The sequence below is a fragment of the Ruditapes philippinarum genome, unplaced genomic scaffold (assembly GCF_026571515.1).
Source record: "Ruditapes philippinarum isolate M1 unplaced genomic scaffold, ASM2657151v2 ctg263_1_1_1_1, whole genome shotgun sequence".
NCBI lineage: Eukaryota > Metazoa > Mollusca > Bivalvia > Venerida > Veneridae > Ruditapes > Ruditapes philippinarum.
The window spans coordinates 299,945-372,033 of record NW_026857525.1 but is presented as its reverse complement, the minus strand read 5'-3'; the positions used below and the strand labels follow the sequence as shown (position 1 = coordinate 372,033).

The 72,089-nt window shown below is 31.9% G+C and overlaps 4 protein-coding genes and 1 long non-coding RNA gene across 5 annotated transcripts in view; 2 read left to right on the top strand and 3 right to left on the bottom strand.

The window, feature by feature from the left end:
• Positions 1-2,129, bottom strand: part of LOC132750071 (uncharacterized) — an 11,727-nt gene extending 9,598 nt beyond the window's left edge. The window contains exon 1 of the mRNA XM_060740010.1: positions 2,048-2,129. The gene's annotated coding sequence lies outside the window, so the exon portion shown is untranslated. The remainder of the gene's footprint in view (positions 1-2,047) is intronic.
• Positions 2,130-19,574: 17,445 nt separating this feature from the next.
• LOC132750065 (uncharacterized) lies at positions 19,575-40,331 on the bottom strand. Its single transcript, XR_009628496.1, has 3 exons — positions 40,196-40,331; positions 39,162-39,325; positions 19,575-20,202 (listed from the first exon to the last, which is right to left on the bottom strand). It is a non-coding gene; the product is annotated as an uncharacterized LOC132750065 (long non-coding RNA).
• Positions 40,332-41,114: 783 nt separating this feature from the next.
• On the top strand, positions 41,115-52,181 carry LOC132750070 (zinc metalloproteinase-disintegrin-like VMP-III). Its single transcript, XM_060740008.1, has 17 exons — positions 41,115-41,268; positions 41,426-41,637; positions 42,144-42,230; positions 42,650-42,842; positions 43,145-43,247; positions 44,560-44,665; positions 45,007-45,084; positions 45,412-45,566; positions 45,972-46,021; positions 46,635-46,740; positions 47,181-47,348; positions 48,010-48,142; positions 48,441-48,560; positions 49,019-49,073; positions 50,257-50,400; positions 50,924-50,986; positions 51,500-52,181. Exons 1-17 carry the CDS (start codon positions 41,193-41,195, stop codon positions 51,673-51,675), a joined length of 2,025 nt encoding a protein of 674 aa, XP_060595991.1. The 5' UTR covers positions 41,115-41,192; the 3' UTR covers positions 51,676-52,181.
• A 2,348-nt stretch (positions 52,182-54,529) lies between these two features.
• LOC132750069 (lysozyme-like) lies at positions 54,530-58,293 on the top strand. The gene is made up of 5 exons (XM_060740007.1): positions 54,530-54,691; positions 55,891-56,012; positions 56,958-57,083; positions 57,502-57,613; positions 58,035-58,293. Exons 1-5 carry the CDS (start codon positions 54,577-54,579, stop codon positions 58,241-58,243), a joined length of 684 nt encoding a protein of 227 aa, XP_060595990.1. The 5' UTR covers positions 54,530-54,576; the 3' UTR covers positions 58,244-58,293.
• Positions 58,294-61,161: 2,868 nt separating this feature from the next.
• On the bottom strand, positions 61,162-67,547 carry LOC132750067 (uncharacterized). Its single transcript, XM_060740006.1, has 6 exons — positions 67,288-67,547; positions 64,963-65,643; positions 64,016-64,192; positions 63,369-63,593; positions 62,627-62,839; positions 61,162-62,285 (listed from the first exon to the last, which is right to left on the bottom strand). Exons 1-6 carry the CDS (start codon positions 67,367-67,369, stop codon positions 62,059-62,061), a joined length of 1,605 nt encoding a protein of 534 aa, XP_060595989.1. The 5' UTR covers positions 67,370-67,547; the 3' UTR covers positions 61,162-62,058.
• Positions 67,548-72,089: the final 4,542 nt, after the last annotated feature.

Genomic DNA, 72,089 nt, shown 5'->3' with positions numbered 1-72,089 from the left:
AGTGTAAGGGTAATGGTCATACACACTCTTACAGTAAAGGAGTAAAGGTGGGTAAACCTGGGTAAAGGTCAAAAACAGTCGAAGAGAAAGAGAGTAAAGGTGGGTAAACCTGGGTAAAGGTCAAAAAAGAGAAGAGAGAAGTCGAAAACAGTAGAGAAAGAGAGTAAAGGTGGGTAAACCTAGGTAAAGGTCAAAAACACTTTCAGAGTGATAGAGTAAAGGTGGGTAATGCAGGTTTTGCTCGGTAATAGAGAGTAAGGGGTGAAGTGTAAGGGTAATGGTCATACACACTGTTACAGTAAAGGAGTAAAGGTGGGTAAACCTGGGTAAAGGTCAAAAACACTTTCAGAGTGATAGAGTAAAGGTAGGTAATGCAGGTTTTGCTGGGTAATAGAGAGTAACGGGTGAAGTGTAAGGGTAATGGTCATACACACTCTTACAGTAAAGGAGTAAAGGTGGGTAAACCTGGGAAAAATATAAAAGTGGGTAATAGACTGGGTAATAGACTGGGTAATAGAGGGTAATAGAAAATATGAAAGTGGGTAATAGACTGGGTAATAGAGTCATAGAGGATTATGGTGAGTAAAGGGTTTAAGAGTAATAGACTGTGTAATAGAAAATGTCAAAGTGGGCAATAGACTGAGTAATAGAGGGTAATAGGATTTTTGGAAAAATATAAAAGTGGGTAATAGACTGGGTAATAGACTGGGTAATAGAGTAATAGAGGGTTATGGTGAGTAAAGGGTTAAAAGTAATAGACTGAGTAATAGAGTAATAGAGGGTTATGGTGAGTAAGGGGTTAAGAGTAATAGAAAATATCAAAGTGGGTAATAGACTGAGTAATAGAGGGTAATAGGATTTTTGGAAAAATATAAAAGTGAATAATAGACTGGGTAATAGACTGGGTAATAGAGTAATAGAGGGTTATGGTGAGTAAGGGGTTAAGAGTAATAGAGTGGGTAATAGAAAATATGAAAGTGGGTAATAGACTGGGTGATAGACTTGGTAATAAGATTTTTGCAAAAATATAAAAGTGGGTAATGGAAGAGTAATAGACTGGGTAATAGAGTAATAGAGGGTTATGGTGAGTAAGGGGTTAAGAGTAATAGAGTGGGTAATAGAAAATATGAAAGTGAGTAATAGACTGGGTAATAGACTGGGTAATAGAGTAATAGAGGGTTATGGTGAGTAAGGGGTTTAGAGTAATAGACTGGGTAATAGACTGGGCAATAACATTTTTGCAAAAATATAAAAGTGGGTAATACACTGGGTAATAGACTGGGTAATAGAGTAATAGAGGGTTATGGTGAGTAAGGGATTAAGATTAATAGAGTTGGTAATACACTGGGTGATGGAAAGTATGCTTTGTTACTAAAAATATATTCTATGTTCTAATTCGCGGTAATGATGAGTAAGGGGTAATAGGTAAGGTACTAGGTAAGGTAGGTAAGGTAGTGAGTAAGGTACTAGGTAGGTTAACCCAGTAAGGATATGCTTCCAATTCGCGGTTAGGATGAGTAAGGGGTAATAGGTAAGGTACTGGGTAAGGTGGGTAAGCTATGAAGGTTTCCTATAGTAAGCATTGTTACTAAAAATAGATTCTTTGTTCTAATTGGCGCCAAATATAATAGTTATATTAATGCATCTTCCTTAGCTTTAGGGGTTGGGTGTAGTCTCAAATCCAAAGGTTGTCTTGGGTTGTCTTAGGTTATATAGATACTCGGTAACATATTATATATTGTTATAGAAGGATAGGGTTAGTTAGCTTTGTTACTAAAAATAGATATCTTTGTTCTTTTTTCCAGCCCTTTTGTCTATATACATTTCTATATAGGACACCATTGCGACGCCATTTTTACATTTTCCATACAAGAAATGGCATCAAGCAATAAAATAACAGATCAAATATCAATTATTATTATAATTATCATGAACAGTATTATTAACTATTGTCTTCAATATAATAATTTTCAATTATGAAATGTAAACTATGAAAAACAAATTCAACCATTAAATATTCATTCATCAAAAATAAAATAACACATACCTTTTTTCTTAATTCCTTTGCAAACAATAAAAATCCAAATCTTAAAACACAATACACAATAAACACTGCACAATTGTCAAAGTAATAAGTCAATATTTATCAAACAATTTAACACACAAAGAATGCACTGTTCACAATGGTGTCCAAACTCAAAATGGCGCTCTGAAAATAATTTATGAACAAGTGCCCGGATGTATTTTCAAGTCACGTGATCTAATCAATATGCATCATATAATACATTTCTATTGAAAATAGCTGTTTTAGGTCATATTTAATTATTAATTATGACATTATTAATAAAGATATTTTTATAAGTGATATCACATATTGTACTAGGTAATGCAGGTTTTGCTCGGTAATAGAGAGTAAGGGGTGAAGTGTAAGGGTAATGGTCATACACACTCTTACAGTAAAGGAGTAAAGGTGGGTAAACCTGGGTAAAGGTCAAAACAGTCGAAGAGAAAGAGAGTAAAGGTGGGTAAACCTAGGTAAAGGTCAAAAACACTTTCAGAGTGATAGAGTAAAGGTGGGTAATGCAGGTTTTGCTCGGTAATAGAGAGTAAGGGGTGAAGTGTAAGGGTAATGGTCATACACACTGTTACAGTAAAGGAGTAAAGGTGGGTAAACCTGGGTAAAGGTCAAAAACACTTTCAGAGTGATAGAGTAAAGGTAGGTAATGCAGGTTTTGCTGGGTAATAGAGAGTAAGGGGTGAAGTGTAAGGGTAATGGTCATACACACTCTTACAGTAAAGGAGTAAAGGTGGGTAAACCTGGGTAAAGGTCAAAAACAGTCGAAGAGAAAGAGAGTAAAGGTGGGTAAACCTGGGTAAAGGTCAAAAACAGTCGAAGACAAAGAGAGTAAAGGTGGGTAAACCTGGGTAAAGGTCAAAAACACTTTCAGAGTGATAGAGTAAAGGTGGGTAATGCAGGTTTTGCTGGGTAATAGAGAGTAAGGGGTGAAGTGTAAGGGTAATGGTCATACACACTCTTACAGTAAAGGAGTAAAGGTGGGTAAACCTGGGTAAAGGTCAAAAACAGTCGAAGAGAAAGAGAGTAAAGGTGGGTAAACCTGGGTAAAGGTCAAAAACAGTCGAAGAGAAAGAGAGTAAAGGTGGGTAAACCTGGGTAAAGGTCAAAAACACTTTCAGAGTGATAGAGTAAAGGTGGGTAATGCAGGTTTTGCTGGGTAATAGAGAGTAAGGGGTGAAGTGTAAGGGTAATGGTCATACACACTCTTACAGTAAAGGAGTAAAGGTGGGTAAACCTGGGTAAAGGTCAAAAACACTTTCAGAGTGATAGAGTAAAGGTAGGTAATGCAGGTTTTGCTGGGTAATAGAGAGTAACGGGTGAAGTGTAAGGGTAATGGTCATACACACTCTTACAGTAAAGGAGTAAAGGTGGGTAAACCTGGGTAAAGGTCAAAAACAGTCGAAGAGAAAAAGAGTGGGTAAACCTAGGTAGCTACCATTCTTTTCATAGGAGTAAACGTGTGTAAGCTTTGTTTCTAAAAATACATTCTTTGTTCTAATTGGCGCCAAAATACTACAGGTCTGTCAGCATGTGTTTAAAGATGACTAGTCTGCTTTTAAAGTTGTACTTTTTCATTTTTTCACAGATTACTAAAGGGTTTACAACCCGGTTCGAGTCCCAGAGACTAGAAATATACACACAACATGCACAGTTGTGTAGGTGCAGATTTTGGCTACAAAAGTATACCATTTTCATGTATCTAGGACGACTACAGGGGTCTCAGCAAGTCTTTGAAGGTGACTTGTCCGGGTTCGAACTTGTATTTAGCCGTTATTTTCATCATTATTAATAGGTTTTTCATAGGTCTGAGCCCCATTAGCCTACATATATATTATTATTATATACTGCCGTGTGTGCACGGATCCTGGCTACAAATTGAGACTATTTTCAGGTGTCTGGGACGACTAAAGGGCTCTCAGCAAGTGTTTGAATGTCACTTGTACGGGTTCGAACTTGTATTTGTCCGTTATTTTCATCATTATTAATAGGTTTTTCATCGGTTCGAGCCCCATTAGCCTACATATATATTATTATTATATAGTGCCATGTAGGCAAGGATCCTGGCTACGATTTGAGACTATTTTCATGTGTCTTGGACGACTACATGACTCTCAGCAAGTGTTTAAAGGTGACTTGTCTGCTTTTCAAGTGGCACTTTTTCATTTTTTCAAAGATTAATAAAGGGTTTACAACCCGGTTCGAGTCCCAGAGACTACATATATACACATAACATGCACGGTTGTGTAGGTGCATATCTTGGCTACAAAATGGGACCATTTTTATATATCTAGGACGACTACAGAGGTCTCAGCAAGTCTTTGAAGGTGACTTGTCCGGGTTCGAACTTGCATTTAATCGTTATTTTCATCATTATTAATAGGGTTTTCATCGGTCCGAGCCCCATTAGCCTACATATATATTATTATTATATACCGCCGTGTAGGCAAGGATCCTGGCTACGATTTGAGACTATTTGCAGGTGTCTGAGTTGACAAAAGGGCTCTCAGCAAGTGTTTGAAGGTCACTTGTCCGGTTCGAACTTGCATTTAATCGTTATTTTCATCATTATTAATAGGTTTTTCATCGGTCCGAGCCCCATTAGGCTACATATATATTATTATTATATAGAGCCGTAAAGGCAAGGATCCTGGCTACGATTTCAGACTATTTTCAGGTGTCTGGGACGACTACAGGGCTCTCTGCAAGTGTTTAAATGTCACTTTTCTGCTTTTCAAGTTGTACTTTTTCATTTTTTCACAAATTACTAAAGGGTTTGCAACCCGGTTCGAGTCCCAGAGACTATATATATATACATATTACATTCACGGTAGTATAGGTGCAGATCTTGGCTATAAAATGAGACCATTTTCATGTATCTAGGACGACTACAGGGGTATCAGCAAGTCTTTGAAGGTGACTTGTCAGAGTTCGAACTTGCATTTAGCCGTTTTTTCAGCATTATTTTATAAACCAAGTTTGTTGCACAGGGGCTTTGTCTACCCGTTAGCCATCTTCTAATGAAGATGTTCACCCTTGCACCACGATGAGGTCGGTAGACTTGGCAAGGGGCGGGACCAGTCGATTACCGGTCCCTAATCAAGGAGAATCAACAGCTCAACAAAATCACATGAGCTAATCATTAAAAGAAAAGAAGAAAAAAAGAACAAACAAACAAACAAACAAACAAACACTTCTCCTCAAACAAGCTCTGATTCAGAGCTGGGAGATGGGGGTGGTGGAGGGTGAGGGCCATGGTCAAACTCTGCCTCCTCAAACACCTTGAAGCCGATCCGGGCATTGAACAAAATGTCCATAGCCCGGTCGGCCTCAAGGCGTTTAAAAAAAGCAAAGCCTGACCGGCCGTAAATCTCAACCTCCACCACCTCCATCTCCCATGAATGCACCACACGGTCGAAGGAGGCAAAATCCCTCCTTGACACCAAAACAAGAACACAAGGAAAAACCATACTGTAAGAGAGAGACAGAGAGAGAGAGAGAGAGAGTCAGATACTGAATGAAAATACAGGCAAGTGTAAACAGTATATATAGGCGATGAAATAAGAATCTAAAAATAGATCCTTTGTTTCAATTTTGGCGCGAAATCCCTGATAAGGTTAAGCCCCTCTTGTCGTGAGTAAACCTGGGTAAAGGTCAAAAACACTTTCAGAGTGATAGAGTAAAGGTGGGTAATGCAGGTTTTGCTGGGTAATAGAGAGTAAGGGGTGAAGTGTAAGGGTAATGGTCATACACACTCTTACAGTAAAGGAGTAAAGGTGGGTAAACCTGGGTAAAGGTCAAAAACAGTCGAAGAGAAAAAGAGTAAAGGTGGGTAAACCTAGGTAACGGAGTAAAGGTGGGTAAACCTGGGTAAAGGTCAAAAACACTTTCAGAGTGATAGAGTAAAGGTGGGTAATGCAGGTTTTGCTGGGTAATAGAGAGTAACGGGTGAAGTGTAAGGGTAATGGTCATACACACTGTTACAGTAAAGGAGTAAAGGTAGGTAAACCTGGGTAAAGGTCAAAAACAGTCGAAGAGAAAAAGAGTAAAGGTGGGTAAACCTAGGTAAAGGTCAGAAACACTTTCAGAGTGATAGAGTAAAGGTGGGTAATGCAGGTTTTGCTGGGTAATAGAGAGTAAGGGGTGAAGTGTAAGGGTAATGGTCATACACACTCTTACAGTAAAGGAGTAAAGGTGGGTAAACCTGGGTAAAGGTCAAAAACAGTCGAAGAGAAAAAGAGTAAAGGTGGGTAAACCTAGGTAAAGGTCAAAAACACTTTCAGAGTGATAGAGTAAAGGTGGGTAATGCAGCTTTTGCTGGGTAATAGAGAGTAAGGGGTGAAGTGTAAGGGTAATGGTCATACACACTCTTACAGTAAAGGAGTAAAGGTGGGTAAACCTGGGTAAAGGTCAAAAACAGTCGAAGAGAAAAAGAGTGGGTAAACCTAGGTAGCTACCATTCTTTTCATAGGAGTAAACGTGTGTAAGCTTTGTTACTAAAAATAGATCCTTTGTTCTGTTTCGCGCCTTTTTTTACATAACAACATAGACATAAATGACGTCACAGCAATGTAATATTTCATGGCTCCTACATTTAACTCTAACAGTTTTTCATGCTCATATAATCATCAATCAAAAAATGAATATCATCATCATCATCATCATCATAATCATCATCATCATCAATATCATCATCACCATCATCATCATCATCATCATAATCATCATCATCATCACTTTCATTATCAACATCAACATCATCATCATCATCATCATCATCAACATAATCATCTTCATCATCATCATCATCATCATCATCACTTTCATCATCAACAGCAACATCATCATCATCATCATCAAAATCATCATCATCATCATCATCATCACTATCATCATCATCATCATCATCATCACCATCATCATCATCATCACTTTCATCATAACTTTCATCATTAACATCAGCATCATCATCATCATCATCATCATCATCATCATCATCATCATCGTAGTTATCAATATGAAGAGAGCAAGAGTCTCTGCTGTTGTCTTGTGTCTTGATATTTATTCTCTCATCAAATAAATACGTCCACAAAAAAATGGCTAAAATACATATTTGAACTAACTCACAACAATGATATATTAAACACATTCTTATATGAAAATTGCTGTCTTACGTCATTTTCAATTATTAATTATGACATTATTAATAAAGATACTTTTATAAATGATATCACATATTGTACGCAAGAGTCTCCTCTAAAATATACAACAAAAATATTAAACATCCGTCTGTCCGTCTGTTCAGGAGAGCGAGAACAATATGGCATATTTTATATATAATATAATGCATTCTATATAAAGCATATTGGTATCTATAAATAGCACATTGTTACCATGTGATAATATTGACCAATCAAATTCATTTTGGGCATCATTCGAATGCCCATTTGGGCATCATCGTCATTCAGGTCTTACCCTAACCCTAACCCTAACCCTAACCCTAACCCTAACCCTAACCCTAATTATAGTTTTTGTCCAATTAGTCCCCCCGACAATGTCCAACAAGTCCCCGTACTGTCCATTAAGTCCTTGTACCGTCCAATAAGTCCCCGTCAATGTCCAACAAGTCCATGTACTGTCCAGTAAGTCCTTGTACCGTCCAATAAGTCCCCGTCAATGTCCAACAAGTCCCTGTACTGTCCAGTAAGTCCTTGTACCGTCCAATATGTCCCTATGTTTTAATATGAGGTGTTATGACGTAATTGTTACAGGATAATATGTTATTAATGTATTATCTTTCAAGGGGAGATAAGCTGAGTTGTTTGCCCTTGGTTATGGCCCTTAGTTTGATATCATGACAAAATGATCAGGTGATAAGTGAAATATGCCTATTTGCTTTTATTTTTTTTATTTAATCGAATTAAAGCGTGAAATTAATATGAATATATTATTTTATTACTATAATAAAAATGAAGTGATAATATTACATGACCCTTCATTACATGACCAAATTTGGAAATTTTTGTGAAGGACTTATTGGACAATTTTTTTTTAAAAAAAATATACATTTTTTTTTAGAAACAACTCAAACAGCTGTAGGGTAAAAGACCATATTTGGTATATGATTAGTACCTTAAGTGACTTTGATGATGTCAAGTTTGTGAGATTTGGGCATTCCTAATGAGGGAGATATTGAGTGATGAATATTAATTTAGGGTAAGGATTAGGGTTAGGATTAGAAATTTTGAACAATTTCGGCCCGGTTCGAGTCCTACAGGCTAGGTAAATATCGTTAGCATACATGCTTGTGTAGGTATGGGTGTCTGCTAAAGAATGAGACCACTTATATGTATATGTGTGGTTCATAGGGGTCTAGGCAAGTCATACAAGGTGAGTATTCGGTGTTCGAACTGAAAATTTATCACGATTTTCGTGTATTTATTGGATTCACGGCCCGGTACGAGCCCCACAGGCTAGGCTTATATCGTTAGCATACATAGTTGTGTAGGTATGGGTGTCTGCTAAAGATTGAGACCAATTATTGGTATATGTGTGATTCATAGGGGTCTAGGCAAGTAATTCAAGGTGATTAGCCGACGTTCGAAATTATATTTTTTCACAATTTTGGTGATATTTGATGGATTTTTTCATCATTTTCAAGTATGAATTATGCTCTTAATATCCAATATATTTTTATAAATAATATATCATATTGTAGGGATAGATGTGTACTTTAACAAAAAATAATGAATTTAATTATTTATCTGTCTGTCCGTCCGTGTTAGTGTTTACCATTATATATACTTTGACAAAATAGGCGTTTTTTATCATTTTCATCTATTAATTATGACTTAAATAATTAATATATTTTTTATAAATAATACACCATATTGTAGGGCTATATGTGTACTTTAAGATAAGGTAATGCATTTAAATATATGTCTGTCTGTCCGTCCGTGTTAGTGTCTACAAGTATATATACTATTGACAAAAATCGCGCGCGGCTAAGTAAATCGGCGTTTTTTATCATTTTCATCTATGAATTATGACTTTAATAATTAATATATTTTTATAAATAATACACCATATTGTAGGGCTATATGTGTACTTTACGATAAAGTAATGCATTTAAATATATGTCTGTCTGTCCGTCCGTGTTAGTGTCTACAAGTATATATACTATTGACCAAAATCGCGCGCGAATTCGAAAATCGGCGTTTTTTATCATTTTCAATTATGAATTATGACATTAATAATTAATATATTTTAAATAATAATACACCATATTGTAGGGCTATATGTGTACTTTACGATAAAGTAATGCATTTAAATATATGACTGTCTGTCCGTCAGTGTAAGTGTGTATAATTATATACACTTCTGACATAAAAGCGTGAATTAAGAGCGGCAACTGAATTTTGGCGCGATTTTACAAATATATTTATCGATAAATTATGACATTATTTATTAAGACATCTTTATTATTTTATTTTTATTCTTTAGATATAGAAAAACCGGAAAATTTAGGTAAGAAAATTAGAGAAATATGGGGTATAACCTGAATTACGCACAGACAGACAAACAGACAAGTAATATTTTTTCAAAAACTGTATGGGATAACAACACTTAGTACTAAGAATGTTTTATTCTTTATTTATAAAGCTTATAATTTAACTTATAAGCATTTATTAAGTGTATCTCGAAGGTAATTTAAGGCAAAAACTGCTATATTTCATACATCTTTCCCGACAAAATGGTCGTCGGATAAGATTATGCTCTTCTATATTCCTTTAGACTTTTATTTAAATGTTATATCAAAAGAAATTTCAAGTAAATATCTTATCTCAAACAATTTTTACAGACATTTAAAGTTCATGTAAAAAATTGTTGGGGTTAGGGTAGGATTAGGGTACGTTTCAACAGGTTTAAGCCTAAATTACGCACAGACAGACACACATGTATACATTATTTTTACATATTCCCCTTCAGGAGATGGTATACTATACAAAGAATGTTTAATTAGAAAAAGAAAACGATAATTAGTAATTTTAACGGTCATTTTTGTGTCATTTTAAGGCTATTTTCAAGGTTCTCGGGATATATATAAAGATTGTCGATCCCGTACGGACGGACGGACGAAAATATTATTGTAAATTATATGTGTTTCTGTTTATGTATATTCAAAGAACAAGGAAAACATAAATTCATTATCTTAAATCAATGTTTAAAGTCACAAAACAATTTTATGTATGGGTGTCCAGCACCGCATATAGAAAATTACGAATTTTTGGGGTGGGACAGAAGTTCGAGTGAAAACTACCCTTAAACTCAAGCTGAGAGCTTTATATATATCCCGAGAACCTTGAAAATGTTTTTTGAGTAACTCCACTTCTTAACTTAGAATTTTGCTCTTTAAAAAGAGATGATGTAAGTTATATATACTTTTTATGGGAGTTGTGTAGATTAGTATGATTTGTTTTCATGTTTATTATCACAATAGTGTAGATAAAGTTGGCATTGAAAGATTGAAGTTATATACTATATTTATGATAATTGCACTTACAGAAGACCACTTTCTATTTATTTCACCTTTTATTAGTATGTGTACTAGTGTACATTTAGAGATTCACCAGGAGCTTATACTATACAGCTAGTATAGTATATAGCCAAAATTCAGTCGCCGCGCTTTTTCCACGCTTTTTTGTCAGAAGTGTATATACTTATACACACTTACACTGACGGACAGAAAGTCATATATTTAAATGCATTACTTTTTCGTAAAGTACACATATAGCCATACAATATGGTGTATTATTTTTTAAAATATATTAATTATTAATGTCATAATTCATAATTGAAAATGATAAAAAACGCCGATTTATTTAGCCGCGCGCGATTTTGGTCAATCGTATATATACTTGTAGACACTAACACGAACGGACAAACAGACATATATTTAAATGCATTACATTATCTTAAAGTACATATATAGCCCTACAATATGCTGTATTTTTTTTATAAAAATAGATGAATAATTAAAGTCACAATTAATAGATGAAAATGATAAAACAATCCGATTTACTAAGCCGCGCGCGATTTTGGTCAATAGTATATATACTTGTAGACACTAACACGAATGGACAAACAGACATATACATGTATTTAAATGCATTGCTTGATATTAAACTACCCTTATAGCCCTACAATATGCTGTATTATTAATAAAAATATATTAATTATTTATGTCATAATAAATAGATGAAAATGATAAAAAACGCCTATGTTGTCAAAGTATATATAATGGTATACACTAACACGGACGGACAGACAGACATATTATTAAATGCAATATTTTGTGTTAAAGTCCACATCTATTCCCACAAAATGATACATTATTTATAAAAATATATTAAATTTTAAGAGCATAATTTATACTTGAAAATGATGAAAAAAATCCATCAAATATCACCAAAATTGTGAAAAAATATAAGTTCGAACGTCGACTAATCACCTTGAAGACTTGCCTAGACCCCTATAAACCACAAACATACCTAGGGTTATGGTAAAAATTGTTTGAGATAAGATATTTACTTGAAATTTCTTTTAATATATCATTTAAATAATAGTCTAAAGGAATATAGAAGAGCATAATCTTATCCGACGACCATTTCGTCGGGAAAGATGTATGAAATATAGCAGTTTTTGCCAAAAATTACCTTCGATATACACTTAATAAATGCTTATAAGTTAAATTATAAGCTTTATAAATAAAGAATAAAACATTCTTAGTACTAAGCGTTGTTATGCCATACAGTTTTTGATACAAATATTACTGGTATGTATGTCTGTCTGTGCGTAATTCAGGTTATACCCCATATTTCTCTAATTTTCTTACCTAAATTTTCCGGTTTTATACACCTACATTAAATCACTTTAAAAATAATTAGAACAATATATCGACATGATTCTTTTTTGTTGTAAAGTCCTTTTCTATACCTAAAGAATAAAAAAAAAAAATAAAGATATCTTAATAAATAATGTCATAATTTATCGATAAATATATATGTAAAATCGCGCCAAAATTCAGTCGCTGCGCTTTTTCCAAGCTTTTTTTGTCAGAAGTGTATATACTTATACACACTTACACTGACGGACAAAGAGTCATATATTTAAAATGTATTAATTTATCGTAAAGTACACATATAGCCCTACAATATGGTGTATTATTTTTTAAAATATATTATTAATTAATGTCATAATTCATTAATGAAAATGATAAAAAAACACCGATTTTCGAATTCGCGCGCGATTTTGTCAAAAGTATATACACTTATACATACCAATGTGGACGGACAGACAGACATATATTTAAATGCATTACTTTATCTTAAAGTACACATATAGCCCTGCAATATGGTGTATTATTTATAAAAAAATATAAATTATTTAAGTCATAAGTCTTAGATGAAAATGATAAAAACGCCGATTTACTTAGTCCCGCCCGATTTTGGTCAATTGTATCTATACTTGTAGACACTAACACGAACGGACAAACAGACATATATTTAAATGCATTACCTTATCTTAAAGTACACATATAGCCCTACAATATGCTGTATTTTTTATAAAAATAGATAAATAATTAAAGTCACAATTAATAGATGAAAATGATAAAACAATCCGATTTACTAAGCCGCGCGCGATTTTGGTCAATAGTATATATACTTGTAGACACTAACACGAATGGACAAACAGACATATATTTAAATGCATTGATTGATATTAAACTACCCTTATAGCCCTACAATATGCTGTATTATTTATAAAAATATATTAATTATTTATGTCATAATTAATAGATGAAAATGATAAAAAACGCCTATGTTGTCAAAGTATATATAATGGTATACACTAACACGGACGGACAGACAGACATATTATTAAATGCAATATTTTGTGTTAAAGTCAACATCTATTCCTACAATATGATATATTATATATAAAAATATATTAAATATTAAGAGCATAATTCATACTTGAAAATGATGAAAAAAATCCATCAAATATCACCAAAATTGTGAAAAAATATAAGTTCGAACGTCGACTAATCACCTTGAATGACTTGCCTAGACCCCTATGAACCACACACATACCTGTAAGGAGTACCAATCTTTAGCAGACATCCAGACCTTTACAACCATGTATGCTCACGATATTTTCCTAGCCTGTGGGAATCGAACTGGGCCATGAATCCAATAAATACACCAAAAATCAAGATAAGTTTGAACACCGAATACTCACATTTTATGACATGTTTAGACTCCTATGAACCACACACATACCTATTAGTGGTCTCATTCTATAGCAGACACCCATACCTACATAACCATGTATGCTATCGATATTAACTAGCCGGTGGGACTCGAAACGGGCCCTGAATCTAATAAATATACTAAAAATAGTGATAAATTATAGGTTCGAACACTGACTACTCACCTTGTATGACTTGCCTAGACCCCTATGAACCACACATATACATATAATTGGTCTCAATCTTGAGCAGACACTCATACCTACACAACTATGTATGCTCACGATATAAGCTTAGCCTGTGGGGCTCGTACCGGGCCGTGAATCCAAAAAATACACGAAAATCGTGATAAATTTTCACTTCGAGCACCGAATACTCACCTTGTATGACTTGCCTAGACCCCTATGAACTACACATATACCTATTAGTGGTCTCATTCTTTAGCAGGCACCCATACCCACACAAGCATGTATGCTAACGATATTTACCTAGCCTGTAGGGCTCGAACCGAGCCGAAATTGTTCAAAATTTCTTATCCTAACCCTTACCCTTTACCCTAAAATGAACATTCATCACTAAATATCTCCCTAATTAGGAGAGCCCTAATAACTCAAACTTTACATCATCAAAGTCACTTATGGTACTAATCTTCTAAAATTTTTGAAAGGGTTGTTTATGATCAGATTTCTTCCTATCTTAAAGAAATGGACATATTATATAAATTTCAATCAGGATTTAGAGGTGGTTTTTCCACGGACACTTGTCTTACACATCTATCTGATTTCATTAGGCTACATATGGATAAAGGTAATCTTGTAGGCATGATTTTAATGGATCTTCAAAAAGCATTTGATACAGTGGACCATTCAATCCTTTTAATGAAATTAGAAGCCATTGGTCTTAGTACTAATGTTTTACAATGGTTTAGGTCATATCTGTCTGATAGGCAACAACTTGTTGATGTATCTGGTACTTTTTCCTCACATGAAAGGGTTACTTGTGGTGTTCCCCAAGGGTCTATCTTAGGACCATTATTATTTTTAATTTATGAAAATGATATGCAGGCTGTTGTTAAAAATAAACCTCTTCTTTATGCTGATTATTCTGCTATTCTTGAAAAAGAACTGAGAGATGAACTACATTCTGTCAGTCAATGGATAATTGACAATAAACTTTCCCTTCACTTAGGCAAAACAGAGACAATATTATTTGGCTCTAAACATAGGTTAAAAACAGGTTCATCTCTTCATGTCAGTTGTAAAGGGACTGATATACAGTCAACTTCTAATGTCAAATATCTAGGTGCAACACTTGATCAGTCTCTCTCCGGTGAAGCAATGGCAAGTTCTATTATTAAAAAGGCCAATGCAAGGTTAAAGTTTCTGTATAGAAAACGTGATTATCTCACATTTCACACTAAAAAACCTTTGGTTATGGCCCTCATCCAATGTCATTTTGATTATGCATGTTGTTTCTGGTTTCCTGGGGTTACTAAATACTGGAAGGATAAACTCCAAGTCACACAAAATAAATTAATAAGGTTTGTTCTAAATCTTGGTTATAGGTCACATATTGATAATGAACACTTTAAAATTTTAAATTGGCTACCTGTCCAGAAAAGAGTTGATCAAATCATCCTATGTAATGTTTTTAAAATAAAACATGGACTTGCCCCTGAATATATGGGAGAAAACTTTATTCCATTAGATTCTGTTCATACTTACAGGACCAGGTCAAGTGAAAGTGGATATTATATGCTACCTAAGGTCAAAGGGTTCGGATCAAAGTCTTTTGCTTACAATGGATGTGTATTGTGGAATAAACTACCCTCTTCTATTAGGATGGAATCAAAATTGAACAATTTTAAATTATCTGTTAAAAAACATTTACTTAATGGGTAATTATCTCTTTTAAGGGTGCCTATCCTGTAGTCTTAATATTTATTATTTTATTAATTTATTTTAATTTGAAAATTTTATGTTTACTATTGTCTTTCTTTAATTTAAAACTGTGATAAGTCATTTTCATGCCTCTCTTTGTCAAAACCACCAGTATATAAGGACCACAATTGAAATAAGAGATTAAGTTCTCTTTCTTGTGTTATCCTTGGTATGATGTTTTTGATATGGTGCATTTCTTTACATTGATATTTGTTTTTATTGTATTGGATATGTTTTTACCATGTTATTTACTGAATACTGTAATAAATCTATCTATCTATCTATAATCATTTACCAAATATGGTCAATTACCCTTCACGTTTGAGTTATTTCTAAAAAAAAAATATTTTATAAAAAAATGTCCCATAAGTCCTTCACAAAAATTAGGTAATGAAGGGTTATGTAATACAATGACTTCATTTTTATTATAGTAATAAAGTAACACATTCATATTAAGTTCACGCTTTAATTCGATTAAATAAAAAAATACAAGCAAATAGGCATATTTTACTCATCACCTGATCATTTTTTATGATATTGAACTAAGGCAAACAACTCAGCTTATCTCCCCTTGTAAGATAATACATTGATTACATATTACCCTGTAACAATTACGTAATAACACTTAATATTAAAACATAGGGACTTACAGAACGAAACAAGGACTTATAAGACTGACGAGAACTTTTTGGAAAGAACGAGGACCTATTGGACTGGGATCAGGGACTTTTTGGACAGTACGAGGACTAATTGGACAAGTAAGAGGACTTATTGGAGACAAAAATGATTTAGTTTTAGGTCTATATGTCCTTATCGAAGTCCTATCCGTCCTACTCCAGTCCTATCAGTCCCAATGTCTAGTCCTATTCTTCCTTGTTAGTCTTATTTGTCCTGATCAAAGTCTTATCAGTCCCCATGTCTAGTCATATTTGTCCTCATTTGTCCTTTTCGTCCTCATTAGCCTCATACAGTCCTGTCAGTTCCCATGTCTACTCCTATTCGTCCTCATCAGTCCTATGCATCCCCGTGTTGTCCTATTGGTTCCAGTGTTGGAATATTATGTGTTATAAGGTAATATATAATTAATTTTATAATTGTATTTACAATGGGAGAAAAACTAAGTTGTTTGCCCTTGGTCATGGGCCTTTGTGCCATATAATATAAAAAAGATCAGATGGTTAGTGTGATATGCTTATATGCGTGTATTTTTTATATTAATCGAAAAAAGGCGTGGAATTTAAGTGAAAGTGTCTTTTTAATATCAAAATAAATCTAATTATAAAGTAATAATATTACGTTTAGCATGATTATATATGGAAATTTCATTGACGGACGAAAAGAAACTAAGGTAATACTATAACTTTTTTACCTTAATTTAGGTAATATCTAATGAATTAACTGCCATGTTCGAGCCGCAAAATCTAACTATACACATGTATCATACATGTTTGTATAGATATGGATGTGTGCTAGGTGTTTGTATGGTGCAAAAGGATCTAGGCAAGTCATACAAGGTGAGTGGTCGATGTTCGAACTTATATTAATCACAATTATGAAGGAATTATGAATTAGTTCTAGCCCCAAACGCCAAATATACACCTGAAACATATTTGTTTGCACCTGTTCCATACATTTTTTTGTAGGTACGGATGTGTGCCAGAATGCAAGACCACTTATACGTATGTGTGTCGTTTATAAGGGTCTAGGTACGTCGTTCAAGGTGAGTGGGCTAGGTTCGAACTTATATTTTATCACAATTATCAAGGGTTTATGACCTGGTTCAAGCCCAAAAGACCAAGTTTACACCTGTATCATACATTGTTGTGTAGGTATGGACGTGCGATTAAGAATGATACCTTTTAAATGTATGTGTGTGGTTCATTGGGGCTTAGGTACCTCGTAAAATAAGAGTGGTCGAGGATCGATCTTATATTTTATCACAATTAATGTGATATTTGAAAGATTTGCGACCTGATTCGAGCCGAAAAGAGCAAGCATACAAATATATCATACATGGTTGTGTCGGTATGGATGTGTGCTAGAATACTAAACCACTTATATGTATCAGTGTGGTTCATAGGAGTCAAGGCACGTCGTACAGGGTGAGTGGTCGATGTCGAGCTTATATTTTATCACAAAGAAGGAAAAATGAATTGGTTCTAGCCCCAAAGGCCAAATAAACACCTTTAATACACTTGTTACTATATATAGTAACAAAATTGCCTTTAATTTCGACTGATTATGAGTGTCATGTGAACTATTATGAGTTTGCAGCCCTTGGCCGAGAACTAGTTATCACGTGCACGTGCACAAACTGAAACAGTGACGTCATATTTTACGTCATCAAACAGTTAACTGTGAAAGTGAAAACAGATTCTCATTGATGATGAGAGCTTTAAATAGCGTATTTTGTATATACACAGTTTTTAAATTATTAAAATGTAAAGAAATAATACAACATATTCATTTGATACAATGAAAATGAAACCTGCTTAGAACTTGATTCAATCTTACGTTGAACAAACAAAAAGTAAACCACTCTGTACAGTACAGTAAAAATACAGAGACGGAATTTTCAGCTAAAGAAATATCAAAATATTTTTTTAAAGAAAAATCCTACTATTAGATCAGTCAAGTTATGCAGCTAAATATAAAATTAAAGATCTTTGATCAAGTGTATCAAAGACATCAATACACGTCATAGTTGTGCCAGAAGGCTATAATCGGCCATGAAATGAATAATGCCCTGGGGCTGAAGCCCTCGGGACCATTGTTCATTTCGCGGGCCGATTATCACCTTCCGGCCATACACTGTCGTGTATTAATCTCTCAGTACCATATATGTTTGAACCTGTTTCATACATTGTTGTGTAGGTATGGATGTGAGCTAGAATACAAGACCACCTATAGATATATGTAATGTTCATAGGGGTCTAGATTTGTCGTACAAGGTAAGGGGTCGTGGTTCGAACTTATATTTTATCACAATTAATGTGATATTCGAAGAATTTACGACCTGATTCGAGACCAAAAAAAAAAAACAAGTCTACACCTGTATCATACATGGTTATGTTGGTATGGATGTGTGGTAGAATACGCCACCACTTAAATGTATGTGGTTGAGGTTCGAACTTATATCATATCAGAATTAATGTGACATTTGAAGGATTTATGACCTTGTTCCATCTCAAAAGACCAAGTATACCTTCAATAAAAATATAAAATTTATTTGTGAATAATATATTGTATTTTGGTTTGTGTGAAGAGCGTATAAAGAGAAGCCAAAATAATGATAAATAGGAATTAAAATAAAGTAATAAAATTATTTTATTGTCATTTTACGAACATTGAGGAATTTAAATGCGGGAGAATTTAATAATTTTTTTAATAATTTGAAAATTATCTATTCATACAGTGTCTTTAATATTTTAATGTAGCCATGTGGGACCACCAGGCTATCTGTCTAAGCATAACGTACTTCCTTGGGAGAGAATCGAACCCTCATGCATGACTCATTTAATATTTTAGACTGACAAAGAGAGTATCATTTTACACATCAATGCAAAAAAAATTCACTTGACTTCTGAATCCTGAATATTATCATACTTCAGTGTTATGTAACATTTATAAATCACCCCTCTGCTTCTGCTATCTATGAACAAAATGAAATAAAATAAAAATAAACTTTTTAACTAACACTTACAATATAAAATAAATTTAAAATAACAAAATAAGATAAATTTGAAATAAACTTTTAAACTGACACGCACTTTAATAAAATAGAAAGTCAGCAAAGATATTCAAGAAAATTTTACATTTGCATCTAGATGATATCTTTTCTTTTAAGCAAAGCGGAACATAATTAACAGGGTGAAATTCCCAGCCATGAGAAAACCAGGGACGATATCTACTTTTTTTCCAATTTCAGTGAAAAATGAGGATTATGAAAATCAGGGTTTGATACAGGGATATGAGGGCACCTTTGTTGATGTATGGGACTTGTCTGTTCAACTTTAATCATTGTATAACATGAAACATCTCAAAACATAATTATAACAGTTGCATATTTCATGTTTACCGGGTATATATATCTACATGAAGTCAGCTATTTTCTTCATTGGTTTATATCACATCTATACAATATTCTAGACAACGTATGTATAATTACAATAATACTATCTAAAGTATAACACATTTATTTTCTGAATATATATTACATATAAACATATATTATGATCAGACAGTTTCAAACATATATTTAAAGAAAATCATAATAGTGTAAAACAACATCATAAATAATACAGTTATTGTATATATTCCTGAAATTAGTGTACAAATGCTTATCCTTAAAATTATATTTATGAGTAAAATAATCCTTTGTAACAGCCTAAATTTAGATAAATAGTTTATCACACAAATAGATACATGTATTTTAATACAATATACATTTCCATTTATTATTTCATTATGTATAATCCACGTTTACTACTATTCAAACTAATACAATTCTAAATGTATGATGCCGTTCCTATTTCAAACACACCAATGTCAAAATAAAATCTTTATTTCCTTTGGTCATTGCATGTAAAATCCATTACACGTCCAATAAAATGGGCGTGCTGTTTCATTAACAACATTATGCTATCAACTTGTAACTTGTTTAAATTATTCGCCATGTTAATCGATACATAAAAGGTGGTCCTCTGTGGCTTGTTGTCCATAAGAGCTGCGTCCCGTGATTGTCGTTTTGCCTTGTTGATTTTTGCTTTTATATATTTGAACACACGTAAATGTTTAACATATGTGCTTAATGGTAAAGATGTTTTCTCAACAAAACCAATCGTATTTATATGAGATGTCATTTCCCGTTTTGATATCTATAACAAAAACTGTTTATGTAATCAAGGATCGAAATTTTTGTAGTAAACGTTTCTGAAAATCGCAAACTGTTGTATCCTTCGAGAGTCTTTATTTCTATTACTCCACTCTTGTCTATATACATTAAACATAAAATATCCTTAAAACAAGATACTTAGCCGAAGTAAAACTAGTTAACTTGCATATGTTATTTCAAATATTTCAATACATACACAAATTTTAGCAATGCTTCAATAACCATGGCATAGTTATTTCTTGTAGCTGAGAAAAAATCATTTCTGTAAATACAGAAATTAAATTGTAAGTATATTGATATTGATGTCTCTTCAAAGTAGAAAAACTTCTTTTTTTATTTTAGGTGTCCCCATTATTTGTTTTCACATTTAACTGTATTAATTTTGTAATAATATTCACTCTTGACAGTGTTATTTAAAGAACGTCATGTGAAATATTACAAATACGATAAAACATAATAATGGATAGTATAAAATCATAAAAAACAAGTTATTATGTTATATAAACGTTTTATCTTAAACTTAATGCAAACAACTATGATTAAAAAAAATATAAAGCACTGCGAAACCTTTGTTAACCCGTCTTTAATTCACAAACAAAAATAATAGTAATAACTAGAAATAGACCTTAAAGTTATTGTTTTACTCTTCCCATCACATTGTGTGAAGTTTTGGGGGGTCTAAAGCCAATTTTAAACTCCACACACAACCAGAACAATTCATTTTGTACTCAATACTTTCTTTACATTTCATTTTTACACTCAATGTAAATTGTTTATCTTTTACATGCTGAATGTCATTTTAGATTTTAAAAAATCATTACTGAAACAATAAACGTTTAATCAAAACAAAATTTGAAAGAAAAAAGTTAAATAATGAAAACGTTTCGTTTATAAAATAAAACCACGAATATGCAGGATGTACATAGAGAAATACTGAAAATCCGAAGGTTATTCATATTGAAACGGGAGACAACTCCTCAACCCATATTGCAAATACGTCCAATATGTACTGAAGAGTTACCTCTCTTTTCCATGCATATTTTACCTTATAAAAATTGAACTGAATGTCTAACCACATCCAAAATTAATTCCAATGCCCATAACAATTTTTGGAAGAAACATCCTTTTTTAGGTTTAACCAAATGTCAAAAAGAATGATTAACAGCTGTTTAATTAACTCTCGTATATTTATTTCTTAATGAAATCTTATCAATGTATACCCGACATGAACAAATATTAATAAACATATAAATCAGTGTATTGTCCATCTGAATAAATCCAAATATAACTACATGTATATAAGAATTACATTATACACCACTTTATTATATACATTATCTAAATATCAACAGTTAAAAGCTTAAATACCCTTGCTAATCTGTTAACAAAATCTACATCAACAAGTAAAACACTGACAACTCAATACTATGACAAAATGTCCTGTTATCAGAAAAATAGTTTAAAATATGGGTCTTACTTTAATCAGAGTAAACTAAAATTAAATAACAAAAGTACTTTAGTCTGTTATAAAAGTTAATTTACTAAAACATAAAAATGTTATTGTAAGTTACACATAAAATAACATCAAGTAAGTAAAAGAAGAAGTATTAATAAAATTACAAATAATACTGTTAGATAAATGTTATTTATATAACAAATTATTTCTTTCTTTTAAAATTGCGCAACTGGTTTTGACAGTTTCCCTTTTATCCTTGTTGGAGAGAACAAGAGAAAGTTTTTCCTTGTTATTCAGATTAACTAATTTATTATCTAATTCCATGAATTTAGACATAAACATCTATCTTAGATCGTGGTAAGCAAAGCATTCGAACAGAACATGATGCGGATGTAGAACAAACACAAGCGCAGTTGTCCATTTTATACCAACGTTTTATCAAAGTACGCATTTTCTTTTTAAAAACTGTTGTTTTCTTTCAGAAAATATTAAATTTCTCAAGTGTTTTTTTGCAATTCTCTCGTTAGAAAAGAATATATCAAAAGCCAAATTTGAATGTATCAGGAATGAAAACGTTAGCCACGAGAAAAATAATAGAGTTTTGTTCGTAATTTTAAAATATTTTTCAGTGCAGTGATACAAATTTTCTTCATATCTTTACTGCTGTCTTGCCTGCCTGCTTAGTAACAAATTTAAAACACAACACTTAAGGGCTAGTCTTTTAAATAAAAATGTCAAAAGGAAATATGAATATAATTAACAGACAGTTCAAGTTCGGGATTTATTTTCATCGAGTGATATGAAAATAAATATTTTATGAGTGGCGATAACTTGTATATCTTCTATAAAGTGGCATTTAAATACTGGCAGGAAATATCAACTTTACTTGTTACGAACAAAGCTTCCTAGTTTACTCATTCTTTTATTCAATTTTGACATATTCAGTAAGGATTTAATCGATTTCAACCAATTTATGTGGTCAAAAGTGATCAAAATAATTTACTCAATAATGAGCATAGGATATCTTTAATCAATTTATTTATTTATTAAATTCAGTATTTAAATGAAAACATGTGGGACCTCCAGGCTATCTGTCCCGTTTGCACCAGCATAAAATACTGCCTGGGGAGGGAATCGTACCCTCGTGCATGGATCATTTAATACTTAGATAAAAACACATCAGTGAGAATCATTATTATTCACAGAGCTATAATTATTACTAACACCCATCATTAATCATAAATGTGCGGTATATAATTATTTATTATTTCCTTTGATTTCTGATTTCCACATGTTTCACTTCTATGTAAGTTCGCCTATCTTGGTTAATAAAGAGAGTATCAGGTTTGTAATCCAGTAATCCGTTTTATCAACGTGTCGTAGTCTACGACAATTTTTTGTCGGTGTCATACGTCTGCGACAATGTCGTACGACCGTTTTATGAAACGTGTCGCAGACGTTGTGTTTCTGCGACGTCGCAGCCTTTGTCGTAGACAAAATTTACGCGAGACACAGTCTAGCCAGTGCGCGCTTTGACGTCACATATGAAATCAAAGTACTAAAAATATTGATGTAATTTACATGACTATTATCAAACGGATAAATTGACATGATTATTATAAAACGGATAAATATTTTAATGTCATTCAAAGAACATTTTAGTGAGAAATACAGCATATTATATTTCCTGCACTCGATTCACCCCTTAAAATATTATGTCACGCTACGGTTCCACCCTAAATGTCGGGTCTGTACTGAATGCTAAAGGCACATTATGTCTCAGAAGCGAGTTACTTTTTACCAGAGCGAACACGGGTTTTATAACGTTTAATTAACTGTCTTAAAGCATGCAGCCGCTTTTGACTTGAAGCGGTGAATGTAAAATTACTAACCAAAAATGTCAACAAAGTTGTATTTGACTTTTAAACAAAATACTAATTTAAAATAACTATCACAACTTAATAAAAAAATTAACATACGCAAACGACGGTACGACCGATCAGCCACTTTTAGAATTCAAAATAGAAAACTAAAAAATCAAAAGCATTTTTAAGAAACGCCAAAAAGTATGTTTATAGTTCTTTAATAGTTAATTAAAAGCTAACTGTCAATTTTTAAATAGCACCGGACTTTTCAAGTATATCGTGTGGCGATAAATCGGAACGTCACGGCTATTATCTATAATAACCTCGGAGTTAATACGGATTGAAAGTAGTTATACCACGTAAGGAACACGCACATTTTTTCAAACTTTGCTGTTTCTCAACTGATTTTAACGAGATAAGGTGCAGAGTACCCGTGACTATACAAGCTACCCACAGTATATAAAAAATTAAAAAAAACAAAACAAAAAAACCCTGAATTATTATTGTCGAAAGCATTCGAGTATAGCCATTTTTTATAGTATTTTCCGAGAAGTACGGTACACACTCGAATATAAGAACAAGCGACTAACTAGTCCCTAAGGCTTGTCTTTCTCATTGTTTGAAACAAAAACATATAATATACATGTATATTATAGATATACCATTGCCAAGGCATCGAAATAATAAATTGCTGTTTTTTTTTTGTTGTTGTTTATTTTGCTTTTTTAATTGAAACGGAACACGCTGTTTTGTATTCTGTTCCAATTTGTAATCTTAATGAAATATTTCACTTTAAAGTGTCATGTATATTTGTTTGTTAGTGTTTTTTTTCGGAATGATATTAATTATTTATAGGTATTTATACATATATTTCATGTAGTATTCTAAATAATCCCCTACTCCCGCCTTTGTAAATACAGTTCGGATAGTATATTTTTTCAAGTCTTAAAAAAAATTGAAATACATAATTATTATATCATGCAGTTTGTGCAGACTTACATTTTTGTTTTGCCTATATTTCTAAAGAAAGTAGTGGTGAATGTGAAAGTATTAAAATTGTTATTGTAGCAAAATTTTGACTTTCATACAAATTACTAAATTATTAACACCGTACTCGATTGGCAAAAATTAACAGAAGCAAACGATAGTTCAGGTTAATGATAATGGAAATAAAAATAAAAATAAAAAAAAGTAAAAATATATATATAAGTAAAGAGCTTTAAAAGATAAAAGCATTTCTATGGCTTTATGGGCCTTTATGAAAGGATTTTTGCGCGTTAGAAACAATTGTAGCTGCTTTTTTTAAGAAACGCCAAAATTATGTTTAAAGTATTAGCTATCATGATAAAACCAATGATTTGTACATATAAATTACTTAAATGACACCCAATGTTTCTAGTATAACGTGTGGCGCACACTTTTACCCATTTTACGAGGAATTCAATACACACAAGATTTCAAACTAGTTCTTTTCATTCTTGTTGTTTGAAATAAATATATATAATTAATCTTATATATTTACTATTGCTAAAGAATCGAAATAATGAATTGCTGTTTTGACATATTTTCGTAAAGGTATATTAAGCGCACTGCTTTTTAATTGAAACGTGACACGCTGTTTTTGTTTTGTTCCAACTTGTAATTTATATGAAATATTTCACTTTAAAATGTAGCTTTTTTGTTGTTGTTTTTGTTGTTGTTGCGTTTTTTTTTCGGAAAGCGGATTAATTTTTCTCATGTTCCAGTCTGTCGATTTTTTTATGTGCTTCTTGTCGGCAAATCGACATATGAGCCGCGTCACGACAAAACCAACATAATGCGTTTGCGACCAGCATGGATCCAGACCAGCCTGCGCATCCGCGCAGTCTGATCAGGATCCATGCTGTTCGCTTACAACTCTATAACAAGTAAAGAAACTGACAGCGAACAACATGGATCCTGATCAGACTGCGCGGATGCGCAGGCTGGTCTGGATCCATGCTGGTCGCAAACCCATTATGTTGGTTTTGTCGTGACACAGCTCATATATTGATACTATCAAAACCAGAGATGTAGTGTTATCATCGAGTATGAAATAGCGCGTAAGTTATGAATAGGCAAAATATATATCAACGCCTGAATCCCAGGCTACTTATAGATATATATACGTACATGTATATCTCATGTAGTTGTAGTATACTAAATAACTCCCCACCCTGGGATTGCAAATTACGTAGTTACAGTTCGGATTCTAGATTTTTTTGAGAATTAAAATGCATAATTAATACACAATGCAAATTGTGCAGAATGAATTATTATATCTACACTGTATATTGCAGTTTATCATAAAATTTGACAATTCAAATATTGGTGCTTTTCATCCACGGCAACTTTTGGTTAATGTCGCCTTGTCTTTTTAAACTTTTTTTTTATATTCTATTGACTATTTTTTTTCTTTTTAAAATTGTTTTTCCGGATTCATGACCACGGTAACTTTCCGGTGTCCTTTATTTTATACCATATGGGTTTTCTTCAAAGAAATATCTAAATTAATGTAAAATTTAGTAAAATATTATGATTTTTTCAAATGTGAAATAAAAAAAAAATTATTTTTATTCTATTTTCCGAAGAAATCTTCGGAACTCATTATTTATAGAATAGAGTATGACCGTAAGGGCATATTTGCTCCAAATGAACGATATTTCAGACATTTTTATAGGGTATAAGATTTGTATATTCTGTTTCTTTCTATACTTAGCGCGCATGTATAATGCCCTTATATAAGCGCTTGATATTAAAAGGAAACAAAACAATTGAAATATGTTTTCTTTTTATTCTGAAAAAGTTATTTAATAAAAATAATGTGCTGAGCATGTATACATGTAAACAGTGATCGCCAGTCTTGACGTCACAGAAACGTCGTACGACAGCCCCAACCCTGTCGTAGAGCTGCGACATTTTCTACGACGTCGTAGGCTACGACAAACGTTCATAAAACGGTTTTAACGTTCTGCGACATGTCTGCGACAAAAAACTAGCCAACGACATGTCGTAGAGCGTTAATAAAACGGCCCCCTGGGGCTGGAGGTTATAAAACTTTTTCCTGAGATCTGTCTCAAATAAAAGTATTTTCATTGGCCAGTTAACATTCTGTTTAGGTTTCTAGCAGATCAAATACCTTATATCTGAGTATGAGCTAAGAAAATTTCTTTATAACTCTAGCGCCAGGGGTCGGGAGTAGGAACGCAATAAAATCTCGCAACGCATTTGTCATCGTTAGGTCACCGTGAAATCTCTGTCTTTATGGAAAACATTAAGATACCTTTCCAGAAAAAATAGTTTATTTTACATGATAATTTATATTTAATTTTGTGTATAAAAGAGGAGCGTGTTTGCACACGTTTGACGAATAAACATATATGATATATTCCGGCTTTTCATGGAAATAATTTGTTTATTCACAATATGATAAAAGATTAATTCAAGTCTAAATAATTTAGTAAAAGCAGTGTTCATTTCCACATTTTTGGTATTTAAAGAGTTAAATACTCTTAACAAATATACACTTGATGTATAATGTTACAGTAATTTATTTATTTATTATGCTAATTTAAGTACTCTTTATGGCCTTATATAAAGTCAATTCCTTTCAACCATGTTTAAATATATTATACATCCATTTCGGTATAACTTATAACCCTAACCCTGATCCAAAGTACGTGTTTCAAAAATCCAAATTAACAATAATATATTTTCCACAATTAATTTACACAAAATTAATGTTAATATTGTGTATTGTGTAAATACTTTAATGTTATTGGCTGGTCATAAAATCTCGTTGAGAGGGCGTAACTATATCTATATCGTTTTACGTATGGAGGTCTAGGTATATTTATATATACAAGGATATCAATGTTATATTCCAGGCGTATCAGAAAGCTTTCTATTTGTTATCACAAACACGTTTAGCGCTGTCAGTTGTACTTACATTATAATATCAAGCATTGGTAGGTAGTAAATGGTTTACCAATTAAACTGCTATAAACTAACACGCATAACGCAGATTTCATCAGTCGATATATATCTTTTTTAATTTTCCCGTTTGTTATGTTAATGTATTTTAAATTAAAATGTAGATATTTCACCGGATACATATTAAGGCCTTAACAGACGGTAGGATTTTGAAGTACAACACCAATTAAAACTAATATGTACAGACACATATTAATGTGTGAAGGCTACTTTTTCTTGATTTCGGAAACCTTAAGTGTAGATGTAAGGGATAGGACATGTTCTATTTTGAAAATCTTGTCGTACAGATTTTTACAGACCTCCCACAATGACAAGTAACAGATAACCAAATTATCTCCTGATAATTGGTGTAATGAATGAAATTCCATAACAATAAGGGCTAAAAGGTAAACATAGTAGTAAGATGGGGTAAAAATGATGTTGAAAAACTCTTCAGGAGACCCAAAGTTGTGTTTTGTTCGAATCCTAAATTATTCCGAAAATGGTTATGTCACGGTATTAAATTGTTCTCTAATAAGGGGGGAGGTAGTTTGTAGGCGGCCAGATAGCTTAGTCAGTAGAGCTGCAGTACGGTATTCCTAGGGTCCCAGGTTTGAATCTCGGTCAGGCTCAAATTAAAAAAAAAATGGAGGTGTTTCAATCATTACTAATGGCGAAAACATATTTAATGAGTAAAGTATGTAAAGGATCAATGTAAAGGGATCCTGTTTTAGGGAAACCTCAGATGATTCTTACAGTGTAGAATTACCGTCTGAATGCAAGTGTTGTATAGCTTTGAAAATTGTACATTTTAGTGTTGTACAACTAAATCCTACCGTCTGTTGAGGCCTTTAGGGGATTTGTTGTTAACATCAACTATCATAAACCATGTAAACTCAAAAACCATCACCAGTGTTTAAATATTTACACTTGTCTGTAGTAAATAACAAGTTAAATGAAGAAAGTAAAGTGGGAAACTGTAAAAAATAAAATACTTTTGACTGAGATACATATTAACTAATGCCAATACATTAAGACATGAGGTCTTGATACAATATTTAATTTGGTTTAAACATATTTTTATTCAAGATATATACACATATTGATACTTTACAATTCAGAAATGAATTAGACCGAGAGTTACAAAAGCTCATAATAGTCCTCTCTTTTAAATAGATATAATATTTATACAGAGTGTAGTGAAAGTCCGGTGGTGCAGATATCAATTGCGTTTGAGGTTGTAAGCTTCCGTAATAATGCTGTTATTGACATGGTTTACAAAGATCTTTTTATATTTCCATTCTATGTGGTGGATATTAATTTGGCGATCATATGGACAAAAAATCTGCTTAGAAATTTCACAAATTAAAATACGGTTTACTTAACATAATTATATTGACTAAATAGTTATATTAAAGTTACACAGGGTTTAAAAAATTAATAAATCAAGTAATAACAATAATAATAATAATAATAATAATAAAATATTGTAAATATTTTGCTGCTTAAACGGGTGTTTTTTTACTCAAACTGACCAACAGTCATTAATTTTGCTCTAAAAGACTTTGAAATACCACTTTATCCTTATGTGTCTAAACATTGAGAGATCGAGGTGTGGTCAGATAACTTATACAAAGATAGGCAATGATTATATATAAAGTTTACCTCCCTTCCACAATTGATAATAGATAAAACCTTTATAAGATGACGTACATATACAGTGTCAATAAAACGTGCAGTGTTTTAAGAAATGACCAATTAACTTAACCTGTAATAGTTAATACAGCTTCCATGAAATAGTATGTGCATCCTTTTATTCAAGTTTGACATATTTATTAAGAGTTTCCTAAAATTAAAAATTTCAAAAAAAAAATCCAAAATAAAAGTATTTTGTACTAAAGAGTTGCATAGTATATCTTTTATAAGTACCAAATAACAAAAATATTGAATTTTCATTGAAGGAAGAATTTTTCATGGATTTTCTAGTCTGTCAACATTTCTATCCTTCGTAGGATATATAAAATCCATGATAAGTGGACACCATCAAAATATTTGTGATAAATATAGGTAGACATGACATTGTCAAACCTCCATTGGCCTGGTGGGGTGGTTAACGCGACAGACTTTTTATGTTAGTGATTGCTGGTCGTATTGGTTTAAACCCCGTGACACAAAAGCTGTTCTTTACTTGGGCAAGAATATGTATATTCGTTGCTTAGTGCTTGTTGGTTCTAGAATGTTTCTTTAAGCTTACAGCTTCCGACTCGATAACAATTAAAACATTATGTGTAAATTAACTCAGTCGTTATTGATTCTTTATGTTTTATGAAACCACAATTAGAAACAACTTTCTTCTTTAAGAACTTCATACTAGCAGGATTCGATTGTGAGTTTTGAACTTAAACAAAACTGAGCGTGCAACATTTTCAATAATGTCGTTTCGGGCGTTCTTCAGAAATACTATTTTCTCATAGTAATAATTTCAGAATCCTTTGAAAGAATTATTATGGTTCTTTCATAAATAATGCAAACGTTTCCAATGCACGTGAACATATTACATATACAATAAAAATATGAACAAAACTGCTCTACTTGTATATTTTGATAAGGTATAGATAACAATATTGTTAAATTGAAGAAGTCGAAGATCTTTACGACAAATATTAAACAAGTCCATTAAGCATTGAATTAAAAAAATATAAAACACGAAATGTGAAAATGATATGAAAAAGAAAGCGCACTCAAACAACTAACATTCATGAAGCTATGTTATAAACAGATGCAATTATTATATTTAACAGGAAACTACAGTGATAAAATACAATTTTATCCTCACTACTTAAGGTACTAGTTTGCCGCTTAGTCATGGCTAAGATATGGTTATATACGAGCGTTCTTCCCTTCACAACGATTCATCAATACAAGCTAGATTAAATGTAGCAGATAACTCTTGAAAGGATAGGCATGCAATTATTGAGGTTTCCCTACCTTTTATCATTGAATAACATGTATTTACACGATGTTAAATATCATAAATACATATATTATAGAACATTAATTACAAAATGTAACCCTTTGTATTTCAATACGAAATATGTCAATTTGTCGGTAAACTATCAGTTGGTTTTAGATACTGATTTAGAATGTGTTATATTTTTTTGTCTACTTCTCTTCTTTTGCATTTGCTAAAGTAAGGGACGATTTTAGCGCTTACTCCCGCTGTCTGTGAACCAAAGAGTCAACTAAAACTGATAGGTGAAATTACTGTATATAGGAAGAAGACACGACTTAATAATGTATATGATAAGGGAATAGGTAAATTACTCAATTCTTTGAAAAGGTGTTTTTTTTTGCAATCTAAAAGGTAAGGTTTTAAAATGTTTTGTTTTATTTAGTATTTGGTACCAGGTGCATTTCGCATTTCTTAGCCTTTCTTCATCTTAGAACGCCTGTCAGAAATTAACCATTGTTAATTTAAATTATATACTTGTTACTTACATTTTTTTATTTCATGCCATTAATTGTACATATATATATGAACTTCTTGATATCTGTGATATTTAAAATATAGATCTTTCCCAGGTCTTGTTCATCAAAATCTATGATTTTTCTAAATTACTTCTCCATCAAGGCATTTGATAAATTTGAAGTTCGTGATTTTTTAAAATATATCTTTGATATGTTATGATTGATGGCCGTCAATTACATAATCGAAATAGGTTTCATTCTAGCTACCTATCTACCTACCCAACTATCTACAGAATATTTGATATATAAATCACAGAAGTTAGATGTATATGTATCTTGAATTCACTGATGATAACATCAAGAGATAAAGCCATTTTTCTCCAGAACTATATTTGTTCATCCTCTATTGGAAAATCGTACTCTTGACCGTGTTTATTAGGTTTTGTTACAGTTATATCTGTATACACCTTTTAACTCTTACTTTGCTTTTCATCATGGTAGGATGGATTTTAAGATCTACCACCGAAACACCATAACTATGATTACTCAAACCATGTGCATTTTTAAGTCCATTCTGCCAGATGAGTTTGGACTGGGAGACGAAAGGAATAGAGTCAGTTTTATTTTAATGTATTGATATACTATTATGAACAAGCCCCTTTACTCATCATCAAATAGCGATGAAGGGTAGGGGAGTATGACGTATCGTTGAGGGAAGGACTTTTAAATATATATTTGGGGGGGGGATAAGGGGTTGGGGTTAGAGATTATAGGTAAGGGTTAGGAGGTAGGGGTTAACAATAAGGTTTATGGGGGTGGTGATTACTAAATTGGACTTAAGACAAATAGACCGCACTCTTTGGACACATTGAAAAAAACACTGAATAGAACTTTACGCTTATATGATTTGATACGTAGTAATGTGATTTTATTACAAATGTATATTCAAAATGCTAAAAATACTATTCCGTCGTTTTTATTATCTTTTCATACAGAGTTTTTATATGTCGATATATTATTTCGGTAAAACGATTTGAATATAGCTGTTTTCATTTTTGCGATGATATCTTTCGTTATAAAGTGGACACATTTTAATAAAAATCAAAAAATTCTTTATTCATCTTCAATGAAAACAATCTTTAAGTAAACAATTAAAATGCAGACTTTTGCTCACACATTTTTAATGCTGTCTTTTCAAATGATCTATTTATATACCTTGCACTTAAGTCTAGAATCGATAGGCAGCTTACATTTCTTCATAAACCGAAAATGATTCTTGCAGTTAACAATTAATGTTGTGATATGAGTAAAACACTTTTACCAAGAAACCTTTTATATACTTTTAGTAAAATGTTGGATAATGGATACTAATATTTTGTTGTTGTAAAATGCTTTGAATAAATTAAAAGAAAAAGATATTTAATTGTTGACTTTCTTAGCTTATACTCTTTTGTAATTGATTATTTTGGTTAACCAAGTGTGTCATTATTTTTTACTTATGCAAATTATTTGCTGATAATATAATCACATATTTTCTAAGGTAAACGAAATAATACTTAGAGATAGAATTTAGAATGTTAATAACCTATCCAGTGTAGTATCTCTCTTATTTTATTTATTATTCGTGATATTTCAGTCTCATTATTATTTTGTTATGCCAACTGATATAGAAATGAATATTTTTTATATAAAAAGTTACATATTGTCTTTTTCCGGTGCTAATGTCACACATTTATGTTCTCTAGTAAGAAACTTGTAAGTAACAAAATATTTAACCAACATATTGATATGAAAACATTTAATAATAATGATCAAGTTATAAAAGCCAATTTTATCCACCCTTTTCCAGTTATAAAGAAATGTTTTCTAATTCTTGTATAGTTTCTATTTTTTGTTAACTTTTTCCTCTTTCTTTTACCCTTTTCACTCCTGCAACTGTCTCACATTATATCATTGTTTTTAGGTATTATTATGAACACAGGCTCTCCTGAAAACAGTGCGATGTGTACATGATGGTTATATTTTCATATCTGCTACTTATTTCATCAATCAGTCCCCCATCATGGACACATGCAAATACAAGGGTTTTTTACCAATTTTTACACACTTATTTTTTCTGTTTTTCTCATATGTATGTTTATGCTCTATACTGTAACATAATCAGTAACACAAATAGAAATATTTTAAGACAGTTTCCTATAAAGAAAATTACTGTACTCCTATTCCAAAACAAGTGTTTTGCATGTAATGCACTGAGATTTATATTTAAAAGGACAATCTGCTCATGGTTTGTCATTCTTCTGTTACAGTCTCGATATTTACATGTAAACCCCGGTCCTGTATATAAAAGCTCCTCTGAAACAGATATTCTCTTATTACAAGTTTTAAGTATCATCTCTCTATGGTCCATTTAAATGTACAGAGCGTACGACATAAGCTCGATCTTTTCTTTGCTGAATTTCAAGAATTTGACATACTTGCTTTGTCGGAAACTAGGCTTAACGAGATGATCTTTCGCTTTTGTCCTTCCATAAACCCGAGAGGTACAGGTGATCCTCATTGTGGGGTTATGCTTTATGTCAAAAACAATTTATATTACAAAAGAAGATATGACTTAGAACTTAGTCGTATAGAAAACATATGGATAGAACTAACACTTGAAAATAATAGACATGTCCTATTCGGTCTTTTTAATCGTCATCCAAATGCAAATACACATTATAATAGTGATTTTGAAGATTCTATTGCATGAACTGAACTGTTGACTCAAATATTGATAATTCTATTGTTACAGGTGATTTCATTTATGATGCTCTCAACAATATCACAAACAGAAAGATTCTTTCTATCTGTCAACAATTTAACGTGGAACAAATCATTGAAGAACCCACGCACTTCACAGAATCATCTCATTCATTAATTGATCTTGTCTTTGTATCAAACAAAAATACAATTATCAAATCTGGAGTGGGCGAGCATTTTCTTGATCAAGAACAGCGGTACCATATACCAATATTTTGTCTTTTTAAATTTCGGAAACCAAAACAACACAGCTTTCAACGTACTATTTGGGAATATAATCTGGGTGATTACGATAAGACATAAACAATTTTCAATGGGACGAATGCTTTGATTTCAATATCAACAACTACGCTGAAAACGTTTCAAACCAGATCATTCGTCTGTCTAAAAACAGTACAAAATGTATATTAAACAAAAATATATATGTCTGGCTATTAGATGCTCCGTGAATGACATATACTATCAGAAATAATATTCGCAAACGTAAACGATTTTATAGAAAGGCAAAATTAACTCAATTGAACTCTCACTGGCTAAAATTCAAACAATTAAGAAGCGAAATAATATCTCAGATTAGAGAGGCTAAATCATTGTATTACACAAAGTTATCAGACAAACTAAAACCAGGGTCCTTATCTTCAAAAGACTTGTGGAAAACACTAAAATCTTTAATTTCTACTACACAAATATCGACAATTCCCCCACTATAAAATATAGACAATCAGGAAATCGATTTCTCTGGTGACCGAAAAGCAAACCTTTTAAATAATTAATTTTAAAACAAACTTAAATTGAACATTCTAATACAAATATACCTGACATAGGTCCATCATCAACTTCTACTATTCTTGGTAATATTTTCCTAAATTCATCTGAAACAGAAGCAGTTCTCAAATCTCTAAAAGTAGAAAAATCATCTGGACCAGATGGTATAAGTAACAGAATTTTGCGTGAATCTTCACGAGAACTTTCTATTCCTTTAACCGATCTTTTCTTTTTGTGCATCTTTATTATGTTGCAAAGTACAATCTTCTATGAAGAAAGCCAAAGTTACAGCTATTTTTTAAAAAAGATGATGCATCTCTTCCAAACAATTATAGACCCATTTCATTGTTAAACACTATAGAAAACGTTTTTGAGCGACTCATTTTAAAGCACGTTTTCAATTACTTGAACTCAAATAGAATTCTTACCCCAGTGCAGTCACGCTTTTTCCCTGGTGATTCAACTGTTAATCATCTTGTATATATCTAAGACACTCTTTGTAAAGTTCTAGATAATGGCCTTGAAGCTAGAGTTATATTTTTTGACATTAGCAAGGCATTTGATAAGGTCTGGCATAAATGTATTCTTTTTAAACTAAAATATTATGGTAAACCTGGCAATTTGTTGGATTGGTTTCAAGACTATTTAAAATCTAGACGTCAGCGGGTTGTCTTAACAAATACAAAATCTTCTTGGGGTGTTCTTGAGGCAGGTGTCCCTCAAGGCTCGATCCTTGGTCTTTTGCTTTTTCTTATTTATGTTAATGACATTGTTATAGATCTTCAATCTAATGTTAAACTTTTTGCTGATGATACAAGTCTCTATCTTGTCATTGAAAACCTACAGGTTGCAGATCGACAATTACAATCAGATATTCAAAAAATAACTGCATGGGCAGACAAATGGCTTGTTAACCTTTAACCCATCTAAGTCAGAATCACTTATCATCTCCAGAAAAAGAAACATTTATCACTAACCACTCAAAATGCTTAACCAAAATATACCAGACGTAATTGATGGTAAACACTTGGGTTTAATCTTATCTAACAATTGCCAATGGCACTCACATATTGAATAGATTAATGATAAAGCATGGAAACGGGTAAACAAAATGAGGAAATTAAAATTTGTATTAGATCGTTAATCTTTAGAAATAATTTACACGTCGTTTATAAGACCAATTCTCGAACATGCTTGGGGAAATGCATTTCAATATGAACTTGATCTTTTAGATAAAATACAAAATGAATGTGCTAGAATTGTAACGGGTTCAACAAGGCTTGTTTCCATAGAAAATCTTAAAAATTAAATCAGTTGGGAAACATTAGAGCAGATACGTCATAATCATAGACTTATTTGATTTTACAAAATCAAATACGGCATGGCACCTGAATACCTGGCTTCGCCTATACCAGATCCCACAAACACACGCTATAACTTAAGGAACTCAAACGACACAAGCGGTATATCAGCAAGAACTTCATTATATTTTAATTCTTTTTTCCCAACTGCCATACGTGAGTGGAACAATCTACCCCTAAACATACGAAATTTGCCAACACTTTCAATGTTCAAAAGTTATCTACAACGCAACAAAAAATACACTCCAAAATACTTCTATTATGGTGACAGGAAACTTCAAATATCACATGCAAGATTAAGATTACGCACAAAATGCAGCTCCTTAAACTATCACCTTTTTCTCCAAAATATATCTCCTACACCGTAATGCGAGTGCGGACAAATGGAAACTAATTTCCACTATTTCTTTGAATGCTCAACACACACAGGTAAAAGATATTTCAAAGTCTTAACAATTTCAACATTACACTTATTATTCTTCTCTTTGGCAACCCTGACATCTCTGACACAGATATGCCACTATTTTTAAGTATGTTCATATTTACATATCGGAAACCGAACTATTTCTCTGATGTAATTTTGAGATACTCTTTCTCTCTTTCTCTCCTTTTCTTAATTTAAACAATTTTACTATTTAGTAATGTTTTGTTACTTCCAGTCATTTTTGATTGCTATTTAGTTTCTTACTTGTATTACATTATTGCATCTTTATCTTTCCAAATATTTACATTCCCCAGTTGTCATACTTTTATATAGTACAAAACTCGCCACATGATACAAACACACTAAAAGGAGAAGAATTTAATAAGACTTAATATTTCGTTCTCATCCTTTTCCTGAATATTAAATGTTTTTGTATTGTATATGTATATGTGTATATGCTCATTTCTTTTGATGTGAAAATGATTATTTGTAGCCTTATCAATACAATTGAATGAAATTTTTTTCTGTGCAAATGATAAACATATGTAATCTGGCTCTTTTATTTATAATTTTATAATATATTGCAAAGTGGCGAGTTATCTATAAAGTTAATTCTCTCTTTTTATGCTAGTTTAACTTTATATTTACACTGCTGAAGAATTTTACTTGAAAGTTACCTGACAGAAAACAAAATATGAAAACAAGGATATTGTATTTTTCAATGACAACAATTGTACTCAATTAAATGCATTTATTATATCTTAATTTGCATTTATACTGAAAAAGTACTTTATGTGATAACGTTTATTGATTTTTTTTCAATTAATACTTTTCCGGAACTGTTCGAGCTCTAAGGGCACACTTTTTATTCATATATGTTCGAACATTTGTATATGTATCTAAAATATAAGATCATTATTATAGAAGGTTAAAAATAGATCAAAGAAGTAGGTCTTATAAAGTGAGGATTCCAGACTTTATTCAACTGTATTTCTACAAGGCCCGAGTCTAATGGGCAAGATTATTATTACATAAATAATAGCTTCTGCATACCAACGTCACAGACATTATTCGAGAAGAATAAATTCCGATTCAAAGTGGCAAGTTGGACCAGTTGAAAACACTATAATATGGGCTTAATATTAAAGTTATGTATTCAATGATAATCAGATACGCATTTAAGTGACAAAAAACTTGAACGACACGTGGTATGAGGAAACTTAGACTGGATTGTATTGACATCATGTGACCAACAATCAATATTCATGTCATTGATAGATACAACATTGCAACACGCTGCTACATCTTGTCAAACATGATATTTTAGTCAAACGATTACCTGTTTACATGTTATCATCGACTAAACATGCACATAGGTAATTTCTGTTATTGTTTCAATGACATATCTTATTTTTAATCATCAATAGTATTTTTTCCAAAAAGACTTCATTGCTCTCACTTCAACTAGTTCAAATATGGATGTTAGACAAATTTAGCAAGACATTGTCTCTCCTTAACATATTACCAGATTGCTTTTACTTTTAACCACCCTTTACATGTATCAATGTAAATATATATGTATATACTATTTTATATACGTCTCCATACCTTTTCTTAGTGGCTTGGCGCACTGACTGTCTACGTCATCAGTAAGATAGTGAGATTCAAAATTTTTCAGAAAAGTCGTTAAAAATTCTATGAACAATTCATGCATGAATCCATTGTATGTAAGAGTATTTATTTAAATATATAACCATGATTTTTATAAAATGCCAAATATTTTTATAATTATATCTCATATACGTGTTTCAATTTTCTTGTCCTGTTGTTACCTATATTTCTGACAATGGTATCTTGAATATTTTGACAACCCTTGACAACTACAATTGTTTTTATGAAACAAGTAATAAAAAGATAATGGACTATATAATTGTTACGGCTTAGTGTGTTATTTTTATTGACCGGTCACATCTTACTTCAACAGTGACTTATACGACATTGAGGCAGTTGAATGGCGGCTGATTTTTGATCTGAACACTTAAACTGATTGTGGTTAGGAACAAAAACGACTTTGTTAAAAAAGAACAACATCATCATTCTGTTAATGGTCGGATCATAAATAAACGCCAGGATATGACGTCTAAAACCTTTCATATCAAACAAAGCTTTGATGGATCTGGATCTTAATTTTTAGCAATTGAACGAAATGATATGTATACAAGAGACATTTTCAAATACGAACTTTCGAAATTTCTACAACATTTTTATGTTGCAACTATTAATGATTACAAACAGGATTTCATTCTATTGAAACATGTTTGAAATAATGACCACAACTTTATTTCCATGCTTATCACGATTGATTTTAGTCAATAAAAGCAAATAAAAAATAATCTCGATCATCACTCAAATAATAATAGAAAACTTATCATCATCATCATCATCATCATCAGTAGTTTATAGGAAAAGGGAGATAAAACATCAGTTTTTAAATCATTATTTGCATATTAAACAATTTTGATACCTAAATGATATTTTTGTTTTAAATAAGCTAAACATGTTATCTAAAATTATCCTTTTGATTCACAAAATATTTCACAGACACTCTATATTTGAAACTAAAACATGAACTATAATAATGTCATTCGAACTATTCACGTCAAAACACACTTTCAAAATGGCTTACAAATAAAAAAAATGTATCACGTTCTGAACCACCAATCAAAATGATTAGTCATAAATGGTAACGTGTTTCAATTTTCCTTATCAGAAATCAAGACTTAAAATAAGCTGTACAAAATTGTCCCTTACATGTTTTTAGTATTTTCTTTTTTATTTTTCTGGTCCTCCGGGATCGTTGATTCTATCACTTTAGGTGTTATGGATTAAATACCGCCTCTTAAGTCTTTGCTAAGGGCATGAGCGATGATGCACCTTTTTATTTTCTCTCATTAACGGACTCGTTCAAACCGATTCTGTAATTTACAAAAGTTCACATTTATTAACAATGCCCTCGAGGGATCCCCAGTTTACACTCATAACAATTGTAATGCATGCCACCTGTAAAAATTATTTCTTCTGAGTTTTGGAATAACTGATTTGTAGCATTCACAATCATGTTAATGTGTACTAATAGTCCAGTTTTTTTTTCTTTCTTTTTTCTTGGATTCTTAGAATCACTGATTTGAATACTTTTGGCACCGAATATTGATTACAACCTCTTAATGGTGTGTGTTAGATGTTGCATCTTTCATTATATCCTTTAAAATATTCCTTTTGAAAGCTTTCATCAAAATATGAAGTAAGGACGTATGTGTGATATACAGCAAAGTTTCTGTGTAGCGCTGTTTTAAATACATGTTTAATGTAATATTGTGTATAATGTTGAAACTTAGCTTTGCTCCTCAAAACAGTTGACATGCATCATATACATTTTAATCATAATGTGTCTATCTGGTGACTTAGATACATTATGTAAGATACTTAATCATACATTGCTTCTGAAATAAGTAAGCGATTGACTAATAAGAAACACGAGATTATGTCAAAAGCTAATAAAGGTTGGTTTTTTTTTGGGGGGGGGGTTGTTGTTTTTTTTTTTTTTCAAAAAAATATCTGAGTATTCTAGAACTAATGATTGACAAGTATCAATATATTTGCCATTTACAAATAATGCAGCCGCTTTTATTAATAAATATTTTTTGCATTTCCTATTTTGAAATGTGTCTTTTGTGAAATATGACATTGAGATATAAGCGGTAAATTAATTGAGATATCTAGTGTCATAAAGAAAAAGCAATTCTATTGTCATTAACAAATATAGGCTTAACCTAAAGGAAACTTACTTGTTTATATGAATATTTTACTTTTCCTGTTTTTAAACGTTTTAAGTCTGACTTGTGTATACACTATATTCTTTTTTAATTGCGGTGAATTGTTAATTGATAGTGCATAAGTGTAGATGATACAACAGCGCAAAAATGTCAGATTTTTCCTTCTTCCTTGTTTTGTAATACTTCTGTCACTAAATGAATGTTAAATTTATTACCTATAAAATATGTTCACTACGTGATAATGTTTGAAAACTGGAGGTTATGTTTCTATCCGGTAGTCACACCATAAAAATGCATTACAAATGTGAGGTACGGCCGGGTATATTAAATATAGATTTAAAAACATAATAAGCTCCGTTGTAAATGGTTTAATAAAATGTTGTTTTTTCTGAATAATTGCAATAAATTAATTAACTAAATTATTTTTGAAACTTATAATCTAAATTGCGTCCCTAAAACAACTGAGAATATTAATTTTGTGTTACCCTAACCTAATTGTTACTTATACACATATTTGTTTTATCTCGCCAGGCAGAGAGTAATTCGAGCTGAAAAAAGGAATACCTTATGAAGCACACTTACAATGTACCTCCTCATTATTAAATTATAAAAATGAAATAAGCGTCGAGTTAGAAAGATAAACTGTGTGATATATATTCTAATTGAGTTGAAAATATAAGTATTCAGGTGAATATAGCATGGCTGGAATCTGAGTTTTGAAATTCCAACGTTTTGTCATACCAATACCCAAATACTCAACACAAAGACATTTGTTTAGTAAAAATACAATCAACATTCTGAAATGTAGTGAAATAATTACTTTCTTTAAAAATACAGTTACAGGGGCCTTTACATGTTACGAGACGGAATTTTGCTATCTTACGACAAAATCAATATTTGTTTATCTTGACTTTGCTTGCTAAGGTGACAAGCAAGTAGTATATAAAGAACAAATATTTCTCATTAACCAAGTTCTTTTTGGGCATTTTAAACTAATAGACATCCCGAAATGATACTTCTTTACGTCTTTTCAACTTTTGTACTTAGCGCCGTTGGACTTGATTCCAACTTATTTGAAAATTCAGGTAAAGTTTTTGTATTTATTATCATTTTGGATTCTATTATTGCGGCAAGTAACAAATTGTATATTTATAAAATTTCAATTTGTAAACTACATTTTTATATATATAATACATACGCTGTGATTCTTTTTAAACAAGTTTATTTGATATATCTGTTCAGATGCAGTAATTGTAACAGTGACAGACATTGTGACCAACGGTGAACCACGTGTAAGTCACGTGTTATTACCAGAAAAGTTTCGAATGACCATTCACAAACAACATAGCAATGAATCTATCGTGCTGGAAAGGAATACGAATTTACAGTCGAATGTACCGATGGTTATTGAGAGGCATGGGAAAATCATTTATCAAGATTTAAATGATACTGAGGTATCCATTTATGTATTACATTACTTTCGCTGTAGATATTTTTTGTTTAATTAAGAAGAACATGTAATTAGAACACAAATCGTTGATTGTATGTTATCTGTTTGGACCATTTACACCATAATTATGTCTTCACTTGCTGATGTGTAAATTATGTTTATGGACAAGTGAAACAACAAAACCGAACGGTTATTTTAACTAAACAAACAAAAAACAATAAAATAAAAAATAATAACAATAAATAAATAAATATATAAACACTGCATACTTGTAACAAAACAGAAATTTTATTGTTGCTTTGTTTAAACAGCTTTTTTGAATAAGATTTGCAGAGACTTGTACACAATATATAAAATATTAAGGGCTTGTATTCTATTCAGATTAATACAGTTTTTTTGTATTAAGGCAGAGGATAAATAACTATACATAGTACAGGTAATATAGATATCAACAACGTGATCCGAAGATAGTTGGGGTTTGTTTTGTTTTTAGTTGATTATATGTTTCAGATTGTTGGATTTTACCACTCCATGGATCCGTTTGCTTCAATCATGACCACTACAGATAAAAACAGCGAACATTCATCACTGAAATTGGTGAGACTTTTTTACATTAACGTCAAATTTGGTTTACCGCATACAGATAACATACACCGTGTCTGTCAAAAACGAAACTATTAAACAATTCATTATTGCAAGTATCAGCTTTTTATATTATGTGTGATATATGTTTTTGTAATCTTTATAACCAAAGTATTTTGCTTCCATAATGTTAACAACAATTGCTTGTTGCAATTTTAAAGATTCATTTTTAGTTTGACTTATATTTCTCAAATATATATTACCTTTTTATATGCGTTTCTATTCGTTAAAAGAATGGTATATGAAGCTATAAAATTACTGTTTTTGATGTTCTGAAGTTCTAACTTTAAAGATCATTATATTTACAGTATGGCGATTAAACTCAAAATCATAAAATAAATAAACCCTTACATTGTATTGTTTATTATTGACAGATGGGAGATGTGAAGTTACATAACGATACATTTCGTCTTCATTTCAATCACGAAAGTCAGGGATACACTTTGTCTAAGCTGAAAATTATGTTTAATGAAAGAAATAGTTTGAAAACAGTACTAGATAGAGACTTTATAAAAACAGATAGGCACTTGGCTTCAGGAAACAGACAAGAAGAGTCAACAGAAAATAGTTAGTTTTATTCTCGTTTCAAAAAGCAATTGATATGGAAGTTGATATGGAATCTGAAATAACTCATGGACTAATGACAAATGATAATTTTTGTATATTTACAAACAAACTTATTTGTGCATTGCCTAAAAATATATAGATCTAATAACAATTGATTTTTACGCCGTTGTCTCATATATAAAAAACGCTTTTAATATTTAATATGTTTATTTGTATGATGCAAATAAAAACTCGACAACGAAATGAAATACAGTATTTAGAAATCATTGTCAATTCTATAATGTTTAATTGGAATTCTTTAGTTTCAGCGGAATTTCAATCGTTTGTTAATGATGGAGAAAGAATAAACAAGGCATTGTATGAGATAGAAGTAATGGCCGTCGCTGATTATTCAGAGTACATGTTGTAAGTATTCATATCATTTTGTTATGTTAATTTGAATTCCATACTGTATAAATGCATAAGAATGCCTGATTGTTATCATGTTCGATGAAATGTGTAAGTAAAAGAAAACGTAATTTCAAAAATATTATTTTCATTGTTGTAAAAAATATTATCGTAACAAATTAATGATCTGAATCATTGTTTTTGTTATTTTATAACTATTTTTCATTTACAATATTTACTTAAACAACAATGCGACATGAGAATATGTTCGCAGATATTTCGTTTTGACCAATTAGATTTTTTATTGTTCAAAGATTTTTGTACCAATACTGTGATTTTCCATCTTAAGTAAGGGAGGAAGCCTCAGGTGCCCCTCCGTGTATAGTTTCAGACCTGAACGGACACCTAATAAAAACCATCGCTGTTCGATAATTTATCTGGGTAGCTTTCGCATATAAAACAATCCACAGTCCTGGGGATTCAAACCCAAAGTGCTGAGGAGCAACTGAATGAAAGTAAACTCCTCTTCTCTCATTTTGTTGACGACAAAGTTTTAATACAGAAAAATAACGACAAAACATAGTAAAATATATAGACAAAACAACTTATAGTATGGAAAATGAATGAATGTACGTTTAAGCAATCAGAGGACAAATTAATTTGTCTAAACTTAAACGGCGTCGTTTCATTAATGAAAATATAGATTTGCGTTTCAACACGTTGAGTGAATAGTTTAATGTATAAAATGTGGTACCAATTATAGTTTATATACAATAGAAATATCATCGAAATACGATGCTATTTGATTTGTTGTCACAATATGAAACCCATGAAAAAAGTAACCAATCTATCAGCATCGGAATATGACAGAATAAGTTAACTCTAAAAAGTCAAACAACGAGCATGCTCCATTTATCCCCGACAGACCGTGCGGTTATTTGAATGCGGGTTACTAATACATGCACTCCAGTTAACTCACTGTGCATTTACGTGTATACGATTTTACCCCGACACTTTTTTGATAGAAAGGTATCCAAATTATGATACTAAATTTTTTTGTGTGTTATAAATTCAGACGAGTTTCATATCTATTTAGTTATGTGTGTATATAGTAGATGTGTTATATTAATATAGTTATGCGTTATATTTAAATAGCTGTGTGTTACATTAATATACTTAGTCTAGAAGTTATGTGTTATATCTATATATATTGTGTTATATATCTATAGTTATGCGTTTTATTTACAAAGTTATGTACTATATTTGCATAGGTGTGTACTATTTTTACATAGGTATGTACTATATTTACATAGGTATGAAAATTTTTCAGTTGGTTGAGTTCAGTTTCCAAGGCCTATCCAGAACTGCCTTTTATATTCCGTGATAGTATTGCAAAACAGAGACTTATACAATATACGGCATTTGTGTTGAATGGTGTAAGTTATTGTAATCTTTTATATACAAATTATATTCAAAATTCAATTTATTAGAAAAAATCCAATTATAGGCGTAATATATCTATTCCTTTTACCTTTTACGCACAACTTAAATGCGTAAAAATTCAATTTACTAAATTTACATTAGATATATAAAAAATATATGAAACGTGATTTGATACCCGAACACCGCTAATTTAACTAAATGCTCTTAATGTTGTTTTTTTTTTTTTTTTTTATAAACATCACCTTTAAGAGATTTATAATGGTAAAGTATAGCGCGTCAATTTGAAGCAAAACAACCATATCACCAAAATGTAAACATTGTTTGATATAAACAGGTTGATCTAAGATACCGAAGTATTACAACACGGAACTACAATATAAGGATATTGCTGACTGCAGTGTACTGTGCCGATGTAAGTTTATATACTTTGAATTATAACGTATCACATGATGCGTCGTTAATGTCAACAAACTCATTAGATAAATCTTTAAAGATCCTGTATGTTGTAATTCAGGTTGTTACCACATTTAAGTGAAATTTTATATATGTATAAAGTTATGCTTCTTAAACAATTTTCAAACGTCGAAGAATATATATTTGTCCAAGTATTTCTCCACATTATATGTAATCCTTAAAATATATGCATTCATTTCATATTGTGCGCTAGATTTAGTTCATTTTTTGTTCGTTTTTTTTGTTGTTTTTGTTTGTTTTTTATTTTGTTGTTGTTTTTTTCTAGACCAGAATTTCCTCATCTTGGACAGAACTTAGCAAATACCAACACACAGACCCAGATTATATAGATAGCGACGCCGTCTTATCTAAATTCACGGACTGGTATGAAACTTTCAAGGAGTTCCTTCCTGGTCACGATCATGCGATGCTTTTCACCAAGTATGTTATTCTTAGTTAACATTAAATAGTTTAAATATCCCAAACTTCAAAATACTAGACTAAAATAAAAAATAATAACATTTAATTATAACTAAAAGAAATGATGTAAAATTAATGTGATAATTATAAAGCTCTGAATAATGCATGACCGTCATTACCTTCACATGATGTCATATAATAGTTAAATAATTTTAACAATTATTAGACTGTGGTTTCGTCATTTCGATAACTGTACGAATAACGACTTAGACCAAGAGCCTTCTTTACTTTAAGGCTATCTTTCGAATCCCTTAAAAGCTGCGTAATTTACTAAAATATAAAATATAGTCCACACTTGATGTGCAAATATCTCTTGCATCATTGTGTTATAAAAACATTTAATTATTTGGGTAATGTTATATATAGGTATGATATAGCACAGACAAAAGACGGCATTTTGGATAAAGATGTTGTAGGTAAGTGTGATTTAATCTCTAACCACATAATCTTATAAAACCCTTATCAATTCATCAAGACTCTAATCAAATTATCTTTGAAAAATTGTTATAATGTTAATGAAAAAAGTTCAAATATCTGATGTTACAGAAAAAAATATATATCAATTATATGTACTTAAAAAAACAATGAATTATTTTATATGACATTAAATAATCTAACGAATTTCTTAATGAAATAGATTTTTTATATAAAGCCAACTTTTAATTTTATTTAATGAGTGAAATAAATTTATATATGTATCAATTTATATGATTGCATCTTTACATAGTGAAATAATTTATGTATCAAATAGTTTCATATTATTTTATTTATCCCAGGTAAACACAATAAATAACAGTTTTATAAGAGATTAAAATAAATTACGACCGCCTAATAACACTTTTTTTAAACACTTTCTTTTTTGTGAAACCTTGCGTTCATTTAATGCCACCCTTCACTGTTTATATTTTCTCATATTTCATACACATATGATGTCATTCCTGTCATAAACATGTTATCACATTATGTAGTTACATTTATTGATGTACGATAGATGCATAAGACTGAGCATATAATTGCTTTTATTTTCAGGCGTCGCTAACCAAGGAGATATTTGCTTTCTTAAAAAGCAATCTTTAATTCAAGACACGTTTGGCGAGGACGTTGCACTGGCAGCGGCGCATGAAATTGGACACAAGTAAACCATTTTTATACTCTTGATGTTATGTTTTAAAGTGTATATTGATATCTATCTATCTATATTGATAGATAGTTTTAGTTGTCAAACAAAGAAAGGTCTTTATAAATAACGACATATTTTGTGACTATTTTTTCTTAGCTGTATCATTTTATAATGATATAATGTTACTGCAGAGAGGCGTACACACAAGAACTGTGTGTATTTTTTCTGTTTGTTTCAACAACAAACCAGTTCATATACACAGAGCAATGCATGCACATTTATCATGATTTGCATTCCCTGTTCCAGCTAATTTCTCTTCTTTCTATCGGACTGGTCGGCTAACAAAGAATGAACTAGTATGCTAAACACCAATCAATTATTATAACATTTTTATTTGTGTAAGATGCTCTGTATGGTGGAAATAGAATGCATGAATCTAAATGTTTGATTTTCAGTCTTGGAGCCGATCACGATGGTAAGCTCGGATTTTGCCTTGCTGAGGAAGAATATATAATGTCTCCAGTTATCACACATAGTAAACCACAACTACGGAATCACTGGAAGTTCTCTGCCTGCTCGCAGTATTATTTCTTTAGGAATATCAACAATCTCAACAAATTAGGGTATTTAATGTTATAATTGTTATGGAACCTCATTTTTTATGTAATATATTTTCGTGGGATATTTGTCTTCTTTATGAGAGATATAAGTACACCTTTTAAGCGAACGTGAGGAGTTTATTAACAAGAGAAATGTATTTAGCAGTTGACTGTTTATACAAAAGATTATCGATGTAATTATATGTATCTTAATCTACATCTTTATAAAATCTATTTCAAGTTTTATTTATTACAACTTTATAACGGTTTATTTGTATTCTTTATTCACTAGAACTTTATTACAAACTATTCTCTCTTTTTTTTGTTTACTCTGAATTTCTTACGACTTATTTCCTATATTTTTGTAATTTACACATTTATTTTGTGTTATCACTACAAATTTAATAAGACTTTTACCAGTCTGTAAGCCTTTATTACGACCATTCCACATCTTTTATTATCATCTTATTTGTAATCAATTATTTCCTTTATTACTTTATTACTCTTGTTTACTCCGAATTACTTAAATTGTATATCTATCTTTTGTTTACAACTTAATTTTATCTTTCGCAAAACAGTTTAATGCATGAAAGATAAGCTTTCCTTTCGGTAATTTAGCTTTACACACTTACTAGTTTTTACTTTACCTGAATCTATATTAAATACATGTTTCTTTCTCTTTAAGACTAAATTGTATGTCTTCAAGAGAGAACAATGTTAACCTACTATCACAATATACCAACAAACTGCCAGGACAAATCTACAGTCCAGATCAGCAATGCGAATATAGATATGGAAAGGGCTCATATTTATATCGTGTATGTGTTTTGCATTATTCTTCAAAAATAATACAATAAAGTCATCCAACATTTTTCAGATATATCATTTTTATGTCAAGTCCTATTATACATTACGATTTAAGGGAACACAAAAAGGGTTTTGTGCATAAAATTGCAAGACGTATCAATATATACATTAAATTAATGATACTGAAGAATGTGGATAATGCCCGTTTCAAATTAAACTATGTATAGTTCATTTATTAGTATAAAATGACGTATCGTTGTTATTAGATATATTTGCATGCATATCAGATATTTCTAATTATTGATACAGTATGGATATCAAGAAAACTATACAAACATTTGTTCGACATTGAGATGTACTGACCCGGTGAAGACAGGCTATCATTATATAACCGACACCATGGAAGGAACAACTTGTGGAAATGAAAAAGTACGTTACAGTAACATGTACAGAAAACACAAAGATTATGAATTTGTATGCATCTATATTAAAGATTATCTTGTGAAAGAAAGTATACAAGGTTTGATCTTTATGGAAAACAAATGGTTAAGTTGTTTGTCCGTTAAACCAGATAAAGTTAGAGCCATACCATGTACATTATCATATTTCGTTATATAACAGCTCGAAGCAAACCTAGGAGTGGATGAAATAATTTTCAGTCTTCATAATCCAGCATAAATAACTGATACAGAAACCAAGATTTATGCGTTGAGAAAGATTGCTGTCAACTGATTAATTGTATGACAGTTTTATAATTTACGTACAAAAATATAACGAACCTTAGCACCTGTATGGTAAATTTGAAGGAACATGATAAAATATTTACAGTTTGTCCTTCTATTTAAATTAAGATATAGTTTATAAATTATGTAATATTTCTGATACAGATCTGTCGGAGCGGATATTGTGTTGAAGAAGAAGGATCAAAGACTGGCCTGAAAGGTGTGTTCAATATTTACTACTTATGCATAAACTATTACATAACGAATAATTATACTTAAAAATGAGTGAAATGAGTGAAGGACATAAAGCAAACACGTTTTTTAAATAGTTCTTTGGTTGAATAGAAAAAGATAGATTAATAGAATCTATCATTGGGTTAGATAGAGGATAGGGAAATCCCAACCCGAGGGTGATCGGTTCCATCGGGAACGAGCCTTGGCGAGTTCCCGATGGAACCGATTGCCCGAGGGTTGGGATTTCCCTATCCTCTATCTAACCCAATGGTTGATTATTTTTCTCACTCACCTGAACACACAAATATCAGTGAATCTACTTGCTACGCCCATTACAACGTACCTAGTTTTGAAAAGGGGGCGGGGCTTAGGCGCCTGACTTTCTATGATTTAAAAGCAATATGTACGTCCGCAAAAAAATCTTCTGACCAAGTTTATGTGTGAAAAATTTAATGAAAATAAATTCATATGAGACCCCTCATGAAAAAGCAAGGTTATCATGATGAAACACATCGATATTAAAAACGGAAAGTGCCATAATATAAGTGTTTATAAGGATTTCAGTCCATACTTCAATGGTTGACAAAAAAGCGTTTACCGTTTGCAAAGATTTTTCTACTTTTTCGGTTATTTTGGCCGAATATTCAATTAAAATCTATCAAAATGAGATTCGTCATCAAAAAGCATCGTTATCATAACAAAAAACATGAATGTTTTTCAGGCAAAGTGTCATAATATCCGATTTTACGAAGAACGTTTCGATATTTTAAAGTGTGCTATTTTTAGTAACAGATCGTTATTGGAAAGGGCGGATCTAGGTAGAGTAGGACTCATTGCAGTGTGAAAGTTAATATCAATCTATTTTGATTCCGTAGACAATTTAATAGATTAGCTTACAAATTTTTAATACATTTTGACCTTTTGACGTTTAATTTTTGTTGAAATAGGAGTGAATCGCGTATCATTTAGAACTGCTGCACGTTGAGTGTGAGATAAGCCCATGTGAGATAAGATTTTCCAACACCGCTATTTTTAGTAACATTTAAGGATTTTTCTATCTGGTTAGTGAGAAAGCCAACGCTTGTTTATATACAATTTTAAATCACATATAGTTAATAAATTAAAACGTAATCATTTATGCACAACACGATAATATCTTTATTTGACAGAAATTTGCCTCTTCGGAGATGGTCCTGAAACATATCATGGTTCGCACACGACATGTTCAAGTATTTTGGAAGGATCATTTTTTGACGCCTATTACAGATGTCACAATTATAAACTAACGTGCTGCGAAACGTGTTCTAATTTGTGTAAGTTACACAATTAATCTGATATAAATTACAACACTTCTCTTCTATAATAATTTATGATATAAAAATGCACATATGTTTTATGTCATTGATCGTTTTGACAAAGTATTGCTACAGCAATATGAAAATCTAATATGCAAAGTTAAACGTTCAATTAAACTTGTTATGTTATTTTATTTTGAATCGCTGCATACATGTGTAATTCCAGTGAGTGTGTGTAATAAGAAATAGAAAAAAAAAACCTTTGAAACAAAAATAATCTTTGTCTTAACACAGGTATTCTAGTGGCGTTAAATAATGACGATTTATAAAGAAATCATCATTTCAAAAACTGATAAACAAGAGCTTTCATAAACATGTAAGTAACATGGCGCTGTTTAGTCTTGATTTCGTCTACCTTGTTCCATTGGTGTCATAACTCATACAACAGCAAGTCTTATTTATTTTAAGCGAGGAACCAAGTCTTAATTTAGTTATCACACATATAATTTTTACAACGGTGTTGATTTTGTATTTCTTTCAGATTTAAATCACGGTATGCCAATTCCTCAACCGGAAAACAATGTTGGAAGTCAGCCGGCAGTCGGTACGAATTTCTTCTATTTGTTAAGAAGACAAACATTATAAGGCTTATCAAGATATTTTAAAAACTTTCATCAAAATACTAATAGGTTCAAAGCTAAATTAAGTATTGTTTGTAACGGTTTGTTACATAGAATAATCAATGTAAAGACAAGCAGTAACTTCAGTGTAGTATGGTAAATCATGAGGAAATGTATGTTGAATTTTACACACACAAAATTAGGTTATTTTATTTTGTCAAATATAAATCTGTGCTTTCTATCGTTTCATTTACTTAGCGGTGTTAGGTTCATATCTATGTATATTTGTATATTTTGTGTGTTAAAAGATATATCTTTTTACATTGTGTGTGTAAACGAGATATCTTTTTACATTGTGTGTGTAAACGAGATATCTTTTTACATTGTGTGTGTAAACGAGATATATTTTTACATTCTGTGTGTTAAAAGATGTCTTTTTACATTTTGTGTACCTTATTACATTTTGTGTGTTATAAAAGATATTGTTTTTACATTAGGAGAATGTGTCAGAAGTTGTCAAGGTGTACAGAACGGAAATTATCAGTCTTGTCGAGGATGTCACATGTATGTGTCATGTTACGATAACGTGATGTATGATGGTCGCCCATGTCAAGCTAACCTCTACTGGTCAGACGACTTGAAAAGATGCGAGTATTCATCAAATACTTGTTAAGCAACTGTGTTTTAGGGGTACATAGTGACATAAACATTTAAACAGATATGTTCCTTCATACATCATTGTCAGTTCATTTTACAAACTTAAGAAAGAACGAAATTTCAATTATTTTAACTGTTATAAAAATGAGGTTAATTGGTTAATAATAAAAGCTTAAGAATTATATTGTATGGCCTTGTCAGAATATGATAAGTCATTTAGTACATGTACATATTTCTTCATACATGTATATTTTAAGCATGTTGTCAATTTCTTAAATGGAATTACATGAAAATAATTGTTATAAATAAATCTTGTTTATTTTGTCAATGAGATATTAAAGGAATTATTTATAAACTAGTTACTTGTTCGTGTAGAATGTTATCTATATAAAAGTGTGTGTATAGTAATAAATCAGAACCTCATGTCATTTGTTTTTGTACTTGTCTGTTCAGAGCTTGGATACTTTATATTTATATTCAATGCTGTTACTATTGTTCTTATGGAATAAAGGAAGAACTGTATTGAGGCTTTGAAATTATACACCGAGAAAAAACAGTAAAGACTAAATTGTGACATCTTGGATGGAAACAGAAAATGACATATTGGCATGTAAAGTGCATGTAAACATAGCGTGAAAAAATGTGAAACAAATATAAGGCATTGCAAGCAATTATAAAAATGACAATGTATTCCAATTGAAATGCTTGAAGTCATAAACCTTAAAATACTGGGAAGAATGCGTCAAAGAAAGTACTCATTTAATAATTCCCGAGTCAAACATCGCTCTTGTAACAGTTGGTCGACAAGGATGCCCCTTTTTGTCAGCTGTACAGGTTAGCAGAAGGCACATATTCGGAAAACCCGGAAGAACGTTTGGAATGTTTGCGGACTCGCTATTTACAGTACGAAGAAAAGAAGCAACGTTTATAATTATGTGTCTAAAACTAAAATACATAGGCTTAGAAAATCCTGTTATTTCCAACATACTTGTGACGAAACCTTGGTACACATATCTGACCCAAAGAATTTGGGTGATTCTTTAATGTAATATTAATTGTGTTTAAGAAACGAAACAACAACTCAACTGATTTTCTTTCTCACGCTTGAGTGGTGTTTAGTATTTTTTGAAATGGTGAATCTTGGGAAACCGTTGTAATAATCTTAAAACAAGATGTTCGTGAAGTTAGCCGGACAGCCGGAACAGCCGGAGCAGGCGGAACTCATTTTCGTCTACTCCGGCTGTTCTGGCTACTCCGGCTAGCCGGAATCCGGGTCCGGCTATACAGGCTGGCCAGAGATGATACGGAAAACCCTGTGCAAATTCCAGCTGGCCCCTTTGGGGAGCAGACTCAATTACGCAGAACCGCACAAGGCGGGATGGTAAGGGGTTCTGATCGGGTGTCCGCGGGTATAGGTGTGTCCGTCGGGAATACTCGGTCAGACCCCCTCACCATCCCACTATATGCGATTCTGCGTAATTGAGTCTGCTCCCCAAAGGGGCCAGCTGGAATTGGCCAAATATGAGCTGTAAAGACCGATTTTCGGCTCAACGTCGGCAAAATTCCCGACGGACACACCTATACCCACGGACACCCGGTCAGGCCCCCTAACCAACCCGCCATGTGCGGTTCTGCGTAATTGAGTCTGGTCCCCACATGGGCCAGCCGGAATTGGCCAGATACGAGCTGTCTAGAACGATTTTGGGCTCACCGTCGGCAAAATACCAGAGTATTTCCGACGGACACACCTATACCCGCGGACACCCGGTCAGACCCCCTAACCATCCCGCCATGTGCGGTTCTGCGTAATTGAGTCTGGTCCCTACAGGGGCCAGCCGAAATTGGCCAGATAAGAGCTGTCTAGAACGATTTTGGGCTCAACGTTGGCAAAATACCAGAGTATTCCCGACGGACACACCTATAACGGCGGACACCCGGTCAGACCCCCTAACCATCCCGCCATGTGCGGTTCTGTGTAATTGAGTCTGGTCCCCACAGGGGCCATCCGGAATTGGCCAGATACGAGCTGTCTAGAACGATTTTGGGCTCACCGTCGGCAAAATACCAGAGTATTCCCGACGGACACACCTATACCCGCGATCACCCGGTCATACCCCCTAACCATCCCGCCATGTGCTGTTCTGCGTAATTGAGTCTGGTCCCCACAGGGGCCAGCCAGAATTGGCCAGATATGAGCTGTCTAGAACGATTTTAGGCTCACCGTCGGCAAAATACCAGAGTATTCCCGACGGACACACCTATACCCGCGGACACCCGGTCAGACCCCTAACCATCCCGCCATGTGCGGTTCTGCGTAATTGAGTCTGGTCCCCACAGGGGCCAGCCGGAATTGGCCAGATACGAGCTGTCTAGAACGATTTTGGGCTCACCGTCGGCAAAATACCAGAGTATTCCCGACGGACACACCTATACCCGCGGACACCCGGACACACAATGCACGACTCATATATTCTTCAATCTGTTGTCATTTTTTTTAAAATCTTTTTTCTTCTCTCATTTATTTCTAATCTACTTATTACGATTAGTGTAATTTATATCTGAATCAGACAAACGTTTTATGTTGAACGTTATATTTTGTTTGATTATTAGATTCATACACGAGCATGTTCACATGAAATATATAGAATATTTGCTGTTTAAATACTCGTATACTAATCTTATACAAGTTATATTAAGAAGCTATCTTATGCAACAGGATGATATTTTAAGACATACATGGTCTATTCCCACCTATATTTTGACATCAGGTATCTATGTGTCATACATTCATTAACAAAATTGTCTCACGATGTGTCTTATCTTTATCACGACTTTCACCTATTTTAGTTCTTTTAAACATTTAAAAATTTACAAATATCGTCATTAGTAAAAACATTGAAGTGGCAATTACTTCAACATGTTGATCAAGTTTGCAGTTTTACTAGCCGCAATCGGGTTTTCGTCTGCCGCTAATCCAACAACTGGGAGCTGTCTCTGTGTAACCGCAAATAGCGTCAACGTCCGTGATGCAGGTAAATAATGTTAATAGTGTAACCGCAGATAGCGTTAACGTCCGTGATGCAGGTAAATATTGTGTAACCACAAATAGCGTCAACGTCCGTGGTGCAGGTAAATACCGCAAATTGCGTCAACGTCCGTGATGCAGGTATATTGTGTAACCGCAAATAGCGTCAACGTCCGTGATGCAGGGAAATACCGCAAATAGCGTCAATGTCCGTGTTGCAGGTAAATATTGTGTAAACGCAAATAGCGTCAACGTCCGTGATGCAGGTAAATAATGTTAATAGTGTAACCGCAGATAGCGTTAACGTCCGTGATGCAGGTAAATACCGCAAATAGCGTCAATGTCCGTGTTGCAGGTAAATATTGTGTTACCGCAAATAGCGTCAACGTCCGTGATGTAGGTAAATATTGTGTAACCGCAGAAAGCGTTAACGTCCGTGATGCAGGTAAATACTGCAAATAGCGTAAACGTCCGTGATGCAGGTAAATATTGTGTAACCGCAAAGAGCGTCAACGTCCGTTATGCAGTTAAATACCGCAAATAGCGTCAATGTCCGTGTTGCAGGTAAATATTGTGTAACCGCAAATAGCGTCAACGTCCTGATGCAGGTAAATAATGTTAATAGTGTAACCGCAGTTAGCGTTAACGTCCATGATGCAGGTAAATACAGCAAATAGCGTGAATGTCCGTGTTGCAGGTAAATAATGTTAATAGTGTAACCGCAGATAGCCTTAACGTCCGTAATGCAGGTAAATACCGCAAATAGCGTAAACGTACGTTTTGCAGGTAAATATTGTGTAACCGCAAATAGCGTCAACGTCCGTGATGCAGGTTAATATTGTGTAACCGAAAAAAGCGTCAACGTCCGTGATGCAGGTAAATATTGTGTAACCGCAAATAGCGTCAACGTCCGTGATGCAGGTGAATATTGTGTAACCGTCAATAGCGTCAACGTCCGTGATGCAGGTAAATACCGCAAATAGCGTCAACGTCCGTGTTACAGGTAAATATTGTGTAACCGCAAATAGCGTCAACGTCCGTGATGCAGGTTAATATTGTTAACAATATTTCATTAATTAGTTTTTTAAATTGAAAAGAAAATTTTTTAATGCTTATTTTGCATTTTTGCATGATATAACTTTTATCGTTTCTATAAAATGTGTACAGACAGTGAAAAGAAAATAAAAATTACAAACACTATTTCAGCTGGTTTAAGCAGTCACGTGGTCACATCAGTTTCTCACGGCCAATGTTTTAAGTTTAATGGCGGTATTTTAACTAAAGATGGGTACAAATGGTATGAAGTACAAGATGTGAATGGACATCATGTAAGTTTAATATGTTATTCATTCCAATATCATTATTGACAACTGAATAAGAAAACGAAAACATGAAATGTACTACAAGTTTAAACATAAAATAAATAAATTTAAAAAATAATATCAGAATGAGTAAAAACTTTAAAATTGATGTGATCTGTGAAAGCCGGGATATTTGATTGTAAATTGTTAAATTAGTCACGTATTCACATGGTACGAATGATTTAGATATATTCATTTTCATTTTGATATGAAATAAGGTTAACTTATTGAATAAGATGCAATAATATCTTTTATCACATAAACCGCGGCCCAGGAGTGTAATAAAGCCATTTAATAAAAACGATATTACACTAGACGATATTACACTAGTGTAATAACACTTTGACGTCACGTCATTTGCACTATAAACATAGCGTTAAAACGCGCTAATGTTAGCGTTACACTATAGGCACGTCAAAGAAAAATAACTCTTGTTAACAGTTTACCGTTCTTATTTTATAGATGTGATAAATAGAATATTATATTCGTGTAGATTCAATACTAAATTTATTGAACTCGTTGAATAAAACAATATTGTGCTCGCCAGAGGCTCGCATAGTATGATTTTATTCAACTCCTTCAATATATTTAGTATTAAACCTACACTCATTCAATATCCTCTAGGTTACACATGTGTAATAGCATTCTAGTATACAACACAATATATCAAATTCTCTTCACTAAACATTATCAAAGGATTGAATGCCCCGGGAAACACCTTAGTCTATATAATATTTTTGTAACAAGTCTGCAATGGTCATTTGGTCATTTCATGTTGAAAATTTGGTGAAATGACTGTATATGTCAGCTTGGTTGGAGCAGATGTTACATGTTAATAATCTATCATTTGTCATTATTCAGTGACATTTTATTATTTATCATTTGTCATTATTTAGTGACATTTATTTATAGAGAGTATGGATTGCCTCTAACTTTGTCTCAGTATCGGCTGCTTCACATTGCACACACGTCAGTACACATCAAGGAAACTTTGCATCAGGGATCGTGTCACATGCTTGCCTACAATGTATCTGTCAGGTAAGTGTCTTACATTATTTCAATGTGTATGGATTAGGTGCTAGGGGGCGTGAGGGATGTTGCACTTATTCAGTATCCCTCATGTACAAACTCAATCAAACCGATTCTGCAATTCTCTTCTAATTTTGTTGTGATTAATGCTTCCGAGATATCACTTTGTTCAGATGTTTTAAGATATCATAAGTTTTGTAAATACACAATAATTTGCAATAAACAGCCCTTCTTAATAGTGTACATGTTGTTGAATCCAATGTTAAAAAACAATCATTGGACTTTGTTGTTAAGACATATATAACGAATTGCTTCTTGTTTAAGTGTTTAACCTATATTTAAAGCAACTGCTTTTTAGTTATTCCCTGTTTACTTGTATTTTCTAAGCAATTCTGAAATACATTAAAGATAGTATTTTAAATTATAGCAAGAGTCCGGATGTAAGCCAATTGGTTGTCATTTCGACGTAAACTCTGACTCGTGTGGCTACTTCCAGATAAAACAGGGTTATTGGCAAGATTGTGGATCGCCAGGAGGAAGTAAAGTCTATAATTTCATTTCTTTTATAGTAAAATTGAAATATTTGTAACTTTGTATCATCATAAGAACAGAGGTTCTCCGGAACTTTGCAAAAAGTTTTTTCCCATGTAATCTCTGGTTATAAACAAACTTTTACCATTACAAATAGATAGAAATAATGTATAGAATATAGGCGTAACACTCGTTACTATTTTGTCAACGGTACTGAATCGTGAAACTAGATTGGTTAACGTGTGATGTCTTCTCCAAGATTAGATGGGAAAATTCGACACTCGCAAAGAACCAGATTACATCTATTTTCATTAATATAATAAAGTATTGTATATCAAATAATGTTTTGTTTATACAATGTGATGACAATGTTTCGTATATTGTAATTCTATTACTAACACTTACTTGAAGTTTATCACTTACTTTTAGGTTGGAAAAGTTGTGCTGATGATCTACACTGTGCTTCACAATGTGTACAAAACTACATGAAGAGATACGCTTCTCATTACAACTGTCCGATGACATGTGAGGGGTTTGCCCGTGAGCATAATGGAGGACCAAATGGTTGTCATCACTCGTCCACATTATCATATTGGCATGGTGTCCAATCTCATTCTGGTTGCCATAATGTTCATTAAATTAAATGACGAATGAGCGAGCAATAAAGCCAAATATATTTTGAAATTTGTTGTGTGTTCAGTCTTGAATCTTGAATTTCGAACTTAAAAGTTTTGTGAAGAAGATTTATATACATCATTATATTTGCAGTTTTATTATAACAGACAAATCTCTGTTATTTGTAACACTTGTTAATACGATATGAGTTTAGATTTGGGTACACCACACACCATGAAAAGTATGCATTTTTTTATTTGTAAGAATCTTATAACATGTATAAATGATTATATAATGGGATATCTATATTGTTTAACGGCCTTCTGAATTTAACCTACTCTGAATGTGTATGTCAATACGTTATATCATTATTTGGACTATATTTACATCTCTTTGTTTTTTTATTATTATTTAAACGAACTGTTTTGAGATTTTGTCTTTTTACTTCTTGATTTTAATGTTTCCTTTTTATAACATTTACTTTTAAGTCTTAACATACTGTTTTACGGCTACATTATAGAATTTTGTTTTTGCTTGCTTTGCACTTGTCAATACTCCTTCATCTATCATATTACTGATGCTTTGATTATCAATATACTGTTAAGTTGTGTCTGTAACAAGATCATTACCATTCAAAATCAATACAATCTTTTATTGTGTCCCATTAAGGATTAGTAGTAAATCTCAATTATGAGGATGACTGGTTGTCGTTACAAGATTCCAATTCTCTATCTAATCAGATGATTGATTATTCTGTATACTTACCTGAACAAGAAATATGAAAAATCATTTGTACTTCTCTTAATGGACGTTCTTCAGCTGATAAGAAGAATATTACTGTTCTCTATGATTTTCTACTTATTTAATTCATTATACCTAATTTTCAGTTGAAATAAAACTAAATGAGATTTGATAAATAAAACAACAGTGTCTATAGTAACTCTAGATCTGGGATACATCAAGCAAAAGACCACCAATTGACGGTATATAACAGTGGATCCCTGATTCACTGTACACAAAAGAATACCATAGATAAATGGTATACAAAAGAAAACCGTTAATTAATGATATAAACAATATATAAATAGTGAATTATTGATAATCGGTTTACAATAGCGACCCAGTGACAAACAATACACAATACAAGACTTCTGATTGTCGTGTCGTTATAGTGGACCGGAATACAATAAAGTTCAACTGATTGACGGATTCCATTAAATAAAAGTTGATTGACGGAATTCGATAGAGTACAGCTAATGACGGAATACGATAAAGGACGGCTGATTGCCGGAACACAATTAAGGACGGCTAAGTGGCGGAATACAATAATGGACAGCTGATTGGTGGAATACATTCAAGGACAGCTGATTGACGGAATGCAATAAAGGACAGCTGATTGATGGAAAACAATATAGGAAAGCTGATGACGAAATGCAATAAAGGCAAGCTGATGACGGAATACAATAAAGGAAGCTAATGACGGAATACAATAAAGGAAAGCTAATGACGGAATACAATAAAGGACAGCTAATGACGGAATACAATTAAGGACAGCTGATGACGGAATACAATAAAGGACAGCTAATGACGGAATACAATAAAGGAAAGCAGCTGATGAAGAAATACAAAAAAGGAAAGCTGATGACGGAATATAATAAAGGAAAGCTGATGACGGAATACAATAAAGGAAAGCTGATGACGAAATACAATAAAGGAAAGCTGATGACGGAATATAATAAAGGACAGCTAATGACGGAATACAATAAAGGAAAGCTGATGACGGAATAGAATAAAGGAAAGCTGATGACGGAATACAATAAAGGAAAGCTGATGACGGAATATAATAAAGGACAGCTAATGACGGAATACAATAAAGGCAAGCTGATGACGGAATAGAATAAAGGAAAGCTGATGACGGAATACAATAAAGGAAAGCTGATGACGGAATAGAATAAAGGACAGCTAATGACGGAATACAATAAAGGAAAGCTGATGACGAAATACAAAAAAGGAAAGCTGATGACGGAATATAATAAAGGAAAGCTGATGACGAAATACAAAAAAAGAAAAGCTGATGACGGAATATAATAAAGGAAAGCTGATGACGGAATACAATAAAGGACAGCTGATTGACGGAATACAATAAAGGACAGCTGATGACGGAATACAATAAAGGACAGCTGATTGACGGAATACAATAAAGGACAGCTGATGACGGAATACAATAAAGGACAGCTTATTGACGGAATACAATAAAGGACAGCTAATGACGGAATACAATTAAGGACAGCTGATGGCGGAATACAATAAAGGACAGCTAATGACGGAATACAATAAAGGAAGCTAATAACGGAATACAATAAAGGAAAGCTGATAACGGAATACAATAAAGGACAGCTGATTGACGGAATACAATATAGGACAGCTAATGACGGAATACAATAAAGGACAGTTTTATGGAATACAATTAAGGAAAGCTAATGACGGAATAGAATAAAGGAAAGCTAATGACGGAATACAATAAAGGACAGGTAATGACGGAATACAATAAAGGAAAGCTGATGACGAAATACAAAAAAGGAAAGCTAATGACGGAATATAATAAAGGAAAGCTGATGACGAAATACAAAAAAGGAAAGCTGATGACGGAATAGAATAAAGGAATGCTGATGACGAAATACAATAAAGGAAAGCTGATGACGGAATATAATAAAGGACAGCTAATGACGGAATACAATAAAGGAAAGCTGATGACGGAATAGAATTAAGGAAAGCTGATGACGGAATACAATAAAGGAAAGCTGATGACGGAATACAATAAAGGACAGCTAATGACGGAATACAATAAAGGAAAGCTGATGACGAAATACAAAAAAGGAAAGCTGATGACGGAATATAATAAAGGAAAGCTGATGACGAAATACAAAAAAGGAAAGCTGATGACGGAATATAATAAAGGAAAGCTGATGACGGAATACAATAAAGGACAGCTGATGTCAAAACAAAATCAATGACAGATGATTGACGGAACACAATAAAGTACAACTGATTTTGCTATAAAAGGAGAAACGTTTAAACAAAAGATATTTTAACTCCAATACAAAACAATGAATCACTTTATATCAACCGTATTTATAGCCTTAACCAAAATAGAAAACGTTTGAATAATAACATTACATATAGCAGGATTTTAGGTTTAATAGGCCTTCAATTTTATATACTGGAATTATATTTATCCTCTGTAAGAATATGAGCACAAAAATGTTGGTATCCAAGATTACAAAACATCTTATCGATAAGGTTGTGTTAAAACTTTACAGAAATGGCATTAGTGTTAGGGATTATGATGTCACACATATGGAAATTATTGAAAACTTAAAAATAAAGGTGATGTTTTTAAGTTTACAAAGGTATCAAACAAAACGGTTGCATGTTGTTTGTATACTACACACAGTTATTTTCTTACATTTTAAAAGTTATATAACATGAGTTTGGTAAGTGTTTGTAAAGATTTATGAAAGCAGTTTAGCATAAAAATAGAAAGATAAACTACGAATTGGTATAGTTATGAAACTAAAATAAATTTTGTGATCTTTTTCATTGCCAACAATATATGATTCATTTATCATAAGGATATTATTTAATCATTGAAAAATTCTAATTCTAGGTAAAGTTAAATCTATTATGTAAAAAATAAAATCGTGAAAGAATCCGAGATATCTTGTGTAAGTTAAATGCAATACTAATTTTCAAATATCTACTATAAATGAAATCACTGCACTTCTCATAATCAACTTGCAAGTAGATACACATATTAAACTACTTGACTGGCAGTTATTCATTCAATGATATAGTTTGCCGTAAAGAACACAATGTTTGAATCTTCGCTAGAAGCTGATAACCAGGAGTCGAGAAGATAACACAGTAACGTATCTAGATGAAGGTTTACACCAAGACACCCAGGATAACGGAAACATTTCCGACAACAATCCATATGGGACATTGATGATGTCACGATAAGCACATTTCCTGTTCCAATCATATCTGTTCTCTGCTTGTACATCACTGGGAAAAATATAAATAATAAATCTTAATTTTATGTGAAATTCTCTAATACTTTTTCTTCATTTTAGCGCCGAAAAACTTTCTCTTTCATTCTTTACTTAAACAAAAAATATGTCATACAATGAGTTTATAAACAAGCCCTGTAACATCTTTTAACACTTACTGCGCTCATATGTTATTGTTTTATTTTTATATTCAAACGAAGAGTTCAAGTATAAATAATAGTTTCTACAATTAACTTTTTATTGAATATACAAAACATACTGATCATTTGATCACTGAGCTAGGAATAGCATAACTTGACCGCTAAGACAAATTTTAAAGAGATATCATCGACATACATTGATCATGCCTGTATCCCATCACTTGAACTTCACACAAAGATAACTGTTCTTGTACACTTGATTCACGAGTTATCTTTATCCAACGAGCATGTGTTGTATGATCCATATAGAATGTATATGTGCCATTTATATCACCAGAATAGTAACTCACAAGCTTGTAGAATGCCTTTGATGTACCCATGTACAATTGTACAAGTCTTAAATTTCGATCTAAAAAATGAAAACGTTTGTTTTGTAAGGTCATGTATGACGCAAATTTATATATGACATTTTTGCAACAAGACATCTAATCTTTTATTTTCCTACTACAATTATAATTAAGTACCACAATAGATTCATCATTAAATGTAAGTAACCCTTACTACTGTCTCTAACAATATAAATATTTAAGACAAGACAAATAGAAGCGACTCTTTTTGTGAACTGTTGTCTGTTCCTGAATATTTTCGCTAATATACTAGTAAAATGCCTGTAATGGTTTATATTTACTCAAACTTCAGTGTTTAACTTTATTTTTAGTTTTCAACTGACAGCATTCAATTTATTGAATTAATTGTAATTAGATTATTTCAGTTGGAAATATGCAAATGAAAACATCTTAAATCGGCAGCATTTGAGTCAGTAAACCGTCATAACAATATTAACGTTGATGTTGTTTCTGTTGTTTATATTTTGTTGTTTATATTGTATTTCGTTAATTGTTTTTACAAGATAAATTTTATAAAAGTTTGAAGACTACCACAACACTGGTCGAGTCTAGATAGAATTGTCACGTGGTTAATAATGTAAATATTTCCCAGGTCAACTTCCCAATATACATCTGCTGCAGATTGTGTCAGTGAACAGGAACCGTCACCCCAGTACTGAGACAAGCCCCCATCAACTGCCAACTCGGCACCGTTCCCTTCACAACAATATGTATCTATTTGATATGCTGGTTTACCAAGAGCCATATTCTCAAGTTCTGAATAAAAATTTACATTTTGTATATAGTATATCATAATTTATAACGTAATTTTAATTATTTATATCTTTACATTCAAGAAAAAAAAATGATAACAAAAGTAATTCAGGATTGTGTGTTCAAATACTTAAATTATAATATTGCCACAAGAAATAAAATCATATTTTAATCGAAAATATACTTCTATGCAATAATAATAATAACAATAATAATAATAAATAATAATAATAATAATAATAATAATGCATCAATTTGTCTGCTTTATAGCTTCACAGAATTATGTACCTTTCTTGTATAATGTACTTTAATATTTGTAAGATATAAATGCATATTAACTTTACTATAATGGTCATAAGCTAAAATTAACTTGTTTGTTTACTAGGATAATCAATAGATATAAACCATTGTCTTGTTCAATTTACCTTTGCATGAAGGAGATTTACCAGACCATCTTCCATTTATTGTGCACGTGCGAGTCAAGTTTCCCGCCACTAAAAAGTAGCCCACGTGACAAGTATACACAACATTACTTCCAATGTTTGTATTGACGTAAGATTTATTTCCATTACTTATGTCCGCAGGAATTTCACAAGTAATTACTGAAATATCAAAGTCAGAAATTATTTAAGGCCGTCTTTGTTCTATACAATTAAATCAATTTACTGACGTTAAAAAATGTAGAAGTATTACAAAGCTACACGAGTAATATTGACAACACGGGCAGAACCTTTATATCATTAACAGCCCAAATATTTCATAACTAAAATGAAAATGGATAAACAAATCTAATGTCATAAACTTTTAACCCCCATGCAAATGTATGCGATATTAAAAAGGTATCTTTTTTCTTTTCAGTTACTTCGTCACCACTTAAGAATGTTCTTTATTCTAAAATCGAAATATTAGTATAGATCTTTTTATGAAGAAACCATAAAAAGGTAAGAATATAAGTGCTTCGAAAAAGAATTGGCAGATAAACTGAATGTTGTTAACTTAAGAAATTTGTCTCATTCTGTTCTTTAACCAGTTCTGAAGAAGTGTTAGACTATGTTGTAAGAGTAAATGCATGAATCTATGGCAAAGTTGTATTTTGTGTCTAAAAAGTATCTATTTGTTGATGTTGTCAGATATCAATTTCACCAATAGAGTTGTTTCTAAAATAAAATATTAACATGGACTGTATAAAGATATATTGATATACTAGTATTGAGATTCTTTGATCGTCTATATTTTATGATCACGTTATAAATGATCACGTTACAAAGGATTAAAGGATTAAATCTATTAACACATATTTGATTTATTTGGTAAATTCCAAGTATCTTATATTGTTATCTTACATTTATTAATATAACATGACAATACATACAGAATTTCACTCCCACAGCGGCACCAGTGACGTCCGGTACACCGCTAGCTGTACTATATCCACCACATCCGCCATGGTGTATCTCTAGGAATGACGTGAAGAATTCATCCGGCAAAGTTTCGTCGTAGCTTACTTGTGAAGCTAGAGTGTACCATGAAAACATCAGAGAATTGTAACTACTGGATGGTCTAGTATAACCCACATCATTGTGATTAAATAGAAATGTAAAATAACTATGTGGATTACCATCACAGTTGCTAAATGTAAGACTATCGTTATTTATAATCCAACCATTAGTATCGCCCCTCTTTGTGTTTGATATTGATATGAAACCAACATAGATGTAGGGCGACAGAGCGGTATTTGAGGGTGAACTGTAACCATCATGGGAGTTAAACTGAACAGTAACTGGAATATGAGAGAAACTATCAAGTTGTCTTATTGTAGCAGTATATTGTTTACCGTCAATGCGTTTATGACGTACAATCACGTGACTTGTATCATCCATTAACATAGACATATTTATATGTTCATTTGTTTTATTGGAGACAAATGAATATCCAAAACCTTCATAAAACTGGCAAAATATCTTTACATAACCTCCATTTCCGTTATCTATAGAATAAATTCCGTTTTGGCGGACATTTCCCGATGCTAGATTGACGTCGTTGCATGGAGTTCCTTCAAATATAATAACATATATTTCTGTTAATGCTAAATACTGGTAAGAAAACGCAACATGATAAAAGTAAACAGATGATAGGTATTATCTTACACTTACCTTTCCTGTTATTTAGTATAATCGCGGGAATTATTCTTTATGATGTCACAAGTTTACGCATACCTATACAATAAATACTGTTTGTGTTTGTTGTTTTATATTAACTGTATATTAAAAAGTTTAAAGCGTATGTTAAGGTTTCATATATACATTTAGCAGGTAAGACATTTCATTACAGGATTTATTAGAACGTTACAACATCTTTGGAAACGTTATAACATCTTTGAATATGATCACAGAAACATTTGAAGTGAAAATAAACTTCTGTCACTTACTTCGTTTTCGACTTAATGCCCTTAAATTAGAACCTATTGCTTATTTCAAGGGAAGAAACAAATATTTAGGTTAGCTAAGTAGATTTGTATATATGAGTGATAGCACTTTATGTCAAGAATTGTTAATGAGTAGTTTCTTTTCTTTTTTTACTTAATATTGCTTTTTATTTATTGTTTGTTTTTTTTGTTGTTTTTTTTTGTTTTTTTTTTGGTAAAATTGCAATATCGGAATAATTGAATAATTATCATGATACAATATACATGTATAATTAAATGTACAGCATAGTTTACATGCAATAGAAATAACATGTCAAAACAAATGAAACTTTTTTTTTTTTTAATTTTTAAATTTTTTAAATAATTTGAAGAAACAGTTTAAATCATTGTTGTTGGTTTGTATGACTCGTTTATTTAGTTATACGAACTATCCAGAAATCACCGGAACAAAAAGGTCTGCCATTTAAGCAGAGAATCATCTTATTGAATTTTATATATCTGACCAAAAAAAACTGCTCCACATTTAACAAGTAACAATTTTACAAAAGGTTTCTGCCAATATGAGCCCTATCACCAAGATCCATACTTGAGTGAAATGTAAATCATTTTTGAGATATTGAAATGTAGAACTAACCAAAACTCACAGTCAAAGATGACACTGGATAACAGATTCAGATTTAACATTATATAAAGACCTGAAGAGAATGACTCAAGTATTTCCAAAATGCAATGGTAAAATTGCAGACACATTTTAAGTTTAGAATATGAAACAAATTATATTTCATTTGGATTTTACTTGACATTAGAATAACAGAGTCGTCGGAATACAATTTCTTTTTATTTAACAGTTCAGCAAACAAACCATTCATTATACCTAATGAAGACTCATTAGGTTTTCAACAGCAAATCAATGTACTTGAAATATCAAACAATTGATTCCAAAATGAATACTATCTGACAGACAAATCGGACCGATCGTCTTTAAATTCATTAATAACATGTTTTTGAATTTCACATAGACACTTTGGATAAATTTACCAGAATACTAGAAAGGAAGATTTTTTTCTTGCATATCTGTTTTAAATACAAAAAAAGAAAATTCAATTTTCCATCATTCGTTTTTCGCCTTCGATTAAAAGCATAGACCTTTTTTCTTAACTTTTTTTTTATTTGAACACTTGAAAGTCGAATTATTTTTGTTACTTTTTTCAAAGTTTTTTGTGATACAAACCATACATAATAATAAATTCATTTCTATTTCATAATACATACCGTTACAATATGCTATACTGTGCAGGACAACCGTGACATAAACGATGACAACTTGAAACTTTCCTTCCATAATTAACATCATAAAATATTATCCAGTCTTATGTAAAATCAAAAATCATCATTTTTTATTTTTTAAAATGAAATTTCCAAATCTAAAATATACATATCCAAATCGATTGACGCATTTACCAAGAATATTGCTAATGCAGGCACGTTCGAATAATGATAACATTGATTAAATTGAAATAATTGAGAGAAGAGTTTTATATCATGTCCATTGATCATTGGGTCGAAATACCAATGACAAGCCTGTTTAATTATTCCTTTATCGCTTCGCCTAATCAACGATTGAAAAATTGATGTTAGCAAATAAACCAACAAATATTTGTTTTTTCCTGTTATGAGCGTATGAATGTATGGCCAAAGTCATACAAAGTCTTATTTGAGCAATTTTAAAGAACAATACAATCGTTATACTTGTTTATCATTCATGAATCAATATTAAGTGAGGTATAGTGACTGATTATCAGAAAGCGATCAATAATATGTTTATTTATCAATTTGTAAAAACAGAATAATTTAGAATAAATAATACAAAATAATCTACGTACATAGTTTTATCACATGAAGAAAAGAACACAGTTTAAGATTATTTTAAGGATTATAACTTTACTACTAAGTTATTCGTAATATAAATAGTTTTTTTTCCCAGTAATGAATTTCATTGTACCAGTAAATAAATTTTACTGAGGAAAACTAAAGATGACATATTAAAGCAGATTAATGTACTAGTATAAACTCAGTTTGTGCTGCACAATATATGTGAGTGCCCAAAATAGATAACATAAATTTGACCACTGCCCTGCCCACTTCTCCAACAATAATCTAAAGTCATTCAGACGAGAACATAGATTTATTATATTCTAAATAACTGCATCTGTATCAACATTATGTTGTTTCAAGGGAAATTTTACAAGGAACTTCAAATTATACATTTCTATTGTTTTATAAATCTTTGAAATAATAATGGAAAATGTGCCCATTGTAAACATATGCATTTTAAGAAAATATTTTTTAATGGAAACATCTTTATCTTTCTTCCGTAATCACGGGACGAAACTTGAAAACATTGATACATATATTACACACCTATATTATATAAGTCATTTAAATATAGATATTTATCGATTTATACTTTTTGATTAACGCATTTAAAAACAATAAATGATAATTTAAGAAAACTGTTGTAATAGCTATTCTCTAGTAAGTAACTTACATATCATAGATCAAGTTCATTCATTGTTACAGAAAATCATAATTTGTCTTGAATATGTTGGGATAATTAATGGTGATATGTTGAGATAAATAATGCTGATATGTTGGGATAAATAATGTTGATATGTTGGGATAAATAATGTTGATATGTTGGGATAAATAATGTTGATATGTTGGGATGAATAATGTTGATTTGTATACACGACTCAGTGTACTTGTTCATGTCAGAAATTATTTAAGACAACGGCCAAAATGTTATTGTGAATAAGACACAGAATGATGAAAACCTACACCGTAGAAGTAATTATAAAAAGGAAGCCGGTAACGAGTTCAGTGACAGCAATGAGAACGTTGAGATATGTGTACTTGCAATAAATTCATCAAATAATCAAATGAGACGGTCTGATTATACGCTACGCCTGAAATGTATATGAAAATAAAAAGTAACAATCATCCTGTTTTTCTTCTCGACACATAACAGAGATTTATTTTTGTAAAAGCGTAATATAAAATATCTACTTTTCTCTGCTTATATAAGCTGTTTTATAACTGTTCTATAAAGATTTGCGCCCTGTCCTAATGAAACAGTAAAGCACTGTTCTTGACTCATTAAGATTAAAGTTAAGATATATGATAAAATGCTAGTTTTTACACCAAGTTATAACAAAACATAACAATGATATACAGACGTTGAAACATGATTTCCCAACAAACCATACACATCACTATCTTCAAAAATAGAAACTAGATTTTGAACATGTAAGGCACAAATAAATAAATAAATAAAACAAAATTTTACATATTTTTAAACCAACGTAAATTGATTTTACGAATGAAAAAAGTCACTTTGTTGATAAAAGCCAGAAGAAAACAAACATGCCCTGGATGTTAAAAATATTCAAATTAAAAAAAACATAACATTGGCACACTTTTTTTCATTTTTCAATAAATATGTTTTATCCCAAGTCAAATCAATAAAAATGCTTTTGCAATAATTGTGCAGCATACAAAAATTTGACATTCTCAAATACTCAATTTTTCAAATCAATAACAATCGGTTTATTTCAGATGTGGTAGAGTGTTTTGTTTTCAATGTGTCAGATATAAAAGAAATATGAACGTACTTGCTAACCCTGATTCTGAGGGGCAATTAAGAAAGAAAGGTAGTTTATACGCAGTATTTTTAAACTGACAATTTTAAGCAAGGTAATTATCTATTGAATAGAGAGGTTAATTACTGTTTACTGAGGATAAAAGTCTTTACAATATATACAAATACGTCATTAGCACAAATATCAAATAAATTAAGCCACGTTATTATCTTACTAATAACTGAATTTCGATCACAAACAAATTGCAAAGTCATGTTACATTATCATTATATTATTATTGACGTAATGTTAACAAAATACTCTTGATCAATATGAAATGCCTTACATACATGGAATACATAGCCAGGTGCAACATACATTTATGTTAGATAATGAACGTAATATATATTTTCTAATTTTACGACAGAATGTGATATTATGTAATGTAAAATAATGGTTCTTTAATTTATTTTGATTTTAACACTCCTCCTATAATTTATTTTGAAAATTAACCAAAATTAACACACCTCCTATAATTCATTTTGAACATTAACTCACTTCCTATAGTTTATTTTGATTATAACCCTCCTCCTTCCAATGTTTTGCAGGTGTGTCGGACTAGTTTTGAAGAAGACTTAATGATTGTTGGACAAACAAGAGTTTATAAAACAGCGATCGTTCGATAAATATTGAAGACTGATAAACAGAAGAGTATACTCACTTACTACGATATTTCGGCCATATCAGTCAGACAAACATTTTTTTAACTTTCATAACTTTATTGTTGTAGATAGTTTTAGGCCAATTATGTATCAGAAAGTCTTACATCTTTATGCCCCTTTATTTAAAATACATGTAATTTGTTACAGTTAAAAAACCTGATTTGCCACATAGATGTATTAACTTTTGCTTCTTTACCTTTGTTTGCAATTGGTTTAAGTATAGTAAAGTAGAGTTTTGTATAGAAGTCAAAATACTTCTTTGTTTACAGTCTGCTACCTTAACGACACATGACTTAGTCTACTTTCCTAATTTGTGTAATTTTCTTTTCCACCGAATATATATGCTTTATTATTTAGATCTGTCATTACGACAAAATTAGATAAAATGCATGCAAAAGCTTAAATGATTGTATGCTTCATTTATTATGTAATAACGAGCATGTCTATGGCGAAATAAGACATGGACATACTCAATCAATAAAAGTCAATTACTTTTAGTTGAAGAGTTTTGTTAACAATCGTAAGACTTATAAAATATAAATGTCATTTTAATAAGTGTAAAATAGATGAATACAGAATCCCTAAAGAAAGCCCAACACGGCAAAATTGAAAATGTTGCAGGCTCGGTTTGATTGAGTCTGTTCATGGACGGTACTGGAAAGTGCAAGTTACCGTCCACGCCCCCTAGCACCGGCTTAAGCAGAATTCAACATTTAAACGTGAAATAGTAAAATTTTGAATTTAGAAACATCCGCAGATGTGTTCATACGGCGGTTATCATGGAACCTTCAATGTGACACCTCCGTGCCATTCCATGAAAAGCGGCGTATGGTCCCCAAGTAATAAAAAGCGTGTGCCCTAAACGAGAAAACAATGGGCGGAACTAAATAAAATGGAATTTTGAAAGGGGATCGGAGGTTATGAAGCCTGCGTATCACAGATAAGACGTCAAAAGACAAATTTAAAAAGCAGGCAACATATCCTAAGGGTGATTCAACATTATTCAAGTAGGAATATTGGAACCACCCAACTAGAAAATGCCGAAAAGTTGAAACTAAAAATACCACAAGCACAACAATAATGTCGTGCTGAACGATCTTCAAGGATCGAAAATATAACATCATTGATTAAATGTACGGGGAGACTTTTTACAGCCGCCACACGGCACAAATAACACGGATGTGATCATAAAATAGATGAATACAGAATCCCTAAAGAAAGCCCAACACGGCAAAATTGAAAATGTTGCAGGCTCGGTTTGATTGAGCCTGTTCATGGACGGTACTGGAAAGTGCAAGTTACCGTCCACGCCCCCTAGCACCGGCTTAAGCAGAATTCAACATTTAAACGTGAAATAGTAAAATTTTGAATTTAGAAACATCCGCAGATGTGTTCATACGGCGGCTATCATGGAACCTTCAATGTGACACTTCCGTGCCATTCCATGAAAAGCGGCGTATGGTCCCCAAGTAATAAAAAGCGTGTGCCCTAAACGAGAAAACAATGGGCGGAACTAAATAAAATGGAATTTTGAAAGGGGATCGGAGGTTATGAAGCCTGCGTATCACAGATAAGACGTCAAAAGACAAATTTAAAAAGCAGGCAACATATCCTAAGGGTGATTCAACATTATTCAAGTAGGAATATTGGAACCACCCAACTAGAAAATGCCGAAAACTTGAAACTAAAAATACCACAAGCACAACAATAATGT

What these genes read in the sequence shown, in the direction of transcription:
- LOC132750070 (XM_060740008.1), top strand. Translation starts at nt 41,193, where the DNA reads ATGATACTTCTTTACGTCTTTTCAACTTTTGTACTTAGCGCCGTTGGA. An exon ending in AAGATTTAAATGATACTGAG is followed by an intron (nt 41,638 to 42,143) that starts GTATCCATTTAT and finishes TATATGTTTCAG; the next exon opens with ATTGTTGGATTTTACCACTC. An exon ending in TTTGGATAAAGATGTTGTAG is followed by an intron (nt 46,022 to 46,634) that starts GTAAGTGTGATT and finishes TTTTATTTTCAG; the next exon opens with GCGTCGCTAACCAAGGAGAT.
- LOC132750069 (XM_060740007.1), top strand. Translation starts at nt 54,577, where the DNA reads ATGTTGATCAAGTTTGCAGTTTTACTAGCCGCAATCGGGTTTTCGTCT. An exon ending in AAGATGTGAATGGACATCAT is followed by an intron (nt 56,013 to 56,957) that starts GTAAGTTTAATA and finishes ATTTATTTATAG; the next exon opens with AGAGTATGGATTGCCTCTAA. An exon ending in GCCTACAATGTATCTGTCAG is followed by an intron (nt 57,084 to 57,501) that starts GTAAGTGTCTTA and finishes TTTAAATTATAG; the next exon opens with CAAGAGTCCGGATGTAAGCC.
- LOC132750067 (XM_060740006.1), bottom strand. Translation starts at nt 67,369, where the DNA reads ATGATGTTAATTATGGAAGGAAAGTTTCAAGTTGTCATCGTTTATGTC. An exon ending in CAGTATAGCATATTGTAACG is followed by an intron (nt 65,644 to 67,287) that starts GTATGTATTATG and finishes TTATATTTGAAG; the next exon opens with GAACTCCATGCAACGACGTC. An exon ending in TAAATCTCCTTCATGCAAAG is followed by an intron (nt 63,594 to 64,015) that starts GTAAATTGAACA and finishes ATTTTTATTCAG; the next exon opens with AACTTGAGAATATGGCTCTT.